The sequence below is a fragment of the Vicia villosa genome, linkage group LG5 (genome assembly GCF_029867415.1).
Source record: "Vicia villosa cultivar HV-30 ecotype Madison, WI linkage group LG5, Vvil1.0, whole genome shotgun sequence".
Taxonomy (NCBI): domain Eukaryota; kingdom Viridiplantae; phylum Streptophyta; class Magnoliopsida; order Fabales; family Fabaceae; genus Vicia; species Vicia villosa.
Genome location: NC_081184.1, coordinates 107,332,074 through 107,404,162, shown reverse-complemented (window position 1 = coordinate 107,404,162; position 72,089 = coordinate 107,332,074). Strand labels below are relative to the sequence as shown.

At 34.5% G+C, this 72,089-nt stretch overlaps 2 protein-coding genes across 3 annotated transcripts; one reads left to right on the top strand and one right to left on the bottom strand.

Moving 5' to 3' along the window:
- Nucleotides 1–7,251: 7,251 nt before the first annotated feature.
- Nucleotides 7,252–27,927, bottom strand: LOC131601964 (nodulin homeobox-like). Of its 2 annotated transcripts, none has more exons than XM_058873902.1 (19): nucleotides 27,769–27,925; nucleotides 25,577–25,677; nucleotides 23,030–23,072; nucleotides 22,787–22,918; nucleotides 22,549–22,707; nucleotides 22,174–22,257; nucleotides 21,946–22,074; nucleotides 21,005–21,223; nucleotides 19,903–20,028; nucleotides 19,543–19,638; nucleotides 17,431–17,589; nucleotides 16,910–17,201; nucleotides 16,677–16,802; nucleotides 16,531–16,600; nucleotides 9,050–9,113; nucleotides 8,196–8,789; nucleotides 8,081–8,115; nucleotides 7,856–7,962; nucleotides 7,252–7,770 (listed from the first exon to the last, which is right to left on the bottom strand). In XM_058873902.1, exons 2-19 carry the CDS (start codon nucleotides 25,585–25,587, stop codon nucleotides 7,478–7,480), a joined length of 2,739 nt encoding a protein of 912 aa, XP_058729885.1. In that variant the 5' UTR covers nucleotides 25,588–25,677; nucleotides 27,769–27,925; the 3' UTR covers nucleotides 7,252–7,477. The 2 variants fall into 2 exon arrangements, with proteins under 2 accessions (XP_058729885.1, XP_058729886.1); XM_058873903.1 differs by having other exon boundaries at nucleotides 7,634–7,770; nucleotides 7,890–7,962; nucleotides 27,769–27,927.
- A 28,664-nt stretch (nucleotides 27,928–56,591) lies between these two features.
- LOC131605129 (probable transcription factor At1g61730) lies at nucleotides 56,592–57,530 on the top strand. The gene has a single exon (XM_058877524.1). It carries the CDS (start codon nucleotides 56,592–56,594, stop codon nucleotides 57,528–57,530), a length of 939 nt encoding a protein of 312 aa, XP_058733507.1.
- Nucleotides 57,531–72,089: the final 14,559 nt, after the last annotated feature.

Genomic DNA, 72,089 nt, shown 5'->3' with positions numbered 1-72,089 from the left:
TAACGAAATGAGAAATTTGACATTAACAAACTTTTTAAACATAAATCGAGCGAAAGTAAGATAACAACCAAAAATGGCACTCAAATGTTAGTCAAATATGTACATAAGTATCATAAAAACCAAAACAAGTATTTACAAGTCAAAAGGTACACCGAAACGGTAAAAATCGGGTAAAAACGATAAAAACTAAACTTGTCGGAATTAAACCAAAATTTTATGGTAAGCTAGAAACATGCCAAAGAACTCAAATATGCGGTCGGAATTTATTAAATCGGCTCGGAAGCACGATTTCCGAAACGGGGCAGTAGCGAAAACGATAAAAAAAGTCGGCCGAAACCGAAAATATATCTCACCATCAACTCCGGAAGCATTATTCTACTCAAGAAACATTATTCACATTCGCAAAAATTCAACACGGTTCAAGAGTTATGACATTTTGAAGTAAAGTCGACACACCGCGCGTAAATAGCAAAACCGAGCAAAACGCAACGAAAACACAAAACAGAAAAATGCAGCACCTCAATAACTACTAGTAGTACAAGGAAACGCCAATTTATTACTTAGAAACAAGCTACAACCAAAATCAACAAGTTCTATGTCAAAAGAAAACAATTAAATGTCAAATTTCATGAGTTGTGAAGATGGAAGTGTAGTGTAAAGGGAACAAGTGAAAATTCTGCATAATTGTGATGCTAAAACAGTCCCATAAATGCTCCTAAAACACATATAAACTCAAGAGAAAGTCTCACCACAATAGCACAAAGATAGCACATGTTTACAAGTAGAAATATGACATGAAAACATGGTTTCAAGTAGCAATTAGAGTATCAAATTTGCTGCACTTTATTGATGAAAACAAGTCCCCAAAAAAGCCTTAAAATCATTACCAAACTCAATACAAAGTTTCATATAAGTTGGCAAGAGATAACATATACTTGTAAGTGAAATTGGACATGAAAACATGGTTTTAAGTGGTAGAAACAACCCAAATACAACCAAAATCAACTCACTTTTTATGAAACATTTTCATGTGATAAACTCAAGTATTAGCACAAAACAAACATTAGACAATCATGAAACAAGTCCCAACCACACTAGTTTTATCACATTTTTAACAAACATCAAAACCAAATTATGGCCAAGAGAATCAACCAATACCACACTTGTTCAACATAGTCAACAACTTGAATTACTAACAATCAAACACTAAGTGTTACTCATAAATAAAACCAAATCAATTAGTCAAATATTCACATAAACATGACATGAGTTGAATTTCCAGCATTTGCATATTTTAATCACATTACTCTTATTCAAAATAACATGTCAACAACAACAACAACAATCTATGATTAAACTTCCAACATCATTTATACACTTGAATCACCACTAAAAGGTTACAAAATCAACAATAATTCATGGATAGGTATCAACAATTAAGCACAAATCCAACACTAACCATTATTTCAACAATTATATTTAAAATAAGTCTCACAACTATTCCATCAAACATGTAGTGTGCATCTTTTAGATTCATGAATAGTTGGAACAAGTTATCAACACAATCAACAACACAACTCATGAAGATCAACAATTATCACATTCAAGATTATCACCAATTCAACAATTCAACATAAACATCATCAATTATCAATTCTCAAATTCAAGTAGCATATTAATTCACAGTAGCAAGCAACAAATACTAACATCAAACAAGGATTGAAGTGACTTTACCGGATCAAACGAAGAGATCAAGATCAGATGAACACGAACACGACGCGAACACGACATGAACACGAACGCGAAATCCAAGAGATGTGGAAAGGGGGAGCGGCGCGCAAGATCCTAGGGAGAGAGGGAGATCCGAATTTGATTATCAATGAGAAAAGAGATTCTTCGCTCTTGCTTTGATCTTCATTTGTTCTTGAGATTTGATCTTGAATTGATGAAGATTGATGAAGGTTTTGAGTAATTTGTGTGTTTTGATTGTGAGAGAATTGAGAGAGAATGAGAGAAAGTGTTTTTGATATTTTTTGGGGAATTGAAATTATGAGAGTTTTTTTTTTATTTGTGAAGAGCAAAATGTTTATATATTGTCAACGCGAAATGTCCAAATTGCCCTCGGTGCGTCTTACTTTAGCTCGTTTTTAAGGAAACTCGGCTCGGCTCTGAATTCCGGAACGAAACCAATGCCACTGTGAAGATGACCAAATTTGTGACTCATCGCCGCGAGAATCACCTCAATCCGATCAGCGATGAAGAAAATACGCCCGTTTGAGTGACGAGAAACATCGATTCATCTGGTGCGACTGTGCAGAATTTTGTGAGTGCCGCTCAAAGAACTCGATAAAACCCTATCTTCGGCTCAGAATCTGAACAGGCATGTGTGACGAAGAATCGAAGCTAACAAAATTTCTGAGAAAATTCCGCCGGAATGGACTTCATACGATAAAAATCGAAGGAGTTGTGAATTTTCGAACTCGGCGCGACATACTCGAAAACACACTTTTTACCGAAACAATGCGATGATCCTTAAAATTCTGGGAGTTTTCCGTGCATAATTGGCCTTCGGTCCGAACATATGAAATCTTGGTAATGATGGTCCGGAGCTCCAGTTAAATTTTCAAGCGAATCCGACGAGCGGATTGTGAGATATGAATTTCCTGAGATCCGAAACCCTACATTCAGCACCGTTTTTCACTGCGAAACCTCAAGTAATTTGCAAATCTGACAATCTTCCTCAAAGAATTGGCTTCCGAGCCAAACACAAAAGTTGTAGATATCGTCGAAATGGTTGGGGCCGCGCGGGAACTTATCTCATATCACCTTCCAAATAGGACTTGTGAATTTTCTCGTATTTCCACTGTTTGAACCATATTTCACCCTATACCTTCTTAAACCCACGGAACCTCTTTATTATTTTTTCATTTTTGAATGACGAAATAAACGCCGTTAATAACTTATAGCTCAGATTAAGAGGGCAAATTTTAGGGTGCAACACAAATGACGAAGACCTCCAGAATATGTTTGCTAACCACGAATATTCTGGATTCGATGCCATTGAGCTGTACGTTACTATACAGGTTGAGACACAAGAACCTCATATTGTTCAGTCGCAAGTTATTAACCCACCCGTCAACGAGCAAGAAGAGGTTGATGTCATAGACGAGGAAGAAGAAGATCTGGAAACTGAATTTGACGACATGGTCAACGAGGAATCCGAAGACGAACAACACATGTCGGTGCCTCCAGCTCATGTGTACGCACCTCCAGCACATATGAGTAACTTGAACTTGCAAGGTGACGAACCATCATCCGATATCTTCTTCACCCTGTACATCCAAAGTGACAATGAGTTAAAAGAATGAGACAAGTTTCCTTCTAAGGAGGCATGTCTTAGAACAATTAAAAAATGGCACATGGCGCACAAATGTTGATTTTGAAGTAGATCGTTCAAACCTGGAACGGTATGTAATCACTTGTAAAAATCCAGAGTGTGGCTTCAGACTGTTGGCTTCTTATAGGAAGAGAAGTAATGCATGGGTCATAGGATCGACTACACAACAACACACATGTGTCAACCCTAACACTTCCCAGGATCATACGAAGCTTAGTGGCGATCTTATGTATCAGGAGATCTTGCCTCTCATAAGCTCTGATCCGTCTTTGAAGGTCAAAAATATTATCTCGCATATCGTTACAGCCTACAACTACACTCCATCTTACAGAAAGGCGTGGGTTGCAAAAACAAAGGCAATTGAAAAAGTCTACGACAATTGGGAGGAGTCATACAAAAATCTTCCCCGCTACCTTACTGCGCTACAAACTTACGCACCTGACACTGTTTCTATTCTAGAGACACTGCTCGCGCATGCCCCGGATGGAAACCCTGTCCAAGGAAACGGAATATTCCATCGCCTTTTTTGGGCGTTCAAACCTTGCGTACGAGGGTTTGCATATTGTAAACCCATACTTCAAATTGATGGAACATGGTTATACAGCAAATACAAGGGAACCATGCTTATGGCGGTTGCACAGGACGGGAACAGCAATATATTTCCAGTGGCGTTCGCAATTGTTGAAGGTGAAACTGCCGCGGCTTGGAGTTTCTTTCTAAGAAATCTCCGAGAACATGTTGCTCCTCAGCCTGACCTCTATTTAATCTCTGATAGGCACGCTTCCATTGAGAGTGCTTATAACAATCTAGCAAACGGATGGCATGACCCACCATCAACTCACGTGTATTGTATTTGCCACATCTCCCAGAACTTCATGCGGGAGATCAAGGATAGGCAGCTCAGGAAGGCCCTGGTCAATGCTGGTTATGCATTAACCCAAGCTACATTCCAGCATTATCGGAGTGAGATTGTACTGACAAATCCAGGTGCGGGAACTTGGATAGATAATCTTTACAGGGAGAAATGGACAAGGGCTTATGACAAAGGCGTGCGATGGGGCCACATGACGACAAATCTGGTAGAATCCATGAATGGAGTTTTCAAAGGCATTCGTAACCTTCCTATCACTGCACTAGTGGAGGCAACCTACTTTAGGATGGCTTCGCTATTCTCAATGAGAGGCAAGAAGTGGAGTGATGTTAGACAATCGGGTCAATTGTTTAGTGATAGTTGCATGAAATTTATGCAAGAGCAATCGGCAAAAGCAAACACCCATCAAGTAACTGCTTTTGATCGATTCAACCGCACCTTCAGTGTTCGCGAAACAATTGACCACAATGAGGGTTTGCCAAGACAACAATATCGGGTTCTGCTAGACGACCATTGGTGCGACTGTGGAAAGTTTCAAGTTTTCCGTATGCCTTGCTCACATGTCATAGCAGCATGTGCATTTGCGCACCGCGACGCAATATCACTACTGTCTCCAATTTACAAGGCTCAGACATTGCTTCGAGTTTACAGTGTTGCGTTTCCAGTGGTGGCCAAGGAGGATTACTGGCATGAGTATGATGGGGAGGTAGTTTGGCATAATGACGCAATGCGGCGAAAGAAAAAGGGTCGCCCCAATAGTAAGCGGATTAGAACCGAAATGGACGTCCACGACAAAATGGAAAGCAAATGCAGCATTTGTCGTCAGGTGGGGCACAATAAAAAAAGATGTCCTAGTCGTGGTTCGACCTCGTCGCAAGTTTAATCTACTTTGTAATTTTTTTTTTACGACAATGTATCAATTTCGTTTACCACCTCTTGTAACCTTTCTTTAGTCTTTCACCAATAAAGTGTGCTTTATTAAAAAAACCGAAATCGACAAAGCAGACATTATTTAGGGTTATTACGAATTTTACGAAATCAATTTATCGGACGTTTTTACGAAATTAAAAGACCGGAATCAAAAAATTTGCGCGAAAATACACAAAAGAGTTTATTTTTAAACAAAATACCCCAACACATAGGAGCCAAATGAAATGGCGCCTATGTGTTGGACAATTACCTAATGCGGCAAATCAAATGGCTAAAACATTTTTGCCCTAAAATTTGTGTGTTTGCGCCAAATGGTTTGGCTTGCAGCACACTAATGCGCCATTTCATTTGGCGCATTCACCTTTCCGGTGTCCCAAATCTAGACATTTTGGTAAATAATCTGAAAATATGGTTTTTTTTTATTTTTTTTTAAAATATGGTTATTTAAATTTTTTTTCTATGAGACACTGTCATATCAAATGTGATCATTGAACTATTATAAATCTCTTTAGCTGGAAACATTTATATTCTCAAATGACTTTAGTGATACTAAAACAAATATGTTGTTGAGTGCTAATCCAAGACATAATTATAATGCCTCACTAAACTGCAATATATTTGACAAACACAAACTATTTGAGGACAATTTAATAAACAATAAAGTTTATCCACCGAAAAGGCATTGAAACAAATGGTAATCACGTTTAATGAATTTTATTTTATAATTAATTTAAATTTATTTTGTAATAACTTCTAAGATAATATATGAATAATTTAAATATATATTATTTATGTCTTTCTTTTAAAAATTAAAAAATTGATAAACTACTTTCATAAAACAATTTTGATTTAATTAACTTATATATTTATCTTTGACTATTTTTTTAATTTTTTTTACAATTATTTTTAAATATTTTTTATTTTATTTGGATTTCAAAATCAAACTGGTGACAATTCTGCAGTCAAATGTATTTATAGTTTCGGACACAAGGTAACATCAGTTCTGTGTGAATGCACGGGTAACCAGATCAAAATTTTTGTGAACCCACGGGTAACACACCAGTACCATGTGCACACACGGGTAATCAGGTCAAATTTCATGTGAGCGCACGGTAACACGGTAGTATCCGTGCGGACGCACAAATTATTACAAACTTTTACGTAAAATTTTGTTTCTACTGATTTTTTACTAATTCTAATTTTGAATATTTATTTGTCTAATTTAATAAACTCTATAAACTTTTTTTATTATTACAACTCTATCAACTTTAAATAAACATTTTTTTCTTCTATTTTTCACAATTATTTTTTTATAAAGTATGTGTTTAAAAGTTTATCTTACTAATTATTTTTAATAACTTATACAATTATCTTTCAATTTATTTTTTATTTTTTCTAATAATATTTTAATTTTTTTTAATTTGTTTGAATTCTCATAATAAATTGGTGACAATTCTGCGGTCTACAGTAATACCCTTGTGTCCGCACGGGTATCCCGCTAATTATTTTAAACTTCAATGCACAAGAAATTAATAATTAATAAATATACTAAACTTTAAAATTCATTAAATAACTTTAAGTTAGTACGCCAACTTATTAAATAGAAATAAAAAACTAATACCTTACTAAATTTCTAACCAACAATATAATTGCTCACTACAATCGGCAACGCAAAACTCCGGGCGGTACCGGCAATGCGCAACTCCCAAGCACGCTGTTGCCAATTTTAGTAAACATATATCATCCTCTACAATCTTTTATATATTAAATCAGTCAAACCATAAATATCTTTTGCTTTGATTAAATATTGAAAGCAATAATAATATTTTTAATTTCTCTAAAGGACCATTGTAATCTCTTCCATCAATCAATTTAAACATAAAAGATCATTCAAAAATCGGATTAGGATTTCCTTGCTATGCAATTACAAATCTCAAATTAATGGTCAACATCATTTAACATTAATATACAATGTAATTTGAACCATCTAATCTCAAATCAATGATCATAACTGTGATCGTTTATTGCAGAGAATCCGCATCTAGAAGAATAATTATCAAATTAATTTCCAATTAACTAAACCAATTTTTGAAAATTTTCAAAATTAAAAGTTTCATAGTTCATACTGTATAACTTTTCATATTTTAATTTGTTTGAGTTAATATTTTTGAACACTTCACAGAAGTTTTTTGTATGGGGTAACTATTGGTATTTGTAAAATTGTAACACCTTGAAGCTCTTGAAGCTAGTAGGCAGCAATCATTGAACATTTGAGTTCATTAAGATTGCAGTACAAGAATTCGGCGCGAATCCCACAGCACTCTCATGGAACCCAACTTTCTTTCAGCCTCTGCAAATGAAGTGCCAGTAGCTTCTGATGTGAATGGTAGCTTCATCCCTGTATCGGCATGTAGCTCGTAAACATCCATAACATAGGCCCCTAACTCCTCCAAGCTCTTTCCATACCACTTGCCATTCAACTGAACGACCTTTCCTTTGCCAATTTCCTCTCCTCGCGAGTTTACAATCACAGCACTCTGACCAACATTGCAAGGGACGACTTCTAGAGGACCTGCATCAAGAAATTTAACAATTTAAGGTTCGAAACTATCACTAGAAGTTGTTATTCTTATGAGATTGAGACTTTTCTTGCTCACAAAGATTGTCATGTAAGTCAGAGGGCACTCTTACTGGCCCTTTTTGCTTATCTGGCACTGGATTATCTTTGGATGTGCGGGCCCGCTTAGCTTTTCGATTGTTTAACCTGATAACAAACATGAAATTCAACAACTAATCAAATTGGCTATAAAATAAATTGACATATCAATGTTCAGAAGCGCAAATGAATATCTAATGTGAGAGGAATAAGGGTATAGTCTCACCAATTTTTAAGCTGAGAGGGTGTAATTTCAGAACCCTGGAAAACATAAAGCAGGAATGTCTTAGAGAAGAAAATGAGTCGAAATATTAAATGTCGGTTTAGCTGAATTTACATACAAGGTGACTTAATTTTTCAGCCCATGATTGAAGAGAAGCTGCATTTCGCTGCATTTCTGGCTCATCCAAGAGTGCCCTCTCCATCAATTCCACCATTTTCTCATTCATTATAGTCCGCTTTCGCTTTCTTTTTTGTAGAGGTTCATTCTTTTCATCCTCGGGCTCATCCAAGAGTGCACTATCCATCATTTCCGCCATGTTATCATTCATTACAATCCGCTTTCGCTTTCTTCTTTGTAGAGATTCAACCTTTTCATCCTCTGGAGTTTCATCAACTACAACCTTTCTAAGATGCTCCATTGATTTTGCAAAACTATTATCTGAACCACTTGTTTCAGCATTCTGAGAATCCTTGTCTGTATCTCTTGCTCCTGTTAACACAGTCTTACTAGCCATACTTTTACCTCCTACCTGATGTAGCCTATTTAAGTCCTTGCTTATATTTGTGTTTTCAACTGTAATATTATGCTGATCTATGCTTGGAAATGCAGAATTCTCGGACATTCCCTCTTTCAAGTTACCAACTTTCTTATCAAGTTCAGCAGGTTCTTTTACTTGTATATGCAACGGATGGATCCCTATACACTGAGCCTCCTACAGGGAATCAAACTTTCTGGTTCAAGCCATTAAGTAGATGGCAAGCAAAAAGCATAAAATTAAAGTAACCAGAAAAGCTAGTTTTGTAAAGTTTAGTTAGGCTCAATCCAAATTTCACAAAAAAAACTGATCCCATGATAACGGTTTCTCAAATTTTCTATCCTGAATTTCTCCAGCATAACAGAAGCAAAGTTTTTAAAAGAAAACAGCCTAGAAACAAATGACGTAACAGCTTGGATTCAAAGAAAAAGATTTACTTGAACATGGTTTTCCCCAGAGCCAGAAGAAGTAAATTGTGTTTGCATTTCGCTAAAAAATACCCTGCAAACAAATTTAAAATATATAAGTTTCTACATGATAGTACAAATATAAATAAAAACTAATATTACAACCAATAGGAAAGAATGTGTTAGACATAGTTCTTTTAGATAGGATCGTGCTAGCACTTTTTAATTTTTAGAAGGCATGCACAAATTTAACAACAACAAAACAACACTCACGCCTTACTTCGCTAAGTAGAGTCAGCTACTTGAATCAATTTACGCCTTCTACGTATAAATAGATGGCAGTACTTAATTGCCATAAAAAAAATTAAAACAACATTGCTTTTTTATATCAAAATCAACTAATACCTAACCTATAAATAAATAAATAAATGAGGCCCTAGGCGGAGCCTTTTTGGCTTACCCCTAAAGCCGGGTCTGACATGCCGAAACCACCTCAGCCTATTTTCCATCATCTTTTCTACTATATGTGTGTTAGTTATAGGCAGTTTATTTTATTATTATTAAATGTTGTGTATGCAGTAACTGTTATGTGACTGTTTTAGGCAATCAGAATTATAAATATAGGGCGAAAGAGGAAATGGAAGGTATTATGATAGGAATCAATTTAGTATCTAAGAAGAAAACAAGGAAAATAGTAATAGCTAAGCAAAATAATCTGTTTGTATTCAAATAACAGCTAGAGTTCAAATGGGATCTAGCTTCGGAAACTTACAACAGATTAGGGCAAAAAGAAAAATGCAGAAAGGAAGAAATAGAGAGGCTCTTCGAGAGGCCTTACTCTCCTAAGGTGGAAAATCCACTACACAGTACTAGTCTGCCTCCACTACTGCCAGAGGCACTCCTTTTATTCTGAATCCTAGGACAAGGCACCTATCAGAGGCTGCCAGCTGTCTAACAGTTGTGACAGCCCATGTGCACTCTAAAAGCACTAACTGTCCTACACTCTTTCTTTCTCTTTTTGTCTTTTTCTTACATAGAATTTGCCATATCTACCAATTCCATCCCCTTGTAGACTATCCTTGACCTTAAGGATAAAGTCTGGAAATTCTTCCTTCAACTTACAAGCTACTTCCCAAGAGTTTTCAAAATCTGGGAGATTCTCCCATTTCACCAACACTTCCTTCTCCCCTTGTTCATTCATCCTCTCATCAATTACCTTCTCAAGCAAGGGCTCAAGTTGCCAGTCTTCATTCATACAAGAGGGCAGAGGCTGTGACACCGTAGATGGGGCTACTGCCTACTTCAGCAAGGAAACATGGAAAACAGGATGTACTTTGGTGTCTTCAGGTAGCTTGAGCTTGTAAGCTACATCACCTACCTTCTTGATGATCTCATATGGGCCATAGTACCTTGGACTCAACTTTTGATTGATTCTCTTAGCCAACTTCTTCATCTTATAAGGTTGAATTTTCAAGAATACCATGTCTCCCTCCTCAGACTCAACCTCCCTTCTATGCTTGTTGGTTTGGGCTCTCATAACATCCTGGGCTCTGCACAACTGCTCCTTCAATTCCTTGATCATAGTATTCCTTTCAGCTGTGAGTCTGTTCACCTCATCCACAGCTGAAGGTGGGGTATCACCTTTGATCAATACAGGTGGGGGTCTTCCATATAAAGCTTCAAAAGGAGTAATCTTAAGTGAAGCATGATAGTTGGTATTGTACCAATATTATGCCTATACCAACCACCTTGGCCATTGCTTAGGTTTCTGTCCTATTACACATCTCAAATAACTCTCCAAACACCTATTAACCACCTCTGTTTGGCCATCAGACTGTGGATGGTAGGCACTGCTGTATTTCAGGTGTGTACCAGCTTGCTTAAACAACTCTGACCAAAATTGACTTAGGAAAATCTGGTCCCTATCTGAAACAATTGAGGTTGGAAACCCATGGAGCCTTACCACTTCCTGGATAAAAACTTCAGCAATGCTTTTAGCAGTGTAAGGATGACTAATAGGGAAAAAATGAGCATACTTAGTTAGCCTATCCACTACTACCATCACAGTGTCAACTCCTTGTACCTTTGGCAGCCTACCAATAAAATCCATGGAAATATCACTCCAAGTTTGAGTTGGAATAGGCAAAGGTTGCAGCAATCCTCCTAGAGATAGAGTTTGATATTTGTTCCTTTGACTAACCTCACAGGATTGAACATAAGCTTGTATCTGCCTTCTCATCCCCTCCCAATACACAAAACTAGCAATCCTCTTATAGGTCCTCAGATGACCAGAATGTCCTCCCACAGCTGTGTCATGAAACTCCTTAAGGATCCAAGAAATCCTGGGAGAATTTCTTGGGATCACTATCCTGCCATCATGAAACAACCTACCTCCTTTCAATTGGAAACCTTTCTGGCTATGAGGATCAGTTATCAACTGCTGCACTATCTCCTTCAACCTCACATCTTTCTGAATCTCTTCCTCTAACCCTTCCCACACTTCACTTTGCACTGTTGTGATGTGCCTAAATTGCATCTGCCTGGATAGTGAATCTGCAGCATTGTTCTCTTTTCCAGGTTTATATTTGACTTCAAAGTCATAACCTAGCAATTTTGATAACCATTTCTGCTACTCCTCCCCCATGATCCTCTGCTCAGTGATGTGTTTTAAACTTTTCTGGTTAGTATAGATCTTGAAATGTCTTCCAAGCAAATAAGGTCTCCATTTCTGTATGGAAATCACAATAGCCATCAATTCCCTTTCATAAACTGACTTACCCTGGGCTCTGTCAGATAAGGTTTGGCTCATATAAGTGATAGGTTTCCCCTTTTGCATTAGCACAGCCCCAATACCCTTGCCAGATGCATCTGTTTCTATCACAAATTCTTCTTCAAAGTCAGGCATAGCCAACACTGGCACAGTAGTCATGGCCTTCTTTAACTCTTCAAAAGCTGCTTGTGCTTAAAGACTCCAAACAAAATTGTCCTTCTTTAACAACTGAGTCAAGGGCCAAGCAATCTTGCTATAGTTCTTAACAAACTTCCTGTAGTAGCCAGTCAACCCAAGGAATCCTATTGACTCTTTTAAATTCTTAGGAATTGGCCATTTCACCATATCCTGCACCTTCTTAGGATCAGCAGCTACTCCTCTGCCAGAGATTAGATGTCCCAAATACTCAACCTGATCCTGCCCAAATGAGCATTTCTTCCTATTGGCAAACAACTTGTGGTTCCTCAACACTTCAAGAACCACTGATAAATGCTCCTTATGTTCATCCTTGCTCCTGCTGTAGATCAGGATATCATCAAAGAAAACTAGACAGAATTTTCTCAAATATGGCATGAGCACTTCATTCATGAGGGATTGAAAAGTAGATGGTGCATTTGATAATCCAAAAGGCATCACAAGGTACTCATAATGCCCTTCATGAGTCCTGAAAGTTGTTTTTGGAATGTCTTCACCTCTCATCCTTATTTGGTGGTAGCCTGATTTCAAATCTAGCTTTGAAAAAATGGTGGCACCTCCCAACTCATCTAACAGTTCTTCAATAATAGGTATGGGAAATTTGTTAGGGATAGTTATCTTGTTTAGAGCTCTATAGTCAGTGCAAAACCTCCATCCTCCATCCTTTTTTTTCACTAATAACACAGGGCTTGAGAAAGGACTAGTGTTATGCCTAATAATCCCAGCTTGCAGCATTTCTCCCACAATTTTCTCAATCTCATTTTTCTGGTAGAAAGGATATCTATAGGGCCTGAGATTGGGTATAGCAGCACCAGGTTTAAGAGTGATGGCATGATCATGCTCCCTCATTGGTGGCAGCCCAGGAGGAAGGTGGAATACTTCTTCAAACTCTGCCAAAAGTCCCTTCCATTCTTCATTCTCCACTGTCACATCTCTTGCTCCAGCCTGTACAACCTCCACTAGTATACCTCTCCCTTCATCATTCAAAGCCTTCATCATCTCCTTCATAGAAGCCTGTTTGGTACTTAACACATGATCACCAAATATCCAATGCTCAACTCCCTCCTGCTTCCATTTCAACATCAGCACACCAAAATTTGCTTCAATGTTCCCCAAACTAGCCAACCAATCCAACCCTAACACCAGTTCAGCTCCTCCCAACTCCATTAGGAAAAAATGTTGATTGTAATCAACCCCTTGCACATTAAATCCTAACCCTTCATAGATGCCTTGATGCTTAACCCTTTCTCCATTCCCCATCTCTATCACATAGGGTGAAGTCTCCTTTAGGGGTAAGCCCAGTTGTGCTACTAACCTTGCATCAATGAAATTGCTGGATGCACCTGAATCAATTAAGGTAATGAGTTTTTGCCCTTGTATAGTTGCCCATACCTTGAAAGCTCTATTTGAAGTGTAGCCCTGTTTACTCTGCAGTGACAAATGCAATGTTTTGAATTCCGTCACTTCTTCTACTATCTCCTCAGTTTGAGTGCTAATTCCACAGTATTCTTCCTCTTCATCACTACTGATTTCACATAGTTTAAAACTCATATGCTTAAACTTGCATATGTGTTCTCTACTCCATTTGTCACCACACTTAAAACACAGCCCTTTCTTGCTCCTCTCTTCCAACTTAGCAGGATTCAACCTCCTCCCCTTGTATTTTTCTCCCCCACTGTCTTTCTCTCCTTCCTTCTTAGCACCTCCATCTCCTAACTCTCTGCTCTTTATCAGTCCTCCTTTATCTTTCCAGGAACTACTTTTCTTCCGGCATACTTCATTCTTCTCCTCAATCAGCAGAGCTCTATCCATGAGGTAGATAAACCTTGACTCTCATAGAGTTTAGTTCAGCTTGAATCTCCTTCTTCAATCCATTCAAGAAGATGGAATCTAGCATTATCCTTTCCTCCCTCCTTAAAGGAGCTACCAACCTCTCAAACTTCTCCATATACTCCGCCACAGTGCCTCTTTGTTTCAAACTCACTAATGGGCCCATGGGGTTTTGCAGCATACCTGGTTGGAACCTTCTCATCACAGCCATTTTGAATTCATCCCAAGTTCTTAATGGTGCTTGTTCTTCCCACCATTGGTACCAGTTCAAAGCTTTCTCCTCCAAAGCCAACACTACTGCATCTAACTTATCACGCATATGTATCCCATTTAGTTGGAAATATCTCTCTACACGCACCAGCCACCCAAACGCATCTTCTCCTTTAAAGATTGGAATCTCCAATCTTCTTCTGTTTACCAGAAATCTTGAGCCATTTCCCCCACCATAGCAACGATTTCTCAGGCGAGAATCGTGTGACACCATGCTCCTTTCGCTTCCTTCTCCATCTTCATACTCTTCTTCATTCTCATATCTTGAACGATGCCTGCTAGGTCGTTCTTGAATCAGTTATCTTATTTGTTCTATCGTGACTTGAGGCTTCTCTTGTTGCTCCAAAACCAACTGCCTGATTTGTTCTACAGTACCTTCAATCTGGTTCATTCTTTGCTCCACCATGTCCACTCTATTTTCCATGTTACTTCTTGTGTAAACCATCCAACATAGAAAATAACCAAGGCTCTAGATACCAAATTGATAGAAATCAACTTAGTATCTAAGAAGAAAACAAGGAAAATAGTAATAGCTAAGCAAAATAATTTGTTTGTATTCAAATAACAGCTAGAGTTCAAATGGGATCTAGCTTTGGAAACTTACAACAGATTAGGGCAAAAAGAAAAATGCAGAAAGGAAGAAATAGAAAGGCTCTTCGAGAGGCCTTACTCTCCTAAGGTGGAAAATCCACTACACAGTACTAGTCTGCCTCCACTACTGCCAGAGGCACTCCTTTTATTCTGAATCCTAGGACAAGGCACCTATCAGAGGCTGCCAGCTGTCTAACAGCTGTGACAGCCCATGTGCACTCTAAAAGCACTAACTGTCCTACATTCTTTCTTTCTCTTTTTGTCTTTTTCTTACATAGAATTTGCCATATCTACCATATTACTATTAGGTATTTTGTAAGTTGGTTGGTTTGGGAGAGACTAGGCTCTCTAATTCTTAGAGGTTGGTTTCTTTGTCAATTGCCGATTGTAAACAGTTTGTATTATTAATAACTGCATCCTAGCTTAAATTGCCAAAGTAGACCAATCTGAAATTTCAACCAAGTCAACCATGGATTTTTCAAAGTCTGCAGTTGACGCCAAATAAGAGCTAGTCCGATTGCCACCCATACAGATACTGCCTCCCCAAGGTTTTCCTCTGAACCACGGCATCAAAGTGATTCACATTATAAATCAACCACCAGTAAGCATCTTCCTCTCCATCAAAAACAAGAAATCCTTTTCTCAAAGTACCCCTTATTCTCATCACTTCCAATCTTGTCATCTAACTTCCATTTTGTTTTAACACCAGAAACTACAAAGACCTTAGTTCTGAACTTTTTTTGTGATACAAGAGGGCTTCAACAAGACAAAACTGTAAACGTAGAAGAGAAACAAATAGAATGCAAAGACAGGTAACGAGAAAATAAAAAATGAACTCATCCCTCATGCATAATGCTTGCCCAGACCTTTTTGAAACTATTCACTGCCTCATGACTACCCCCATACAAACATTCGCTCTCTATATAACTACCTCAGCTCATTTCTCATTTCCCATGATTACAAAATTACACTCCCAAAAGGACCATATGCCCATGCATGCAGCCCATGTTGAGGGTAACAATATAAGAAAATACCTTAAAATATCTTTATATTATATTGGAGTATCTTAGTTAATCTCGTAGGAATATTTTGAATCTTCGAATAACTCATCATATTAGTTTCTATATTAGTTATTATCATGATTTGTTTCCTAATTCTCCTATTTATTTAGGATTAGGAGTAATAATATTTCACCACTGTCATTCAAAGTTCTTAATATTTATCTTCTTTCTTTTATCTAACCCATAACTTCAACATTACGTTTTTGTAACCCATCCAATCCTCCTAACATCTGTGGGTCTTAACAGGTATGCCTACAAAGAGTATGAACGATAAAGTTCTCAACTTCCTCTGGTGCTTACAACAACCTCTCATTTTCCCACCTTTTCCCACATGTGAAAACTGAATAATATATTTCAAGTAAAAAAATGTACAAACACTAATCTCTTTATACAGACTATTCTAATCTAATGGGCCTAACTAATGGAACAAAGGCCAGAATATGAATTACTACTAACAATAGTAAAATTAAAATTACAACACCACCAAACAAAATTTACTAGATAACTGCCTAATCCATAACCATGAAGCTATACTTCGGACCATGCTTGAAACTTTGTCAAAACATCTGCCAATGCCATTTATAATATAACAATTTTGTCCATTTTCCTCAAAATAAACTTCGGAAAAGTCTAAATTTTATTCTAGCAGCATAAGGAGATGACATTACCACCATGCTGATCAAACATTATTCATTATATGTGTGGCTGACAAACAATTAACTATCAAAATAACTGTTCCATATTAGGCTACTACAGTTAACCCTACAAAGAGAACTAAAAGAGCGACGGGTTACCTTAGAATTTGTAGATCCTCTGGGTCTAAAAAGTTTGGCATCAAAGATTGTGCATGATTTAACAAAGAGCCTACAAAAGAAAGTTATTTGTATGAAAGTAGGAATATATTGCAGATAAATCAATTATTGTTTAGAACAATCATTACGTAGATTCTTGCTAACAGTAGCCGCTTTAGGAGTATCAGATGCGAAAGAAAACCCAGGAAGCAAATTAGATAGATCCATTTGCAGGCACTCCAGGACCTTCCGTACGAAAAGGTTTCTCTCCTTCTCTGTGGAGTAGATTTAAAATGAAAAAAAAATTATTTGAAGAAATATATACAGCTGTCAAAAAATCAAATTTATAGTAGACATTAGCAAGCATAGGCGAAGAATCAACCTTCACAACGGTCTGGAACAAAACAATGAAGATTTGCAATGACTTTGACAAATAATGAAGTTCTATGATGTGCATAAGAAGCAGAAGGCATGACGTTACGTGTCATATTCAATTCCAAGACTGTTGAATTCTGTCGATCCATAGATGAACTATTATCGAAAATCCATCCAACTGTAGCAAATAAATCATATTCAACACTTGCATCCTCCTCTGTTTCTGAGAGATTAGACGAACACCAAGTGGATAAAAAATCCACATGTGAGAGTGATAGTATTGCTGTCAGAATTTTAGTCTGGAATCACATGCAAAGGATCCAATCAAATTCGTAAAGCTGAATAAACATTTGAAAAATCAAAGAAAAAGCAGATAATGCATCAACCGTAATCAATTAGAAAAATGAAGGGTCGTTCATTGATTGTTTCTCATACAAAAAAAAAAAAAATCATTTCAGAGACAGAATGAAAATGAACTCCACAACTCTAAAACAAGTTATCCTTAATATTCACATAATGATAACTTACAAAATAAACTATGATGCAAGATCGAAAGTATGTATCATCAGAGAAAATGTCAGCTAGACGCATTGCGTTAAGTTGTAAAAGCCCAATTGGGTATCTTCTATCGGTAGTAGTGAGATGCCCAGGATTTCTTCCAAAAGCAGTCTTCAACAAGTCCAATACCTGCATCATCAAAACAATACTAGAATTCGGAACTGATAGGAACCAAAATATGAATAGGACATACTGGATTATATTGACACTGAAATAGCTAAACCAGAGAAATAAATCCCCATTGCAGGTTTTTGGGCTCGCCGCTATTGCTGGTTTTTCCGCCATAATCCGCTATGACAGTGCCACCAAGCGGCTGGTAAGGCGGAATTTTGGCTCTCCACCATGGACTGCAATCCGCCATAGACAACACAGCTCTCGAGAAGAAAGAAACCCCTTACTGAGATAAGAATCGTCCCTACACTCAGCACCCACAATTTCCTACTTCATATTTCTCATGCCCCTTCTTTTTCTTCAATTCATGTCTCTGTCTCATCATTTCCGGTTACCATGTATTTGACATATAGATTAGCTAATTTATTTAAGCTAGTATTGTCGTCACCTAACTGATAACTAACTCTACAGGTTAGTTATCCTAGTTGTCTAAGGTGACTGACACTTGTCAGTTGTAAAAGGGTAACCTGCTACAGCAGGTAAACAGTTTGCAACTATAAATGCAAACTGTTTCTCTATCCTGTAACCATCTTTTTTAATAATGAAAAACAATTTTTAGAAGAAATGAATACTCTCTCTATGGATTCTATTATGGTATCAGTTTACTGAGTTTGATCCATGGCAGTTTCGTCACCACCACCGCTATCTCTACCTTCTTCCGCACAAGGATCACCGGTTCCTCCACCAGTGCATTCCACTACAGTTGAAGATTCACATTGCCTTCCGTTATCGCTTAAGATTTCAGACAAATCAGATCAAAAGAACTTTCATCTATGGTGTCAACAAGTTGATTCATTCATTAACACACACAATCTCACTGAATTTGTGGTCTGCACTCGTATTACTCCTCAATTTATGTATGAAGAAGTTTGTCGTATGGGATTGGCTAACCCTGCATATATGTTACGGCTTCGACGTGATCAATTGCTTTTGTCCTGGCTTCAATCCACTCTTTCTGGTGAGATTCTCTCTCGTGTTCTAGGAAGCACTCACGCCCATCAACTGTGGGATTGTCTGTTTAACTATTTTCATTAGCAAACTCGTGCTAGAGAGCATGTTAGACACTCCTGTGGATTTACGTTAAACTTTACCTAATCAGGGGGAGACATTCTTAGTTTCAGGGAGATTCAGAAGATTGGTTGGAAAATTGAGCTATCTTGTTGTCACCCATCTTGAAATTTCTTTTGCATTGGTAAACCAGTTCTCAAATTATCCTTGCTATGACTATTGGTATTTTGTGATTCGAATTCTAAAATACATCAAATTTACTCCAAGAAAATGTCTCATTATGAAGAAAAAGGACATATCCAAGTAGTTGATTACTCGTATGTTGATTGGCCAGGCTCGCCTATTAACAAGCGACCCATTTTTGGGTATTGTGTACTTATTGGAGGCAATTTGATATCCTAGAAAAGTAAAAATCAAAGTACAGGTGCCAGATCCGGTGCATGAACTTAAAACAGGACCATGGCATTGGTGACTTGTGAATTTATTTAGCTAAAACAGTTACTCAAAGAACTACAGTTCGGAGCAACTATGCTGATGACGCTAATATGTGATAATAACGAAGAATTGCATATTGCCTCTAACCCTGTTTTCCATGAGATGACCAAGCATATTGAGACATATTGTCATTTCATCAGGAAGATTATCGCATCCGGAGACATCACAGCGAGTTTTATCAACTCTAATGATCAATTGGAAGATGCCTTCACCAAATCCCCAAGAGGTCCTCGAATCATTTATCTTTGTAACAAGTTGAGGGCGTATATGACAGATATGCCCCAACTTAAGGCGGAGTGTTGAAAATTGGTAAGAGTCCCACATCAGATAAGATATGTGCCTCTATTTTCTCTCATTCAAACAAAGTTTAACTATTTCAGGCAACAATTTCCATCACCAAAAACTAACCTCCAATGCAACAGATTTAGCCAAATTCAAACTTTGTGATGAGGCGGCTACTTGATCGAGATAAGAAATGTTTTCTGCTTCACACAAACTCAGCAGCTGCAACAAAAAAAAAGTGGTGACAGTGTTATCCTTTTATAATATGCATCATTTGGTTAAAAAATGGGGCGGGGATGAAACAGACTGTCAGCTGCACATAGTTCCCATCATCATGATGTCTAGGGAAGGTCAAAAACTTACGGCCTTACCCCCATGACAGAAGAATATTTCCATAGCAAGAATATGTGACTATAATTTGTACAAATTATGTAATAGATTAAATTTAAAATCAGCCATATGTGTATGATTTTCCATATGACTCACAATGGATAGTATTTTGGCTTTCAGCCTTGAAATTCCAGCCACGATCCTAGTTGGAAAAGATGATTGAATGTTTAACTTCAAGATAGATTGAGCGAGGAAAAGAATGCTTCCCTTTTCACATAGTTCCTGTAACAAAAAATAAATCATACATAGTTCATATATGCATGTATAAAGGGTAATTCATTGCATCAACCAACCAAATAAGTAGAATGATATTAATCATCAATTCATCTTTCATAGTTTCTAGATTGTAAGTAGCCAGTTCATCAAATGAAGTACTTGGAACCATGAACTCCAGCTTCTCCCCTTATTATACATCCCTATTGGTGTGCCACCTTTAACTTGGTCAGTTGATTGATTCAGCTTTCAACGGAGCAACAAAAATAACAAGGGCTAGAGTTGAGATCGCAGAATGTCAAGCATTTTATGGAAAGTGGTATTCTAGATGAGCCTGAGGAAACGGTTGAAATGAAAATAGATTTACAAACCCAAAAGTGTTAAAGTTGGAGAAGAAAGTAGACTTTGCCCTTCTCGCAAAAATAAAGATAGATAAATGGGCCCGTAGACTTCCCACAGGTCGAAGTAAAAACACAATCGTTGAAAAGAAAAAAATGATAGTTTGAACATAATCGTATGACAACTATTGACTACTTTTCCTGAGCAAAGTATACTTATATGTTCTAGCTTGAGAGGAAATGTTAAGAATAAAATAAAATTGTGTAACTAAGGATAGAATATCATATAATTAAAATTAAAATATCATGCAATTAGGTGTAGAATATCATGTAATTATTTGCAATTATTATGTCAAGTCTATATAAAGAGACTATGTCGTGTATTTGAAACATAAGGTTTTCTGCATGTCTCATATTCTCAATAAAAACAACTTTGGATCAATGTAAATTTATAGACCTGTATAGCAGAACTTTTAGTCTAACTGGATTTCATGGGAAAGTCATCCTATGAAAAGTTATTTGTTAGTATAACATTGATTTTGATTTAAACCAGCGTGTTACGCCAAATTTTGATACACCGATTTAAAGGCATAATCACGTCTTAACGTACTACTCCAAATCTTTTAAAGAAGTCTAGTTTGGAAAACCTTATGATTGAGCAGGCGCTCCCTAAACGATTTCTGCTGGCACAATGACTGAATAAACTGTAGAGAAGCCTCGCATTGCTGGCAGAGAAAATATACTACTTGTTCAGATGAAAGATTTGATTCCATGGAAAAATCTTTGTAGCAAGCCATCAAAGTAATCTCAAGACTCCTAACAACCACACGAACTGATCCAAAAGCTGCATCTATAAATAAGTCAACCTATCACAGAAAGTTTCATAATTAGCTACAGTATATATGTATGTGATATATTATATAATAACATTGCTATACACGGTATTGTGTCCTTTTCAGGATAAAGAAACAACTTTTAACACCAAAAATCCCTTTTCATAGTTTATCATATTTGAAAGATAAGTAAAAAGATTTTAAATCGTTACCCATAAAAAGGATTTAAAAAGTGTAAATGCTTAGGGCCTGTTTGTTTCAGCTTTAAAAAAATGTATTTTTTCTTTGTCTTCTTTAAAATAGATTTGTCAAAACCGTTTTTCAAAATATTACAAGTTTTTTTACATTCGTTTTTTTTAAAATAAATCACTAATTTTGACTATAACATTAACATACATTATTGAAGAGCAAAACTTAGTCAAAATCGCAATTTTTTCAAAAAGTTGTATTTCAAAAATGATTTTTACGAAAATCTATTTGAAATAGCTTCAAAATTAAGTGATTTTTTGAAATTTTGATATCCAAATTTTTTTTCCATAAATAGATGAAATACCTAAAATCACATTTTAAGAATAAATACTCAAACCAAATTTTCATTTGAAGCTTTTATAAAAAGTTTCTTTGTAAAATTTTTTTAAGCAAAATTATGTAACACTATAAAAATCATTTTTAAAAAAAGCCAAAACAAACGGGCCCATTATGAAAATCATTTTCGCCATGCCGTGTAAGTGCAACAAGTACAAGGGAACTGGTACCTTTGGGTGTGCAAGCAAGACAGTGGCAATATCTTGAAACTGTGTCGATATAAACCCTGTTATTAGATGTAAACTGCATGCTAGGAGTGCAGAATGCGAAAGGTACATAAGTCTAAAAGCATGATCTTCCTGCAGCACAAGCGCAAATTCAATACAGATAAAAAGTATAGAGCTAGGGTACAGATAATCTCAATACATTAAACTTCAAAGATAAGAACTAAAGAAAACCTGTCTGTAGGTACTAAGAATAATAAGCATGTAGAAAACCAAATCAATCAGTTGTTCCACCACTTTCACATCATTTAGAAAAATCTGTAACCACATTCCACACGCATAAATCAGACTCCATTATTTTCCAAAATGAATTTGAATGCTTTAGCATAAAAGATCATTAATATCTAATACCGATAACATAAAGAGTCAATTGACGGTTAGTGGACTAATATTTAGTGCACAAGAAATTTTTCAAACTTTGGAGGAATTTCTATTTTATTCAACTTTTAGATAACATGCCTTTTCCATAAATAAAAGCAAACAAACCCAGAAAACCACAAGCAAAATACAATAGATGTTAATAAGATCATAAGGAGTACTACTGTTTACCTGATCAAATTTAGGAAGTCGAGAAGCTAATTCACATAACGAATGCAACAGACGAATACCGCATAACACATATTGGAACACATCTTCATCTCTTCTAGAAAAAATTAGTATTGTAGTAAGATGCAATGGAAGAGATTGTGCAAGCTTGCCCATGTCAACCTGTGTACACAAATACAATCAGAAAGAACAGTCTGATATAAATAATAAAATAAAATCAAGATGCCTAGAATGAGACGACCTTCAGAAGCACTCCTTTTTCAGTAAGGTAGTGAACAGATAAATTTCCATTTCCAGAATCCTTTATTAATCTATAAAGGTCTCGAGAGTTGAGTCTATGCAATTCCTTTAGTGCTGACGTCATGTTTAACGTCTGTTCAAGCAAATAAATGGAATTTATTCAAATTCCTGTCATTAAAATGGTTGATGTCGGAAAAAAAAATAGTATTGTGTATCCTAGTCACATCATGTGGTTACTACTTGCCTGCTCACCACTGCGAGGTGGTTCTTCCTTAGCAATCCTCATTCTAGCAATTATTATGAAAACAAAAGAGCATTTTGTCAGCATAATAGATCAGAAAAAATTGAGGCGTGCATATATAGAAAAAATAATCAAAAATAACCAGTGATCCAATATGCATGAGTAAGCATAAGACAGATGTTACTTTAAACATTGGAAAGAGAAGCAGCTAGCTAGTCTGATAGTAGATCTAGGATACGTCAGAAGATATAAGTAGGGTTGTATCTTGTAGGGAATACTTAATCGGAGAGTTACTAGGTTTCTCAGACACATGGGTACCATTACGATTGTTAAGATATTTTAAAACCGTTCACAAGCTGAGATGATTGCTTCTAGATATGGTATTAAAGTCTTAATTAGCTAGTGGTCTAGAGTTCAATTTATGTTGCACCATTCTTCTAATTAAAAGCATAATTTCTTCACAAGATGATATGACCTGGGCATTTCGACACTTCAAGACCAAAAGACTATTGCGTGAAGGTCGTGTTAGATATATAATGTAAAACCACTCACATTATCAACACTTTGAGACCAAAAGACTATTGTGTGAAGGGCCGTATTAGATATATAATGTAAAACAACTCATCTGTAGTTGCCATCCTTGACCTTTAATCCTGTATTGCATTGTTACCAAACTAGGGATTGAGGGTTCAATTCCATAAAAAATTCTTTTCGCTGTTACTTCCTTCTGATCCGGTTCAATTAGTTTATGTCAGAGCAACAAAGAACAACAGAAAGTATCATCAAGAATGATAAAATATTTTATTGTGTAATACTAGCACAAGCTTTTGAGCACTTTTTAATTGATGTATCTTGTACAGTTAAAGAGTTGGCCTCCTTTCTAGAAAGCTTCAGATATGCACAGCATGTAATCCTGGCATTGACCCAGGAACTTCAGTTCAAAGGTTTTGGAGCATGAGACATATGACTTACCTAGCAACAAAATAGCATCAGAAAGTGATATCTATATCTGACCAAGTCCACTTTTCACCTTCAAAGTTTAAACTACTCCAAAAGAAAAAATTTACATGTTCACTACTTTGCATTTATTGAGTGACCTAACCTTGGAATGTGTGGCTAAAATGTTGGGTCAAATTAACCAATAGGTTGCAAAATCTCATCCATTATCCAGAGGTGTAGATTAAAAAAATAGGGGGCTACGTATCAATGTTTGAGAATCATAACTGCTACAGAAGACATTAAAAACATCACCCTACTCACTTCCCTTCTATCTGCATATGAGTGGTATATGCATCTAAGGATATTAAAGGCAGAATGCTATGTGTCGAGATGTTTATGTCAAATCATCCCAACTCCTTCAATGAAAAGTCAACAATAAATACACTGCCAAGATATTTTCCATTTTCTTAGTGGCTTTTATGTAAGGTTATTACAAATTTTAACACGATAAGTAAAATAATATTTAGTATGAGAAGAAATTGGACTTGTCTAGTACTGCACAAAACTTCCCATTTCTCATCTCTGAAATTCTTCTAGGTGGTGTTACCATGTCCCCCTTGTGGGTTATTAATTAAGTAAGGTGCCAGCACATTTAACCAATTAAAAAAAAGACTTTTGTGGAATCAGTAGCCTCGTCATTTATTTTATTTTTTGGCGAAACCACCTAGAAGGCTGTGCGTCTAATGTTTTAAAAAGTCTCTAGCAAGCATCCATGTCTGCCATTCTTAACCGAGCAGATTATGCAAATATCTTCTTTTTCTTAACAAATAAAAGAAGATCATACAAAAAAGAATGAAAGGAATGTGCTCATATTTCTTACCACCATTTCTTAATTCAATACCATAAAACCAAAATTTAGCACAAACCAAATCACAGGAAGCGCACAAGTCAGATCGGAAAAAAATAACCCTAGGTATTTGTACATCATTCACAACTTGGTCGCCAACAAAATGTAATATGGCTGCGCGTCTAATGTTTTAAAAAATGTCGGGCTAGCATTCATGTCTGCCATAGAGTTTCCTAACCAAGCAGATTACGCAAATATCTTCTTTTTCTTAACAAATAAAAGATCATACAAAAAAGAATGAAAGGAATGTGCTCATATTTCTTACTACTATTTCTTAATTCAATACCATAAAACCAAAATTTAGCACAAACCAAATCACAGGAAGCGCACAATTCAGATCGGAAAAAAGAAACCCTAGGTATTTGTACATCATTCACAACTTGGTCGCCAACAAAATGTAATACGGCTGCGCGTCTAATGTTTTAAAAAATGCCGGGCTAGCATTCATGTCTGCCATAGAGTTTCCTAACCAAGCAGATTACGCAAATATCTTCTTTTTCTTAACAAATAAAAGATCATACAAGAAAGAATGCAAGAAATGTGCTCATATTTCTTACCACTATTTCTTAATTCAATACCATAAAACCAAATTTTAGCACAAACCAAATCACAGGAAGTTCACAATTCAGATTGGAAAAAGTAACCCTAGGTATTGTATATCATTTGCATTAGCAACTTGGTCACCAACAAAATGTAATACTGACCTGGACGCCATAGATTAACTACTGGTTTGTGCAGTATCTGTCTGTGTTGCTTTGGAACCGATTAACATGTGCGGGTGGATAGAGAAATAGAGAGGGGATGGCTGGCAGAGATGTATGGGTTAGTCCAAAGGGCATAACGAATGCAAAGGTTTTATCGAGTATTTAAATACCCAATATCTTTACAATTACATATGCCCGCACACGGGTTTTACCATATGCCCGCACACAGGTTTTACCATTTGACTACAACTAGTCCCACCTTATTTTCAATACACATATACTAAGATTCTTCCACATAATTGGATATATCAAGAGATGTGTTTCATAAAGATGGCTAAAAAGTCACTTTCCTATATACTTAATCATTGGCATATTTTTGTAGGTTAAAATTTTAGGCTACACTAAATCAACTATATGTATTAACATGACACAGACATTATATCGTCATTTTATCCAAGCAATTGACTTTACGTATTAAGAAAAGGTGCTTATTATTGTAATGTACATTAGTATGACAAAACATGGTTTGGTTTTTTAGGTGTCTCCAACATACAAGCATACTCTAGTGAGTCTAGTCATATTTTAAAGATTTCATTTTAAACAAAAAACAAGAAAAAGAAAAAACCGGGAAAAGGGGGCAAAATCCCCCCTCTTTAAAACTGTTGAAAATGACAGAAAAAAACATGTATATAAAATACTTCACCAATCACTGTGCATATCTACCGAAATAGACTTTTAAAAATCATTCATGTACAACATTGACCACCAAAGAAAAGCTGTGGGAAAGGAAAAAAAACAAAACTTCGTAGCAAGTTTAATGATAGAGATTTCCACCTAAATATTGAAGATAGTTATAGTAAATGCTCCTAGTCATAATCTAAGCATAAATTCCATTCCATCCAAAGTCCAACCCCATCATGTTGCACATCACTCAAAATGTCAGATTGCACCTATACTCATATTATGCACCATAATGAGTCATGAACCTAGTAAAAGTGCACAACCAGGTACTAGTAGAGTTAAAATGATCAAACCTAGTCAGCTCAATGAGACTAAAGCTCATTTTATAAGCTCGGGCACTAATCATCTCAAGCACACATGTTGCTCAAACTGAGTAAAACACCCAGGCTTGTATTACTTGAGCCTTTATGCATAATGAGCTCAGTTTGTATTTATGACTCAATAAATTTTTCTCTCATAATTAATAAAAAGATAATTTGGTCAGGCCAAAAAAATTTCTCTTACAGACATCTACTATTTTAACTGTTTTTCTTTCTACTTCTAAGCCTTTGTCGGGTTGAAATGTTGGCAAAACGCTACCAGCCGAACACCTCTGGTTTCCTTCAATTCCTTCACTATTGCACCCCTGCCCTCAATGTAAACCTGAACTGAAAATTAACAGGTTCCTCGTTTCCTCCATTCTCTTCCTTCTAACCCATCCAAATGGGCTTCCTATAAAAATAAAAAATAAAAACTAAATATCCTAATATATCCCATCCCGATCGAGTAGAAAAACTATCCCCGTTTTTTACACTTCCCCATCTTCGCGCAACCACTACTTATTCATTCTCTTTTGTCACCCAATTTGGCACAACAATATCCCATCTTCTCTATCTATTATACTCCAAACCCGCATTCAACAAGCGTTGCTTTCTAACATTGAGAGATTTAAGTCTACATTTGACAACTTATACATTCCCCTAAATAAGTTACAATCAATTTGCACAGAAAAACCCCGATTCTTTCAAGATTTGATTTTCAACTACATTTTATTCTAACCCAAGCAATTACACTGTTTTATATCATAATAAGAATTTGAAAGAAGAAAAAAAACAGCATTTTATCAAATACTTCGATTAATACAAGTTACACCAATGCCCCCTCTAAATGCCAATTTTAGATACTAAAATAAACAAAATCAATTCCAGTACAAATTCAATACAATTCTTCAAACTATCACTTCAACCAATTCAGAGTTAAAACAAAACTCGATTACCTGTGATTCTAAGAATGAAGTGTGAAGTTGAATGTGTCAATTTTTGAATCAAATAGTGATTTTGAGATGAAAAACGAAGTAAACTAACTAGAATCTCTTCATGCATGATTGATTATATAACAATGAGAAATAGCAACAAAACCGAAGAGAGAATGAAATAATAGTATAACGCAGAATCAAAAAAAAAAAATCGTACCTTTTTGAGTGCTGAAATTGAAGAGACGCGGTGGTGGCGACGAGAGAGGGAAGAAGGGGTGGACTAAAGAGTGGAGAAGGTGAAGAATGGATTTAGAATTAAAATAAGAGATGGATTAATAGAAAGGAAGAAAATTTTAAAATATTTAGGCTCACTAATTAATTCTTCTTAGGAAGTTTGGAGAAGACGGGAGGAAAAGAGTTTCGAAAATATTTTTTTTTAAAATATAAAAAATATATGATATTTTTTAAAATAATGATTTTGTATAGAATGATAAGAGTGTATATCATTATATCTTTAATTTTTCGATTGCTATAACAACATAAAGATATTTAAAAATTTATGTAAACTCTCCAAAACTCTCTAAAATCATCCTTCAATACAAATTTTGAGTTTCTCAATTTAGAGAATTTTTTATTTTATGAATAAAAGAAATTCCTCTTAAACCCTTTCAACCAAAATCATTTAATTATTAATAGATTTTTTTTAGTAGATGTAAATATGTAACTTATGTTGTAGCCAAAATTATTTGTTAAATAAGTTGCTGAAGTGTAGATAAAATAAAAATAATAATTATTATTATTATTATTATTTAAAATTCATCGTGCAAACAAAAATTTATAATGTAGTTTCGAATTTAAAATTCACTCAAAAATAATAAAACAACTAAAAAATTAATAGGTGTAAGTTAATCATTCTTATAGAATTTGTTAAATTAGGTATATTTGTTAAAAGTATAATATGTGACAATCTTTTGTGGTTAAGGATTGTCGAAGGTTTTTAGGGTTGATGTGGTGGTAGAGCAAGCTCACACAAGGAGGATGAGAAGCTTTGTATATTGGTGTTTTACGGGCGAATTGAATATATTCTCAACCTTGGGTTTGAAAATTTTATGAGAATCTCTTGAGTCTAGATCTTAGGTTCCAAGTACCAACACTCTTGTCTCTCAGGAGCGTGGAGAATTGATGGTCATTCCCTCATTCTTCGGGAGAAGGTATCTATCATCTTTGATTGCCTTTCACGTCGGTGCTAAGCGTGGACACTTACCTCCCGGGTTTTTCGCAAATGGATCCAATCAAAGAGCAATTGTTTTCAGATGATAGACATTCGTTATGATAAATGGGCAAACATTGGAAACAATGGGCGATTAAGGCCCCTGCTTTAGGCGATTAAGGCCCTTGCTTTAGGCGATGAGTGTTACCCACTGGCTCTTAGTGAATATTGTGTCGCCTTTTATGTATTCCTTGTAAATATACAAGTACACAACTGCTCAAGTATGAGACTTTGAAAAGGGCTAAGTGATTTAGTCTCATACCCATCTACGAAGTTCCAATTAAAGTTCCTCATGCGAGACTCGATGTTGAGTCCCTTAGGTGACACTTCAAGTTGATTTCCTCAAGCGAGATTTAAAGTTGAGTCCCTCATGCGAAACTTCAAGTTTAATTTCTCAAGCAAGAGTTTAAGTTGAGTCCCTCAGGAGAGGGTTTAAGTCCCTCATGCAAGCCTTTAAGTTGAATACCTCAGACGGGACTTTAAATTGAGTCCCTCGGAAAGACTTTAAGTTGAGTTCCTCATGCGAGACTTTAAGTTGGATCCCTCAGGAGAAACTTTAAGTTCAGTTTCTCAGGTGAGACTTCAAGTTAAGTGTCTCGTGCGAGACTTTAAGTTTAGTCCCTCGGGCGAGACTTCAATTTGATTCTCTCATGCGAGACTTTAAGTTGAGTCCCCTATGCGAGACTTTAAGTTCAATTCCTCAGGTGGGACTTTAAGTTGAGTCTATCGTGTGAGACTTTTAAATTGATTCCTTCGAGAAAGACTTCAATTTGAGTCTCTTATGCGAGACTTTAAGTTAAGCCCCTTAGGCAAGACTTTAAGTTGGGTCCCTAAGGCGAGATTTTAAGTTGACTCCATCAAGTGGGAATTTAAACTGAGTTCCTCATGCGAAACTGTAAGTCAAGATATTGCTCCTGGTTATGGATATTTCCATGGAAGTATAGTATTTATATTTCTCCTTGAGGGCGGCAAGGATCCTCCAATGGAAGTCCATCATTTAGAATGCCTTTTGAGGGCGGCAATGATCTTCTAATGGAAGTCTAACATTTATATTTCCCTTTTAGCGAAGTAAGGATCTTCAAATAGAAGGCCATCACTTATGTTTCTCCTTGAGAGCGACAAGGATCCTCCAATGGAAGTCCAACATTTAGATTACCTAAGAAATGGAACAATTTGATGTAAATACAATAACAATTAATGTTTTCAAAGGGATTCGTACACTGGTTGGTCAATCGGCCTTCACCTTAAAACAATAACAGAAAAATAACTAATTGTAATAATATCTCAAGTTAACTGAGTTTCATGTCCTTGGGATGAGTCGTTCATTTAGCTCTTTGAGCTCGTATACTCCAAGAGGTAGTTTTTTACATATATAGTATGGACTTTCCCAATTGGGTTGTAGCTTTCTTACTGGGTGAGAATGACAACATGTCTGAGTATGAGGTTACCTTCCTGCATTTTTCTCGGGACCACCTTTGAGTTATATCTATCGGTCGAACTTTGCTTGGCATCACACTGCCTAATGTGGGTGACATCTTGAGTCTCGTCAACCAGGTTGGCTACACATTAAATCCTTGTCTCATTTCTCCTTCATTGAATTGAGAATGCCACCACGTGGGCGTGTCGATTTCAATAGGTAGCATGATGTCAACAACTTATACCATTATGAATTAAGTCTCTTTGGTGGTTAAATAGGGGGTGGTATGAAATGACCATAATACTTAGTTAAGCTGTTCATCCCAGAGGCCTTTGGCAACATTAACAAGATTATTTATTCTCCCTAAAATTAATTTGTTCACTGACTTAACCTACCTATTTTCATGTGGATAGACAACAAAGATAAACTTTATTTGTACTCCAATATGTGAAACCTTGTTTTGCAGATAATAAAATCAACATTTGAAGTTTTGATGACAAAAATGCATGAAGAACTATATGTGCTTAAATTAAGCGTGTAGAAGAATACTCGAGTTAAAATTGCCTATACAATAAGATACTATCTAGCAAAAAGTCTTGAAGTCTCTTTGAAGAAAGATGTGAAAGCTTTCCAAGTCTTGTCTGTCGGTCTGCCTGAGTGAACTGAGTGTTGTAAAAGTAAGGTAGTAGCTTAAGAGTACTGAGACAACTCACACACACGCACACACTAGAAAGCTTTATATCAAAATAAAATTAAATCAAATAAGCCTTAAAGTTTTACCAAATGACCTAAGAGCTGAAAAAATGACTTAAAACAAAATTTGGACCTTTCTAATCAATTGTCTAATTGATTAAATTAGTACAAAATTGTGCGCCAAGACATGACATCAGCTTCTTAAAGATTTATAACGGCTCTATATCCAAATCTTCCTATTTGGGCAAAGCAAACAATTATATTTGACTCTTCTAATTAATTGGCTAATCGATTAAGTCATTAATTTGGCTCATGGATCATTTCCTTTTTTGGTGAATCCAACTATTATATAAAGGGAAGTCTCCCTCACTTGAAGTCACGCCACTTTCCAAAGTTTTCATATTTGGTTGGAATTTATCTCTATAACTTCTCTCCTTCTCTCTCTAGAATTTTTCTTTATTCACTTTTGGTTGCCTTAGTGCCTTGGAGTGAAATTTTATCTGTGAGAAAAAAAATTGTAAGTGATTGTCCTGGTCTTTGATAGTCTTAAAGGTACAATACCTTTAAGAAATTAAGTTTTATTTTCTTGAGATCAACCATATATCTTTGTTGTTGGTTTGTGAAGCTTAGCCGGTGAAAAGCTTCGGTATTGGGTGAAAGTCGTCCATAGGCTGAGAACAAGTTTGTTCAAATTCAAAAAGTCAGATTGTATTAAGGTAACCAATAAAAGCTTACAAGTTTATAGTGAAAAATATCAAAAAGGGCTCTTGGAGATATGACTGAGCCGACCTTTGGCCAAACCTAGATAACTCTCTAGTGCAACCTTTTTCTCCTTATCCTCTTTAAGTATCTTCAATATAACTTATTTACTTTACTTCTGTTACGCTTTACTACCTAAAAACATTACTAACACGATCTTAATTGAGAAAGGAAAAAATATCCACACTTTTCTAAAACCACAATTCTACCCCCCTCTTGTGCTTAAGGTCACTTGTTTAATATAAGATTGCGACAGAAATCGATCACAATGGAGCTATCGAATTAAGTATCACTGTCTGAAATGATAACTCCTAATAAATCGAACTTGCACATGAGTCACTACCAATAGAAGCGGCAGACTCTTTATGTTGTGATCTTGGACACGACTTCAGCTTCTATCCACTTTGTGAAGTAGTCTACTACAACGATCAAAACTTTAGTTGGCCTAACTCCAGTGAGAAAGGAACCAAAATTTATATGCCACACTGTAATACGGTGGGAGAACTAACTTTTTGAAATGTTGCGGATAGCAAGAGTCGCCACCGACTTTTATTTTATCCAATATATAGAAAGGCTAAAAGAACAGAAAAAAACCTTTTTAAAAGACTTTGAGTTCGGGGGGTAGGTTATACAAAGGGAAGGTGTAAGCACCCTTTGTATCCATGGTTATCCATGAGCTCTTAATTGCTTAGCTCACTTTTATTTTTAAAATGTTTGAAGTGTAGTGTGTGAATAAGAAAAGTTTGAATAAGAACTTCAGCTTGTAAATAAGCGTAGTCTTTTTGAAAAGATTCTTTGAAAAGAAGTGGGATAAGATATTGATTTGAATTTGAATTTGAATAGAGCAAGCAATCAGGAGCACCTACCCTAAGTTAGAAAAATTGTTCTTTTAGCTTTTCGGTTTGAAAAGGCTATCCATACCATGAGAGGGTAGGAAGTCCTTTCATTGGATGTTAAGGGTCATCGAGAAATTATCGTTCGCCATAAAACTGTCCCTACCATATAGAGGGTAGGTAGTCTCAGGGGAGGATAGAATAGTCATTTAGGCAACAGGCGAGGATACCTTAGCAATGGGACAATCATCTTTATTTCCGAGGCAGCATCGAGGGACAAAATCTTATGATGATTTCAATGAATTAAGGCAGCATTTGCTTTAGGTATCCTCGGAATCGAGGGACTTGACTATTTTAGAATCGTAATTAAAAGGCAACAGGCAATAAGGCAACAAGAGAGGTTACCCTAAAGGTGCGTGTGTGGCACGATCAAGTGATTTAGTTCGGATATTTTATCTTGTAATTAGTTATTCTAAGTTAATTCTAGGCTTGCACTCCCTAGGATTACTAACCACGCAGTTAAGAATAAAGACAGAATTAAAAGTTCCTACGCTATTACAATAAACACCTGTAGGGTAGAAAAATAAAGGCAGGAATGAAAAGGCAAAAAAATAAAACCCTAAACTATTACAATAAACACCTGCAGGCAAATATAGAGACAAAAATAATAAAAAAACACTAAACTATTACAAGGCTTTGGGGCAGATACAAAATTAGGCAAATAAAAATATAATAAAGGCAAACCCCAAATGGGGGAACAAGTTAACCACAGTTAATAGAATGAATAAGGCAAGACAAATGGTATAAGGAAAACAAAAAGTTTTGAAAAGAGGGTAAACCCTGATTTTTTAGAAAAGGTTTTTGAAAAAAGAAGGTAAACAAAATTAAAAATAAAAAGAAAAGGTTAAAACAACGACTCTGAGTTAATGGATGATACCTACCTAAGGTTAAAAACCTAATTTGGCTAAATTAATTAAAATTATAAAAAAGGTTAATAAATCATAAAATTAAATTAATTAGCCTAAAAATAATTATTACCCTAAAAATAATTATTAGCCTAAAAGTAAAACCCTAACCCTAATTCATGAAAACGGACAACATCTACCTAAGGGAGAAAATTTAAGGTTTTTGTTTTTAATTAAATATTAATAATAAAAGAGGGTTAATTAAAGGAAAAGAAAAAAGAAGAAAATAGAACCAAAGGAAAATGTTGAGATTTGATGTGGCAATCCTTGAGGGTGCATCATGGGAAAGTGGCCAACAAAGTGTTTGGCCAAAACAAGGTTAATGGCCAAAGAAAGTACCTGCAAAAAAGGATAGTAATAATGTTAATAAAGATGATGATGATAATAATAATAATAATAATAATAATAATAATAATAATAATAATAATAATAATAATAATAATAATAATAATAATAATAATAATAATAATAATAATACAAGAAAAGAATTGGGGTTTAGAAAATTAAATTATGGACAAAATTACAAATAATCTGATTTGGCCAAATACCAAAAGGTTTTTGGCCAAATACGAATAACCTTGATTTGGCCAAAGGCCAAAAAGCTTTTGGCCAAAAAAACATTTGGGATATCCCTTGAGGTCAAGAGATAAAGCTCCTTCCACTTGGTCAATTCATAGGAAACCTGTTCATAAACTACTGCAATGTTACGGTTAAGAAAACAAATAGAAAAATAGAAAAGTGATCAAAATAAAATCAAAAAAATATAAAAACCTGATTATAAATCAAATAAAATAAGATAACGAAGCTACAAATTTTTTGAGATTTTTTCAAAAATATGAAAATAGAAATTAAATCAAATAAAATAGAAAAACGAGGAATTTGCGATTTTGAGCGTCAACATCTTTTAGAATTCTATTCTAAAGGTGTATTGTTCGTAAAAAATTTTTCTGAACTTCTGGAAAAAATTCGGAGCAAATCGAAACAGTAGTTTTAGAAATCGGCTGATAGGCTGGAAAATTTATCACTTTGCTGCAACCGGATTTGAGTGACGGAAGATTATTCGTAACAGTCAGAAACAATGGTAAAGATTTTTTGTGGATGAGTGTAAAATTATGAGAGTTGTTGATTGTTAGTGTATGGGAATGGAGAATTTGGTAGAGGTGAATGGTTGGTGATTCGTTAAAAATAAGGGTTGTTAGTTATTTATAAGAAAACATTAGGTTAAAAGGAAAATGGACTTGGACCTCACTAAGAGCTTAATTTATTTTATTTTCCTTATTTTGAATTATTTAAATGAATAAATCAAAACAATTGAAATAAAACAATTTAAGGGGTGATTGGATTAAAATTGTGGCCCAATAATGAATTTGCTCAATTTGGACTTTATGCACCGACTCAAAATTTCCCAACTTTCATCAGCCATAATTTTCTCAATTTTCATTATTTGGGAATAATTTTGAATTTGTTGGAAAGCTTAGGGTGTCCTCTTCAATTATTTCCGCATTTGAAGATTTTTGTCTTTAAAAATAAGAGGGCAAATTTTGGGGTATGACACACACTGGTAGAATAGTCAAGGCGAGGTGACAAAATAGAGGATTTTAGCTGATGCATGATACATATTAGCGTGCTTATGGCAATTGAAATTCTCTGGTACATCGTAGGCACATATTGATCCTGATGTTCCAACATCAGAACATGACATCAAGACAGATGTTGTGGCATTTGATCCTAATATAGAATAATAGTATTCATCTGTAACTTTTGCACACAGATAAATCACAGAGTGACAACCAACACAACTCACAAGTTGAGATTAAAGTCTCAACTCAAACAATAATGTCAAGACAAATCTCTTGACATCATCTACTAACAGATCACATATTTACCAACCTGGAAGATGTGCATAAAACAATTTCAGAATGGTAAATAACAGAGGAATTGTTAACCCAGCTTAGTGCAACATCACATAATCTGGGGGCTTCCAAGTCAAGAAATCCACTATTAGTAGTATTAGTTCAAAACTAAGCAGTCCTAGTTTACAACTTCTCGCCTAATCACTACCTAACGCTACTTCTGCTTAGAAATCGGCATCTAGACCTGGGAAGTCGACATCCCACTTCCAATCACCGTAGTGATAAAATAGTCACACACCCTGTGACCAAGGGAACTCAGATAGAAAGATCACACTTTCCAATAAAGAGCTTAGTTAAGCACCCTAACTAAGAACAATACTTGATCTTACTTAAAAGCTTTGATCAAGAACAACACTTAACTCTCTTACTTAAAAGCTTCAAGAGTGAGAACAATAACTTGACTAATAGTCAAGTAACAGATAGTCTACAACACTTAACTCTCTTGCTCAAAAGTTTTGAAGCCCATAGACTGGTAAGGACTATTTAAAGAGAACCCTAACCTAATGAAAAACAAAACTTCCACAATTGTAAAATTAGGGAAAGTGTTAGGTCTACAATTTTGAGAGTCTCTTTATGTTTTAAGTCTCCCACGTATCTTTTGATATTGTGTGGCAGACTATATGTCACTTGACTGTTTGTCAAGTTATTTGTTCTCACTCAAAAGCCTTTAGATAATGAGTTGAGTATTCTCCTCACTCTTTAAGCTTTTAAGCATAGAGTTGAGTGTTGTTCTTGATCAAAGCTTTAAGTAAGATCAAGTTTTGTTCTTACTCGAAGTTGTGAAGCAAGACTAAGTTTATTTTACTGGAAGTGTAGTCTTCCCTTGTCACTAGTTTATGACTTGTTTATTTGAAGTGTGATCTTCAGTTAGGTGAAAGGCTGTTGATACAGTAAATGAGACTATTAAACATCGTTGCGGTGATTGGAAGTGGGATGGGATTTCTCACATCTAGAAGGTTTTTAGGTTGAAGTTGCATAGGGCAGTGATTAGGATGGAAAGTTGTAATTATGGGACTTGTTTAGGCTATGAACTAATACTATAATGGAATTCCTTCTTGGCTTGGTAGCCCCCGAATTAGGTGTTGTTTGCACCGAAATGGGTTAATAATTCCTCTGTTTCATTTACCATTCTGCATTTGTTTTCTACGTATGTTTCTAGTATGTGATATGTTAGAAGATGATGTTAAGACATATGTCTTAACATTGTTGTTTGTGTTGAGACATCAATCTCAATTTGTAAGTTGTGTTGGTTGTCACTCTGATTTATATGCATGCAAAAGTTTCAAATGAATGTTAATATCCTGTATCAGGATCAGATGTCATATCATCTGTCTTGATGTCATGTTCTGATGTTGAAACATTAGTACTAACATGTTGTATCTGCCATTGTACCAGAGAATTTCATTGACAACCCCAACAAGTTCAGTTGATCCTTATCGTGTAACCACTATGACCGCAACCACAATCTTCTCGAGGCTTCTGACTAACACTTAGACCCCGAAGGAATATAATCAACCAAGTTGAATACAAGTGTGTATTACAAAGATGCTTCTAATAACCAGATTACACAATGTTTAAGTACAACAACACAAAAGTGTTGATAAGCAATATATGAACAAAATCTCCTTTCTAAAAATATAAAAATATACAAAGAATTTCCCTAACAGAGTATGTACAACGCTTTAGTGTAGTTTTGAAGAACTGATTCGTTGATTTCAAATTCTTCCAATGGCTTCCTTTATAGAGAAGGATAGATTCGTTGGAGGGTAGAATAGGAAATGTAAAGTAAAATTTTAAAGTCCCCAACGATCATGGTGGGAATGGTAGATAACAAGTACAGGTTGGACTGTCCTTACGCCACCCTATAAGAGTAGAGGTCACAATTTACGTTAGTACTTTTATAATCACCACACACGTAAGTCGTCCTTGATCTTCTAAGTCTTCAGAGACTTCTGATAGTATGTTGATTGAAGCATGTTATAGATGATCAAAACTTGAGTCTTCAGAACCTATGTCTTTGAGTCTTCAGAGCATGTTTTGTAGAACATTGTCTTCAGAGTCTTCAACATTTGGTCTTCAAAAGCGATGTTTTACAATCTTCAAAACTTGTTCAGCAGAACCTTGTCTTCAGCATCTTTAGAACATGGGATACAGAAGAAAATCTTTAGAAGGGATCCAAAGCTTCCTTACAAAGTCACAATCATAAGCTCTTGTACTAACATTCCTTAGAATCGTTGCAGAAGTAGCATTCCAGAATCTTAAATTCCATTGTAACACAACACTTATTATTTTTCCATAGTGTTGAGTTCAAAACCTGATGACGTCACACACCTTATTACTTGAGTCAAAACCTGCAAGACAAAAGCCACACACGAAAGAAATCATTAGTGTATACAATTGTTCTTTAAGATAACATGTAAAGTTATCATCAAAACTTAAGGCCGGATGTAGAACGAATCTTGTTCTTACACTTGTGACTTGATAATTTCTCTAGGTATATACTATAAATCCTACTCGGATAATTCAACTACCAAAAATATCATTCTTCCTGCTAGAGATGGCATTTTTAGGACTTGTCGAATGAGGCCGTTGGTTTTTACCATCACCTGATGCCCTTGAAAGTAGGGCTTGAGTTTCTTGAAATATCACGAATACTAGGGAAAGCCTCTAAATCTTCATATATCAAGCCTTAACTCCCTTAAATACCTTGTTCACAAAATAGACAGGTCGTCCAACTTTATTGGTCTCTTGGACTAGCATAGAACTCATCGCATAGTGAATAACAGGCAGATAGAAGTATAGGAGAGAACCTGCTACTCCACTGAAACTTCTCCTTTTTCTTAAAAGTGGCAAAGAAATGGAAAGCCTTATCAAATGCGTAAGAAAGGAAGCGAGCTAGGGATGTTAAGCGTCTGATTAGCTGTTGAACTTATTTAAAAATGAAAGAGATTCTCTCGTTGATGATGGACTTGCATTTATTTGAGTTTTCCTCTATACCTCTCTTGGTTAACATAAAACCTATTTGCTTACCTGCATGTACGCTGAATGAGCACTTAGCAGGATTTAGCCACATGTTGTAACTCCTAACTGATTTCAGGATGTCTTTCATAATTACAATGTGGATATTCCCTCTTAATGTCTTTACTATCATATCATTGATATAGAATATATATTTCTAGTTTGCGCTCTATCTTCTTTGATAATGCAATATCCATGAGTCTTTGACAGGTGACGCCTATGCTCTTAGCCCAAAGGGCATGTAATTGTAATAGTAGTTGTCATGATTGAACATGAACTTTGTCTTAGGCGCATTTACATGATACATCTTGATCTCGTTTTAGCCATAATAGGCATCCATGAAACTCAACATTTGGTATCCAGAGGATCTGTTAATCAGACAATCTATACTGGATAAGGGATATGATCTTTAGAGCACGCAACATTAAGGTCATTGAAATCGACTCACATGCATCATTTATTTGATGACTTCCGTGTGGAACCTTGTTTTGCAGGTGATATGATTTTAACAAGAACATATACTTTTGATGATTATAACTTATGATAAATCTAGTGAACAATTAAACGGATAAAGATGCAAACATTATCATTAAGGGTTTGATTAACTTGACTCTTTGATGATGGCAAACAAATGGAATGCAAGTAAAGAATCATATAAAGCTACTCAAGGACGTGTCAATGAAAAGAGAAGTATTTGAAAAAAACTTGAAGTACTTAGATTCTTCCTAGATTTAGCAGTGAGTGAATAGTTGTTAAATAAAAGGGCTTTATCATAAAATGCAAGGCTAAAGCGCTGACACACACACAGAAACAATTTTCAAATTTTTTTATCAAATAAAAATCTTAAAAAATGTATTAAAGTTGTGTTAGATGACTTAGGAACTGTCAAAATAGCTAGAGGGAAAATTTTTGGCTTATCTAATCGATTTTCTCAATTCAAGCTTACACCCCAAACAATTGGGACAAATAACTTAATGATGTGCAACGACTAGATATCTTTTATTTCCTTTGTGAGAACTTACAAACGATTATTTTAATTATCTACTCGATTATTAATATGCTCCAATCAATTAGATAATAGTAAAAACATTAATTTCAAATTCCTTTCTGAGCCAATCTCAGGCCTATAAACAGAGCTTCCATTTCTCATTATAAACCATCCAAAATCGTGTTTTGACATTTTCATCTCTCACTCTCTTTGTATAAACTTGTTTTTAACTTTCTCTCATGAATGTTTTAACCTAAGTGCTTTTATGATAAAAGTCCTTTTGTGAATGAGATACTTTTGTAATTTTGGAAAAGGAAGAATTGTAAATTTACCAAGGGAATATTTTGTATACACATTGGTTAAATATTATCCATTTAGGGATTTATTTGGGTTAGAAGTTAATCCCGTAAAAAGCTTGTGTCCGGGATTGTGTGATCACTCATAGTTTAGGTTGGAGATCACTCAATGTTGAAATCTCCTAGGTTCTTGGTCAACTATGTATTAAAACCAAGATAGTTTGAAGCTCATCTCGGTACTAAACGCTTCACAGGTTTGAAATTATCCTAATGTTAAAATCTCACAGGTTTTTGGTTATCCCGTGTAAAACTAAGATTTTGAGCTTAGAGGTTTTGGAACTTGAAGATTATCCACTCCATGGTATATGTTTGTGGAAAGAAGACTAACATCTTCAATCAATCGTTAAGACGATAGATTGGTCACTTCACTTTCAAGATTATTTTGAAGAAAATACACAAACGCTTATATCGTCTTGCATTATTTGGTTGAAGATCAACCATTATTTCCTTGTATAAGGGGTTCGCGAGTCTTTTCTACTAAAATCTCTCAATATTTATTGGAAACTCTCAAGATCAATTATTAGGGACAAGACTAAGTTATTTTTTTACTGAACCTGTATAATTTTTAGTGTTTTTCTTCTTCCCTTAACTCTTTAAATTCCCGCAACCATGGACATGCATACTCTTTTTAGTAAATTACAAGAGCATGAGATAGAACGAAAAAGATATGCTATGGATGAGGAAGGAGAGAAGAAGAACAAAATTCTATCTCTTAAAGCCGAAGATTCCGACTCAAACAGTGACATGTAACTCATGGTGGGAAGCTTTAGAAAATTCTTAAAGTATGAGAAACAACAACAATATGAGCAAACTCAAAATTAAGGAAAATATGCATTCACTCCTACATGTTATTAGTGTGGAAAGAAAAGACATATCAGATCAATTTTCCCTATAGGCAAAAAGGCAAATCAGAATCATAAGAAATCAAAGAAACCTTAGAAAATGGCAAGAAGACTTACATCGCTTTGGATGACAATGACATGGAGTCCTTAAATGATGAAGAAGCCAACATCTGTCTCATAGCAGATCGTCAAGACGATGAGGTAACCTCTTACTTTTCTTATCAAAATTTATTATGTTGTTGTTAGAAGCCAACAAAAGAAACAAGTAAATTAAAACATATTGTCTTTACCTCCAAGGGCACTATTTCTTCCCTTGAATTAAAAAATAAAAACTTGTCGGATGAAATAGAAAATATTAGAGAGAGACACAAAGTGATCTAGACTAAAACTCTTCCTTTCCTAACGAAGAAGTAAATGGATTTGTCAAGTGCGATAAATGTGATATTTTAAAAAATGTAATTTGTGATTTTCAAAAAACACTTGACAAGTTCCTTAAAGAAAGATATAACTTGAATCTTTTGATGGGAAACCAAAAAGCTTCCTACAATAAGGTCGGTATTTGCTATGAGCCATAGAACAAGAATAAAAACTTTAGCAATATTTGTAATTCTCAATCTACATCTCATTGGAAAACCTTAAAATGCAATTACTGTAATAAATATGGTCATGTTTCCATGTTATATTTCACTAAAAAGATTCATGAGAGAAAACAATGACATCCTCATTCATACTTTTATAAAAAGCATTGTGAGCGCAAAAATGAAAAATATATCTACTTCATCACATATTTATAACATGATATAAAATCCAATCGTGGAAATATTTATGGAATTAATAGTAAAGGGCACAAAATGGTTTGGATACTTAAAAATAAGACTCGAGTTCTTATTGCAAGAAAGTTGTACAATTTTTAAACACTAAATGGTACCTTGACAACGACCATTCAAAGCATATGACCGACGATGAATCTCTTTTCTCGTCCTTCACTCTTAAGAAGAGATGTTTTGTCTCTTATGATGACAATAATAAGGGAAGATTTTAGGTTTCGGTACCATTGATAAGTACCCCAATCCAATGACTCGGAAAGTTCTTTCGATTGAAGGATTAAAGCATAATTTACTCAGTATAAATCAATTACGTGACGATGATAACAGTGTAACCTTTGATTTTTCTAGATGCAGGGTCATAAGATCTAATCAAATGAAACTTTATTTACGAGCTCAAGAAGTGGAAATATCTACACGATGAATTTAAATAAAATCCCTTCAAATGTCTTTTGTCTCCTGAGTAATAATGATGAATCTTGGCTATGGCATATGAGGATAACTCACATCCACAAGGACCATTTAAACAAGTTGGTCCGAAGAGATCTTGTAGTCGGTCTACTAGGCTTTCATTTTGAAAAGAAGAGATTATGTGATGCATGCCAAAAGAGTAAGCAATTAAGGACCTATTTTAAAGCAAAAAAATGTTTTCCATAGATCAACCCTTATAACTACTTCACATGGATCTTTTTCGCCCATATAGAATTGTAAGTCTTTGTGGCAATTCTATTCCCTTATAGTTGTGGATGACTACTTTAATTATACCAGTAGATTACTATTATCTCAGAAAAGAGACATATTTGTTACCTTTCAAAAACTAACCATGGTCATCTAGAACGAGAAAGGATTAATTATTGAATCGATCAGCTATCACGGTGGAGAATTCCAAAATAAGGAATTCAAAAGATTTTGTAACGAGAACGATATTCGACATATTTTTTCACTCCTTGAACTGCCCAACAAAATGTGATAGTAAGGAGTAAAAACAAATCTCTTGAAGAGCCTGTAAGGACGATGCTCAATGAGATAAATCATTCAAAATATTTCGTTGATGATGCAATAAGCATTACTTTTAGACCATACCCTTCACAAATGCATGGTGCTCTATAGCATCAGGCTCAAATTTTGGGGGCACAATTTTTTTATATTGTTGAACAGAAAAATATTAATAAAAAAATACAAAACATCAAAAACATAAATTTCGAGTCACTGTCCTTTCGTTCGCTCTATTATAATTATATATATATATATAATTATAATTATATATATATATATATATATATATACATATATATATATATGAGGAGGGTTATATTTACTCCAGGAGTAAGTTATTATAACTTACTCCAAATCTAGATCATTGATTCTTTTCAATCTAGTGGTTAAAAATAATAAGTAATTAAATGTGGAGAGAGAAAACTATTACATATTATTTTTAACCATTAGATTGAGAAGAATCAATGGTCTAGATTTGGAATAAGTTATAATAAGTTACTCCTGGAGTAAATATAACCCTCATATATATATATATATATATATATATATATATATATATATATATATATATATATATATATATATATATATATATTATTTTAAGCATGGTTATATGGATATATATAGTGCTAAGAAGGAAATTATGGGATAACCTCTAATTTAAGGAATAGTTGTTGAGATGGAAAGAGAATTGTTGGAAATAAACTAAATGGCAAAAGAGTAAATGTCACCTAGTTGAAGGACATTTTGGCCATTTAACTATGATGCATGTGACTAAGGGCATGTTTGGTGGGTTGGTGTTATCCAATCAGAATTTTATGAAGAAAAAGAACTAAAAGCATGGGAGAGGAAGAGGAACTCATATTCACTTTGGCATTTTCGTATTCCATGGACAGCCTTCACTAAAAGTGCCATAACTTTCTACTCACAACTATGATTCAGGTAATTCTCGAAGCTTTGGATTCTACACGAAATTCTCTTCAGTTTGCGTATAAATTTCGCACTCATAGCTGGTTTATTGATGGAGATAAACAAGTTTGAAGATTGATGACTGATGCTGAAAATGAGTTCAAGAGGGTTACGGGTTTGATCATGTTAGAGATGAAGTTTTGGCATTAATGGAAGTCCAATGGCAGAAAGAGCATCCTCTCAACCTCTATTAATCCAAGGTGAGTCCTTAGTTAGATACCTTGGGGAATTTGTATGCAAGGGTTTATGTTGGGAATTGGGGTTTGAGTGATAATCCATAATTGCATGTGATCAACTTGTTTAATTGATGAGTACATGTTGCATGTTGATGATTCTGAATATATGTATGATATAAATTCGTTGGGACTGTATTGAGGATGCAGGGAATCAATTATAGAGCATTTGGGACTGATTTAGGACTCTTAGAATGCAGAAAAATTGATTCTGTTACAGGGTATTCGGTTACGGGTCTTTGGGTAATCGATTACGCTGTTAAAAATGCAATTCTGGGCTGTTTTTAGGGCCAGTAATCGGTTACTGTCTTTGGGTAATCGGATACCCTGGGCGCAGAGGGAAAAATCAGCAAACTTCGGAAATTCGTAACTTTTGCGTCGTAAGTCCGTTTCGCGCAAACTTTATATCGTTGGAAAGCTAGCGACGTGTACTTTCTAATAAAATTGGTCCCCAAACCAGAATGCTTGATTTAATTATATTTGAACCCCACTTAGTGTGTCTTGTCGAGTGAAATTGAATGTTGCTATTTCTCCCGAGAACAGTTTCGTTCCGTAAAGGGAACCGGATGTCTCCTTAGTCATTTGAGACGTGTTTAATTGGTATTTAAACATGCTAATGTCATATATGATTATGGATGTGGTAATTTTAATATGTGAATTATGCATGATTATAATGAATTAATCTCATTGCACTTAATTGCTACATTATGTTTAAATGTGAATGCTATATTGTGATAAGACATGAATACATCGTTGATGCCTGTTGTTTCAGTTAAACAATTGGGATCGTGTGCTTGTGTGATTGGCGATTGATGTGTGTGTATGCTTGAATCGAAACGGGCCGGGGCTAGGTTGCGTTATGTCCCGAGCTTTGTGATCAATGGGACAGCCCCGATCGTGTGATCTTGGGCTCACACCTGAGCTACCGTTGCAGTGTGCTCGTGAGGTACGGGGCTTTTTACTCACTTGGCGTTAACACACTTGCGTGCTCGGTATGGTGGCGTTATGCGGCTAAGTAGGCCTACGCATAATAGGTAAACCATCTCTAGTGATGCCATGTAGGCTATATCACTAGGCTTTCGCCCGATGGACCCATGTGTCAAGATGGCGTATTTGTACTCGGCGTTAACACACGTGCGTGAAGATGGTTAATGGGACAATGACGCCAATTAGGCTAAGGTCATCTCGCGGCCAGTTAGGCTTGTGCGAACCCGTCTAATCATCTTGCGGTGTACTTGTACAAGTGTCTTGACAATAGGCATGGGCGTGATTCATCGAGGGTGTGTTTTATAACCTAGTCGAGGCATTAACGCGTTTCTGGATTCCCCGTACACGGGTACGGGTTTTGGCATACGTGTTTGTATACATATGATATGATGAGTCCTATGGTGGACGATTCCTTGTTTTTCTCCGTACTTGTACCGGATGTGAGGATAAACCCCGAATCAATGGTGGATTCGGTTTTGATGCATGTACCCTGTAGATCCGAGTGGACCCATAGGATAGGAGGACTCACTGAGATTTTGTAATCTCACCTCAATCAACTTATCTTTTTCAGGTGCAGTTTAGTAGCTTTTGATAGATAGCAGGTTCAGATTGATGGATTGAAGTGGTGTTGGCTCGAAGACCTCGTTGGTTTTGACATTCCGCTGTGCAAGATCCATTGAAGACTCATGTATTATGCTTCTTAGTAGAATTTCATGTTGTATTTTATATGGATCAAATATCGTACCTTGGCTTGTGCATGTACTCAATATCAATTTTTAACGTTTCATGCATAATATACTAGTCAGTTATGTATGGGGTGTTACAGTTGGTATCAGAGCAGGTCGATTCTCGGCCGAGCCATGAGACATCACTAGCAATTCCTTTTCCTCCTCTCAAGTGTGCGTTGCTAGCCTGATTTTACTAATATCTCATTGAGTCATTGAACTTGATCAACTCATCGACTGAATGCGTGACAGTGGAATTACGACAGAGCCGCCACGAGGACTCGTAAAACCTACAAGGTTGTGAACCTAAGTTGTTGGAGATGGAAGAGTAATGAATTGTTGGATGTTTTAGGTGGATGATATTGGAGTCGTCAAGCTTAAGGAGAGCGTTTGACACGAAGTAGTGATACCCGAACTGTCAAGGTGTGGATCGAGACAACTAGAACTCCCAGAATTTTGACTGGACGAAGTGAAACTTCTCTAAGTCTTGGTAATAGCAAGGGAAATCCAAACAGTATTGATGATGCTGCTGGTGTTAGGTGTGAATGATGAGCTGATAGAACAGAATAACCTTTGGAAATGCGGACAGAGGAGTCAGACCTTTCTGATTGCGCTGGTACGGACAGTAATTGGATGGGCGGAGTATTAGATCCTGATCCAAATTGAAGTACCCTAAGCGAGAGTAGTTACCTAGTAAGGTTTGGTGGAATGTACGAGTGTGGTAACTTACGATTGGGCGAGGCTTGATACCCGGTCGATGGAAGAGGATGTGTATTCCTGTTCTTATCATTTTATATTTAAGTTTTAGAACTACGCTAGATGGAATATGAAATGATGTAGAAGCGTGAAATGCAGTAACCTATGTTCTTGTTAGTTGTTGTTCGTCTGACCCCGAGTGAAGCCATAGAACTACGCTTGGCGTTGGGTATTCAGGCGAGTAAGAACTAAGATCTATCTGGACTGAATTATCCTTGGAATCTCATGCATGCGTGGGACGAGTGGGTACGCGCACTGCATGGTAATCCGAAGTTGAACTTCAAATCTTCGTGTTTGGCGTTTTGGCTTTCCGAGTAAGTAAACCTTGGTGTGTAGCACTCTCAGGTTCTAGCATCCAAAGGAGTGTGATTCGAAGGACTTGAGGAACGGTAAGCCTATTGGAGGCCTGTTCAGACACTTGTCGGTTGTGACTTTAGGATACGCGTGGAGATCGTTATACGCCACGAAGGTAGATTACCTGGATACATGGCCTCGGATTTGGTCCACCATGTTGGTACTACCAGACGGGTATGATGCCACAGTATCGCTATCGTGCACAAGAGGCGTGAGTCATCCTTTTCCGACATGTGTGGGACAAAGGTGATCTGAAGCTCAAGGTAGAATTATGATTTGGCACTCGTGAGACACATATCCAGACTCTCATAAGGTATGTGGGATAAGGATCCATACGTCGCGCTCGATAGTAGAGGAATAACTAGACAGGCGATAGTAGGATGGATCAAGATCCGATACTATACTTATGGAGACTCTGAATGATCGTGATCGCGTGAGTTAGTATCAGATTATACCTTGGGGACGTTCTCGTTTTGTGAAGTGTTAAGTTGGCAATTTTTGCATGGGTGTCTAGAGTGAGACTCATGTGCGGTCATGATATCCTGGTCATCATAGCGAGTGGCTATCATGTACCATTAGTGACCGGTGATGGAATATGCGAATTGTATCTTGGACTAGTTTGATGTGTGACGTGTCTGGTAGAGTGTCTGTAGATACTCTGAGTGAAGAAATGTCAATCTTGGTAAAGTATAGACATTTTGGTTTGAGAACTGCTGAGGAGTCTATAAGAGAGATGTTCGAAATATAAAGTGCAATTTCTTGCATTGTGGCTACACTCCGACCGTTGGAAGCACTGCAATGAAGGATGCAGCCGCCGAGGAAGTTAGTTTAGTGTCTGATTCAGAGGTGGAACAGACATTAGATGACTGTGTGAATGGAGTGTGGCTATGGGAGGATTGTTATATCAGTAAGTCGCACGAGTTATCAGAGGTGATACTACGCTAAAAGAATGAAGGTTTATGGTTGGGTAGAAGTTGTGTAAAACTGCTAGAGTTATCATGAGCTGCAGTATGTTTTTAAAGGGTTTATTATACCGGCTAAGCAACCAGACTTGTTGGAAGGGAAGAACATAGCAGTTGTACGCTGTGGAAAACAGTGATAAGGACGAAACTCTAAGTCAGTGAGTATTTGGGTTTCAATGTCCTGAGATCAAAACGTGTGCCTAAGTTGTGGTAGATGAATTAATATGGAATGGCAGAGTAAGTAGAAACTTGATTCTGGAGAGTACTCAACTTCGAGGAGTAGTAGTCGACGATGGATGTATAAGGAGTTCTGGCACGTGTTGTAATTGGACGACTGTATATAAGGAATTATTGTGTATTAATGGGAACTAAGTGAATTATCGATATAACGTGACTCAGAGGATTTTAAGGTGTGTGTGAATTGTTGGACTCAGAGTAGCGCAACGGATCGAGGAAGAATCAGATAAGTCTGAGGTAGGAATGAATGGACTATTTGTAGGATTTTATGTTGTGATGAAAGTATCTTCCTAAAGGAAATTGTCGAAGAAGCGTTTCGTTCATTCCAGTCTCTCAAGGATCACCATAACTCGAGAGGTGTTGTCAATGGGTCAGCTTGGGAATACTTTTTGTGGAGGGCATGCGGTCCGATGTTCATAGGTTATCAGTTTAGCTTGAAGGTCACAAGGGTTGGACTGAGTATCGTGACTACCGAAATGCCGGAGGTTAGTGAGGACATTCAACTGGCGCAAGTTTTTTGTGGTTATGCCTTGCGTACTACGATTGTACAGGAAGACTGGGACAATGGTTACAAGTCAGTTGTTGAATTTCGCCTCTTATCAGTAGAATCTTGTGCGAAGTTATCGAATGTCAAGACTATAGTTGCAAGATGATTACACCTTCGCGGTTTACGGTGACATTTGGTATGTCTAGACTAGAGTAAGGGTTAAAGAAAGGAGATTCAGTTGTATAAGTAAAGGTAAACTTGGGACAACCATACTAAGGCCTTGGGAACCGGAAGTTAAGACCAAGGAATTTGGCTAAAACCTAATGACATTGTATGGAATCGAGTGGAGAATAATTTGAAGTGTTGTCGCAGAAGTTACGTTGTGGCAGTAATTCTCGAATGGGAAGTAATTCAAGGAGCTGAGTGAATCAGTAATGTTTGTTGAATAAGGGTAAACATACCAGAGATTGAAACGAAGGATATCCGACATAAGTGGATTACTAAGGTTTCTGGAGCTATGGAAATCTGGTATAGAGCGGTGAAGGTCTAGGATCTTGGAGGGATCTTTCCCAAGTATGTCAATATGGAGTATCTGAATAGATGTGTTGTGTAAGGACTAAGACTTTCGATCAGGAACAGTGGAACACCAGTTTTGGTGGATTATGTTCCTTCGGATGGAACGACACTCAGGCAGAGCAATGATGCTATTTTAAGGAGGAATGTAAGGAACATTCCACCCCTTGGTTGGAATAGACTTGGTTAGTTGTTTTCCGTGGCGATCGGAAAGAATTCGAGGACGAATTCAATTTAAGGGGAGAAGAATGTAATATCTCATATTATTTTAAGCATGGTTATGTGGATATATATATATATATATATATATATATATATATATATATATATATATATATATATATATATAGTGCTAAGAAGGAAATTATGGGATAACCTCTAATTTAAGGAATAGTTGTTGAGATGGAAAGAGAATTGTTGGAAACAAACTAAATGGCAAAAGAGTAAATGTCACCTAGTTGAAGGACATTTTGGCCATTTAACTATGATGCATGTGACTAAGGGAATGTTTGGTGGGTTGGTGTTATCCAAATCAGAATTTTATGAAGAAAAAGAACTAAAAGCATGGGAGAGGAAGAGGAACTCATATTCACTTTAGCATTTTCGTATTCCATGGACAGCCTTTACTAAAAGTGCCATAACTTTCTACTCACAACTACGATTCAGGTAATTCTCGAAGCTTTGGATTCTACACGAAATTCTCTTCAGTTTGCATATAAATTTCGCACTCATAGCTGGTTTATTGATGGAGATAAACAAGTTTGAAGATTGATGACTGATGCTGAAAATGAGTTCATGAGGGTTACGGGTTTGATCATGTTAGAGGTGAAGTTTTGGCATCAATGGAAGTCCAATGGCAGAAAGAACATCCTCTCAACCTCTATTAATCCAAGGTGAGTCCTTAGTTAGATACCTTGGGGAATTTGTATGCAAGGGTTTATGTTGGGAATTGGGGTTTGAGTGATAATCCATAATTGCATGTGATCAACTTGTTTAATTGATGAGTACATGTTGCATGTTGATGATTCAGAATATATGTATGATATAAAATTCGTTGGGACTGTATTGAGGATGCAGGGAATCAATTATAGGGCATTTGGGACTGGTTTAGGACTCTTAGAATGCAGAAAAATTGATTCTGTTATAGGGTATTTGGTTACGGGTCTTTGGGTAACCGATTACGCTGTTAAAAATGCAATTCTAGGCTGTTTTTAGGGCCAGTAATCGGTTACTGTCTTTGGGTAATCGGATACCTTGGGCGCAGAGGGAAAAATCAGCAAACTTCGGAAATTCGTAACTTTTGTGTCGTAAGTCCGTTTCGCGCAAACTTTATATCGTTGGAAAGCTAGCGACGTGTACTTTCTAATAAAATTGGTCCCCAAACCAGAATGCTTGATTTAATTATATTTGAACCCCACTTAGTGTGTCTTGTCAAGTGAAATTGAATGTTGCTATTTCTCCCGAGAACAGTTTCGTTCCGTAAAGGGAACCGGATGTCTCCTTAGTCATGTGAGACTTGTTTAATTGGTATTTAAACATGCTAATGTCATATATGATCATGGATGTGGTAATTTTAATATGTGAATTATGCATGATTAGAATGAATTAATCTCATTGCACTTAATTGCTACATTATGTTTAAATGTGAATGCTATATTGTGATAAGACATGAATACATTGTTGATGCCCGTTGTTTCGGTTAAACAATTAGGATCATGTGCTTGTGTGATTGGCGATTGATGTGTGTGTATGCTTGAATCGAAACGGGCCGGGGGCTAGGTTATGTAATGTCCCGGGATTTGTGATCAATGGGACAGCCCCGATCGTGTGATCTTGGGCTCACACCTGAGCTACCATTGCAGTGTGCTCGTGAGTGCCGTACGGGGCTTTTTACTCACTTGGCGTTAACACACTTGCGTGCTCGGTATGGTGGCGTTATGCGGCTAAGTAGGCCTACGCATAACAGGTAAACCATCTCTAGTGATGCCATGTATGCTACATCACCAGGCTTTCGCCCGATGGACCCATGTGTCAAGATGGCGTGTTTGTACTCGGCGTTAACACACGTGCGTGAAGATGGTTAATGGGACAATGACGCCAATTAGGCTAAGGTCATCTCGCGGCCAGTTAGGCTTGTGCGAACCCGTCTAATCATCTTGCGATGTGCTTGTACAAGTCTCTTGACAATAGGCATGGGCGTGATTCATCGAGGGTGTGTTTTATAACCTAGTCGAGGCATTAACGCGTTTTTGGATTCCCCGTACACGGGTACGAGTTTTTGCATACGTGTTTGTATACTTATGATATGATGAGTCCTATGGTGGATGATTCCTTGTTTTTCTCCGTACTTGTACCGGATGTGAGGATAAATCCCGAATCAATGGTGGATTCGGTTTTGATGCATGTACCCTGTAGATCCGAGTGGACTCATAGGATATGAGGACTCACTGAGATTTAGTAATCTCACCCCAATCAACTTATCTTTTTCAGGTGCAGTTTAGTAGCTTTTGATAGATAGCAGGTTCAGATTGATGGCTTGAAGTGGTGTTGGCTCGAAGACCTCGTTGGTTTTGATATTCCGCTGTGCAAGATCCATTGGAGACTCGTGTATTATGCTTCTTAGTAGAATTTCATGTTGTATTTTATATGGATCAAATATTGTACATTGGCTTGTGTATGTACTCAATATCAATTTTTAACGTTTCATGCATAATATACTAGTCAGTTATGTATGGGGTGTTACACACACACACACACACACACACACACACACACACATATATATATATATATATATATATATAGTGAGAATGAGTAATTTATATGAGAATGTGAGAATGAATCTAAACCATTAAATTTTAAAATAAATGGTAGAGATTAAGTGTAAATATTTTTTTCTCTCTCCTCCATTATTAAAATAAATTATGGAAGAAAGAGAAAAAAATATTGACACTTAATATCCACCATTTATTTTAAAATCTAATAGTTCAGATTTATTCTCATATTCTCTCATAAAAATGTCATTCTCCTATGATACGTCCTCTCTCTCTCTCTCTCTCTCTCTCTCTCTATATATATATATATATATATATATATATATATATATATATATATATATATATATATATATATATATATATATATATATTTAATCATATTTTTTTAGTGTCATTTTAATTATTAAAATTATACTTTTTTTAATATAAACCCATTTTTTAAAAATTAGAACAAGGTATCCTGATTAATTAGGCTAATGCTGATTGTTTTCTATATTATGAATCGTGTTCTGATAATATTAATTCTAAAACTTATGATTACTATGAGACACTTTACTATTAAGGGGGTAATTAACGGCGGAATCAACTATGGATAGACAAGTCATATGTGCCTTATAACATCTAATCAACACACGATCAAGTATTGCATTCTCTATGAACAAACTAAGTCAATATATGAGTTCACCTACTATTGAACATTGGTAGGGAATAATGGAAATTTGAGATATCCACAAGACACAACAAATTATTGTTTACATATCAAACCCTCAGTGGAAATGATTGCAGAACTTAATCCTCTAATGCAAGAGCACATTCGTCGAATAAAAATGATGAAATTCATAACCATTATCTTGGACATGGAATACAAAATGAATTGATAAATTTGCTAGCAAATGAAATTAAAACAAAAATTATTAAAAAAAAGTTGTGGACTCAAAATATTTTTCAATCATACTTGATTGTACTCTTGAATGTCTATTGTATTACGATGTGTAGATTTTTCTTCAACTCCAAAACAAGTAGTTGAGTATTTTTTTAAAAAATTTTAGTAGTAGATGATACAACTGGAAAATGTCTTTTTGATGCTATTATGAACGAACTAAATATACTTGGCCTTGATATTAGTAAATTAAGAGGACAAGGTTATGATAATAGTTCTAATATGAAAGAAAAATATTAAGGTGTTCAAAAAAGATTTTTAGATATTAATCCTAGATCATTTTATACACTATATGGTTGTCATAGTCTAAACTCAGTACTTTGTGATATGACAAATATTTGTTTCAAAGCTACATATTTTTTAGAGTGGTGCAACGTATTTATACAATATTTTGTTCTTCTACTAAAAGATGGAAAATTCTACCAGACCATATACCTAGACTTACTTTGAAATAATTGTCACAAACACGTCGGAAAGTCGTATTGAAAGTGTAAAAGCTATAAGATTCATAACTTCACAAATAGGAGATGCTTTATTGAAATTAGCTGAAGTAAATGTTGAACCTAAAATAAAAATTGAAGTTGAATGTTTGGCAACTTATGAGCTTGAAATTTTGAATTTTAGTTAGGCATGGTTATTTGGTATGAAATATTATTTGTAGTAAACTCAGTTAGTAAACACTTTCAAAAGATATGCGCATAGATGTTGCTATAGAGCAATTGAAAGGACTTATTTCTTTTTTTTTTTTTGAAAAATAAAGAGAAGATGGTTTTGAAAATGCCATAATTTCGGCTAAAGAAATTCCTAAGTTTCGAGAAAAATGTATTATTCTTAAAAGAAACAATTTGATGAGATTATTGACAATGAAATTTTAAAAATTCCTGAAGAATCATTTAAATCTGACTATTTTGTGTACATATTAAATCATGCAATTACATCATTTTAAAGTAGAGTTGAACAATTTAAAATATATCAAGATATTTTTAGTTTTCTAATTAGTATTGAGAAATTAAGGTCATTGAAAATTGAAATTTTAAAAAAATATTATCTTAACATTAAATGTTTATAAAAATATAAAGACAACTCGATGTTGATGGATTAGACTTATTTTCAAAATTGAAAATATTAAGAAAAATTATATATGTCAAAAAATGATACGAAGTTATATTTTTAATTAATTAGTTTTGGAGAATAGGTGGGACAGATTTTATAAAGGGAAATTTGTGTTCTTGAATAATTTTAATTTTTCAAAAGTTTATGATTTTGTGACTCTGACAGCAAGCATTGTAGGGCGTACACCAACCATTCATACTCTTTAAGAATCATTGTGGAATATTTCTTCGAAGCTTATTTCATTTTTAGAATTTTTTATTTATTTCTTTTTTTTAGTTCTTAAAATTTTAAATATCTCTTCGAAGCTTAATTAACTCTTTCATTTAACTACATGTTACAACTGCTGCTTAAATTTAATTCTGTTTCTTATAGTAAAAATATTATCTTGATGTAGCATAAATAATTTTTTTTTAAGTTAGCAATCAATAATTCAAAACAAATTAATTTTAGTCAAGTGATTGTAATAACTTTATTTATTAAAGTTTCATTTTAAATTGTTTATAATTGAAAATTAATGTGAAGTGATTGTAATAACTTTATTTATTAAAGTTTCATTTTAAATTGTTTATAATTGAAAACATTTAAAAATATATTTTAACCATTAAAATGATTACTTAACATCCAAATATTTTGAAAATTAATGTGAAGTGATTGTAATAACTTTATTTATTAAAGTTTCATTTTAAATTGTTTATAATTGAAAACATTTAAAAATATATTTTAACCATTAAAATGGAAACAAAATTAATATATTCATTATGTATATTTTATTTTAAAACTAATAAAATTTTAAGAAGATATTAATACAAATTGTATATGTACAAGAAGCTTTTGTAAATATTTATAGTTATTAGTGATATTAGTTATTAAATTATATATCAATTAAAATTGAAAACTATTCATTTAAGAAGTTTTCACGGGACACTATCACCACAATATCTATTTTAATTTAATCAACAAAATATTATAAATATTTATAATTAGCATAAATTCACTATTTTCATGGGATATCACCACAATACCTTTTTTATTTAAACAACAAAATACAATAAATATTTATAATTATAAATGATATTTGTAATTATTTATAGTTATTAGTCATATTTGTTAATATTTATATTTATTAGACATGTTACATTTATCATGTTGATGATTTGATAAATATTTCTTTTTAAATATTTTAAGCTATTAGTGATTTTATAATAACAATTGTATATCACCAACAACATAGCTTTACCGAATTACCTAAGATACGAATGACTATTGCATTTCCATATTTTTTTTAACATATATATATATATATATATATATATATATATATATATATATATATATATATATATATATATATATATATATATATTTATTTCGAAAAAAAAATTTAAATAACAAGGTTTAAAAAAAAAATTACCAAAAAAACAAGTTTTTCAAAAAATTTACCAAAGTGTCTAGGTTTTAAAGACCCCCTGGAGTATGCGCCAAATGAATTGGCGCATTAGTACAAAAATTAGGAGTATGCGCCATATGGTTTGGCGCAAATGTGGAATTTTTTTTTTTTTTTTTTTACTTTTCACAAACACATATAAGCCAAATGAATTGGCTAATTCAAGAAAATTTATACTAATGCGCCAAATGGTTTGGCGCATACTCTAGGGGGTTCTGCAAAACCTAGACACTTTGGTAAATTTTCTGAAAATCTTGTTTTTTATGTAATTTTTTTTATAAACATTGTTATTTAAATTTTTTCATCTATTTATTTCATCTATATTATGTTTTTTTAATCTTAAATTAACATTTCTCATTCGAATTTTTAAACTTCTTTTTTTTTTGTGTTTGTAATATATTATTCATCTTAAGATTTGAATTACCCGTGCGGAAGCACGGGTCTTTTACTAGTACATATTTCATTGAATTCCAATTTGAACTAAATCAATTTCCCTCTTTTCTGCCTATATCCATCACTTTTAATCATGCTTTCCATATGTCTAATCATAATATTAATTACAATGACTGTTCAAATTTCATATCAATCTGCCTATCATCTTTCCTAGCTATTGAACTGTTGTTTTTACACCAAGCCAAAGGTAGCTGATCCCTCTCCTCCTTTCTGTCTTTCTAGTACAAAAGCAATGACTGGATTCAGCATGGTGTCACCTACATCCAGAGTAGGACGACATTTCCAATACAAAAGCAATGACTAGTTTCAGCATGGTGTCACCTCCATCTAAAGTAGGATGGCCATAGATCATTTTATATTATGATTTTTCCACGATTTCAGCTGGTTAATAGGCTGCATTTGCAAAAACTATATTATAACAGCTACATTTTTAAGTTGCAATTTTACTGCATTTCTATATTACATATTCAATTTCTACGTATATCAGTGGCGGAGCCAGAAATTTTAGGGAGCCTGGGCAAAAATTTTACACTTTATTTTTACTAATTTTATAACTTGTTTCTACTAATTTTGCCCTTGATTTTGTCTAAAAAATTTGCCATTGATTTTGTCTAAAAAATTTGCCCCCTGTTTTTACTAATTTTGCCCTATATTTTGTCTAAAAATTATTAATTTTGCCCCTGGTATTGTCTAAAAATCTACTATTAAGTGGGGGAGTATACAACGAAAGGAGGGGTTGAGCCCGGGCGCGTGCCCGGGCTGGCTGGGCTATACATCCGCCCCTGACGTATATGACAAACACTACATTTCTTACTACAATCCTACTATTTCAAAATCATTGTATCATTATTTTACCCATACCCTTTCTCTATCATTTATTTACCTTGCAGTTTCATCTATTCTAATGTGTGAATGTCATGAAGTTATTGCAGTTTCAAAACCTTTTTGATTATATTTTATAACTTATCACATTGTACTTATATTTTTTAATATATCATTGACAATTACAATACTAATTCTAATTAATCATTTTTTATACTCATCAATTAATATTTAACTAGTTAAAAACTAAAAGAGTATGTAGTATAAAATAGCATGGTACTCAACACTCTAACCACTCCTCAGAAACGTAACCTTACTCTTCTGAAACTTTTCCATGGCAAAAACAAAACACCTTCCGTCACCCCTCAAAGTACCACCCTCCGCCTCTTCCTCCGAGGAAGATTCTTCCGAAGAAGAAGTTGAGGTACCTCAATCCAAAAACCCTTCACCTCTTGCTTCCAAAAACCCTCCATCAGCTACTTCAAACTCAAACCCTAAACCACCATCATCTTCTGAATCCGAATCTGGGTCAGATTCTGAATCCAAAACCGAAACTGATTCTGATTCGGAACCGGAACCCACTCCACCTGTCAAACCACTTGCATCGAAGTCGTTGAAGATTCTAACCACTCCTTCACCGGCTAAAGCTGGAACCAAGCGTGCTATCGAGTTTCAAACCACTAGAACCAAGCGTGCGACTGATAACAACGACACTGACTCTGACTCTTCTAAGCGTTTGAAGAAGAAAGCAAACAAAACTGAACATCGTGGTTCCGGTGACGAGAAGGAAGCGGCAAGAGACTCTATCAAAAAGATATCGGCTCAGAGACTATTCAGCGAGGAAGACGAACTCGCCATTCTGAAAGGTCTAGCTGATTTCATTTCAACTAAAAATGATCCTTTGAAAAACACACAAGCATTTTACAATTTTGTGAAGAACTCTATTCGAGCTGACGCAAACAAGGGTCAACTAAGGCGTAAGGTTCTTGATCTGAAGAAAAAGTTTGAAAGAAATGATGAAAATTTCACCAAAGAACATGATCAGAAAGCTTTTGAACTTTTCAAGAAGATTGGGTTTAAAAAACAGAGAACACCGAAAAAGGGCTTGGGTTCGGATTCTGTTTCTGCAAAAGAAGTATTAGTTGCAAAGAAGGAAGATGCTGTGAAAAATGTTAAAAACAATTTGGCTTTTAAGGAAATGTCTAAGTTTGGTGATGGTTTGGGGTTGTCTTTGGCTGTTATGGAAAAGGGAATGGAATTGATGGGAGAATAAAAAAATGCTATGTTAGAAGAAAAATGGAAGAAGGTTCAGATTGTTGAGATGAAGTTGTTTATGACTCGAGCGGGGCTGGTTAGAGAACAAGCTAGCATGATACTGGAGTCATTAGTTTGACTTTGGATCCATATAAGACATCAAACCTTTTTGTATAGTTTTTTTTGTAGGGTTTTAAAACCCTGGGTGTTTTAGTTAATCTAAGTAACTGGTTCATCTTTTTGATGCTGTCATTTGATCTTTCATGTTTTGAACATGTGTATTGAGAATGTTTTGAACCTCATTTTATAATATTTTGTATCTGTCATATTGACAGTATTTCTGATGTATCTGTCTTAGTGACGGTATTTCTAATATATATATATATATATATATATATATATATATATATATTATTGAAGTTTATATCTTGCCTATAGTATTATAAACTCAAAACAGTTGCTCAATTCTAAATTTATCTCTACTAACAATGTCATTTTAGGCTACCAATTAAACCCATCATTTCTAATTTTAGTTATTTCTATGCCCACCAAAATTTTGATTCATTACAAGAAACACATCTTACAAAAAGAATGAATTTACTTAGAACTAAAGTAATGAAATCTAAGTTATTGATAACTTTATGGCACATTCATACCAATGCAGCTAATGGCGCAATGCTGGCCCGGTTTCAGCCGAAAACTATTGGAGTTTTGTGTCTCTAGTTGATGAAACCTAGTTTAGTCGACATCCAATTTTAGGAATTCAGTCTGATGCAGAACCCGTGTTCCAAGCGCATGGTTGATCTGATTTGTGTCGGTTCTATTTTCTGTCATTCTGACATTGTGCTGCGGGAGTGTTCTTTCCATGCAGGTGAGTTCGGAGCGACTGCTGTATCGACTGAGACCGGCTTTGAAATTTGGTATTTATCAATCAATTTAGATTGTGTCTTGTGCTACAGCCCAATAAATGTTTGAGGATTCATATTTTGACATATGGTTCCAATAAATGTTAAAATCAAACTATTGTCAGTTGGACTGTATGATAAGGGACCATAGTGTGTACTTGTATTCATTATGGAAGGTTGAATAAAAAAAAGTTACAGAACCAATGTGATAACGAAAAAAAATATCACTGCATCATATAGGAGCAAAGGGAAACATATCTTTAGATGTATTTTACCATACCTGCTTCAGTGTGACAATAGGACAAAGGTCGTCAAACTTGTTGAACTTGTTTGAATAATTTGTGTCAAAATACTCGTATATAGAATTCTTGAGTATCCCAGGAGGGTGTTGATCCCTCCTGTGAAGCTGCATTCCAAGTTTCGAAAATATGTTGTCTGGAACATTATTTTTTGGATCATCCTTCACTACATCTAAAGGACCAAGAAGCATAAATGATTAGATTTTCATGAACCAACAAATACTTTTCAATAAAAACCTTTGGCATAAAGAAACACTGCATACATAGAGGCACATATTGTACACAAATTTTAGCCAAAGTACCTTGTTTGGTAATCTTGAGTCCGCCAAGCTCTAATGAAGAGAAAATCGGTTGCCTCCATTTCTTGTTGGAAAGCTTGTCAGAAGAGAGAAAAATAGGTGCAGATGAGAAAGGTAAACAAAATGCTAAGCTTCTGAAGCTATTATTACGTTACCTAAAGTTGAAGAGGGTTCGTCTCTTGTTCCTCCTAAAATGAAATCCAAAAATCGTGGTAAGAAAACTCAACCTTTTCTTAAGGCCGAGAGATATAAGGAAGCTTACAAAAGAAAAAGTTCGGAAAACAATTGGCTGCCTCCATGTTCTCATTGGAATCTCATTCAAGAGGATCATTTTCATGATCCATGGAGAGTCTTAGTTATTTGTATGCTATTAAACCTAACTACTGGTGCACAGGTATGTTCCTTTATGTTTTATTCCCATGTTTTGCTATTGTATCTTTCTGTTTTCTGATTTGCTTTACAAGGCTTAACTGCTATTATTTGTTGATTTTTCTTTCTAAACTGTTTGTTAGTATTCCCTTAGACAACATTTCTATAATGTCATCTTTGAAACTTAAGTTCTTGCTTAGGAAGTCATGATTACTAACTTTTTGTCTGAACTGTTGCTTCTATTAATGTTGAAAAAGTGTAAACCTTTCGCATCGGTTATGCACTTCCCTTATCTTAAATTTCTCTAATGTACTCAGAAAAATGTGTCACACGAAATAGCCTTGCCATCCCCGTGAGTCGGATAACGCAAGTTAACTTAGAAACTCTTTTGACAAGAAATATAGTGGTTGCCGCCTTTTTCTGTTTTAAAGATTTAAAATTTGATGCAAACTCAGTTCTGCAGTATTCTGTTTAGACAAGTTTTATTGCATCTGCACATATCGTTGCACTCGGCCACAACACAACCTTCCTGTAATTCTATAGAGAAATAGATAATGATTAATATTTTTTTTGGTGATCTGTTGCTTCTTTTAGAGCAATGATGTTTTCCATCAAATTAGTCCAATGTTCATGTGATGTGATGCTGCTAATGTTATTGGAGGGAGTGTCAACGTCTCAATGATCGATCCCATTTCAAGTGTGGAATTTTTTACTTTTGTTAAAACATCTTTTCTGCGGTGTGTGCTAATAACTTTTATGCTTTTGTATTTTAAGACGAGATAAGCTTGTTTTGCGAAATGCAGACGAAAAAAGTTTTAGACGAGTTTTTCAAGTTATGTTTGAACGTAAAGTCTTGTATGCGAGTATCAAGAGAGGAGATACAAGAGGTAATAAACTTCAATATTTTATAAATTCCCACTTCAATTTAAATTTGAATGTCTTAACAATCTATGAATTGAGCTAATTTCCATTTGCAATAGTGTTTATTTATGTCAACATATTGCATATTTACTTTTATTTCAATGTCTTAACAAAATAATGAAACAATTCTAATGTTTGAATGAGACTTGTGTTATTCACTCTGATCTATTAAGGAATCAAACCTAACGATGAATGAGTCTGACATTGAAAAATCCTACTATTCAAACATGTTATGAACACCACATATTTACTCTTTCTACAGACATCTCCTCTTTTACAAACACAACAAATTCCATATTTAATGGTTCAGCATGACAACTATATAAAAGCTAATGATACATGTTTACAATCTAAAGATACATTCCAGCAATGTTCCATGTTTACTCTTTCTGCTATCTATCATTCCAACTAATGATACATTCCAACAATCTTCCATGTTTACACTTTATTTTGCATATTTTTGTAATTCCAATTTGTGTAAATACAATTTAGTTGGCTTGGAAGAATATATACTGTAATGAAAGAATATATATACTGAAATATTTATAATTCCACTTTACCATTTGTGTAAGATCAAATGGATACATTACTATTTCGGAAAAGGATGCATCTATTTAAACATTACTATGTGTACTCCAAAGAGTTTTCACTTTCTCATTGTTAGAAGAAATCAACTACCTAACTAAGATTATAATATACCTATTAACTCCCTTAATTGCCCTTTTGCTTTTTTTAATTTGCACTAACATATGCCCATATTGGTAATTTGCTAAATCAAACTTCTATTAGACCAATCAAATGTACCCATTATTCCAAGTGGCACCCTTTTCTCAATTTTTCTATTACTTATTTGCTAGCAACAATTGATCCATTATGTAATATTAAAGTTTGATAAAGCCTTTTACACAGTAGACAACAGGTTCACCAATTTAAATATTTCCCTCTCACTCTCTCATTTACATTCATTCTGCATCCATCCTTACGCAGCATTTCCATTCGCCGAACCTTTCATCACATCTCTGCGCATTCCACAGCTAAGGTATACCCGTTTAACCCTCCTCTCTTCTTCTTCTTCTTCTTCTTCTTCTTCTTGATGTTTATAGTTCTCTTTCTACTCTTTTGTTGAATGATGTTAAAGTTATGATTTTTATAGCGTTCTTCACAAACACTAAACTCCGTTTCTCCCTTCGCTCTGATTTTGTTGAATGATGTTAAAGTTATGATTGTTATGTAATAAGTTAATTTATTGACTCATTAAATAATGTGATTTTATCAGTTGATGATATGTTTCTTTTTGTTTTTGATTGTAGCTTGAGTTTCAGCTTTTACAAACATCTGTGTTGGGGCAAGCCATTTCCCGAGAAGACTTAGAGTTTGAAGATTTTGATTTTTTGATTATTGATTCATAAGGGATGTTACTTTTCATGGTTGATTTATGACTGTGTTTTTGGTGTGTCCAAGTTGGTATTGGGTTTGTTATGTGGGTGTGGAACTGCTTTCAAAGAGAACATAAGACAACCATGATTCACTCTTCGTCCTTTGCGTCTATGTTGTTAAATACTGGATCTGATTGTTCTGGTTTTTAGTGTTTCAGTTTTTTCATTTATAATGTTCGATGTTGGTTTATTGTGTTCTGGTTTTTTTTATGCTTCACAATATTTTTCTCTCTTGGTTCTTTAATAATTCTTTGTTACAACAATATATCTTCTAAATTCTGTTTGTTCTTGGTTATAACTTAAACTAGTAAAGGACCCGTGCGAAAGCGTTCGCACGGGTCGCGTAAAATTGATATAAATATTATATAGTTGTGGTTAAAAAATGTATATTAATTTATACGAATTTACAGGAAAAAAATTTCAATCTTGATTGTCATACAAATATTAATTTAATTTATCAAGTTGTAGTAGTTATCCGGATATACATAGATTTAGTAATTGCTATTAAACCAAATATATGGTGGAAAAATATGTTTGGCCTGTCGGGCATGCCTATAATTTTTATAATTGTTTATAATTTTAACTTTACAATTTCTATTAACAAATATTATTAAATAAAACATATTATAGAAAAAAAAACATATTGGTTTAGTAATTTGATTAGATTTAATGAATTGAATAATATTATGATTGTTAAATTTGTGTAATAATTTAGAAGTTATATGCTATAGTAATTCAGAAGTAATTAAACATATGATCTTTAATATCGGTTCAATTTAAGTAAATATTTTGTCGGCCCGTCAGAAAAATAGGTTCGGCCCGTCGAGTATGCCTATAATTTTAAAATTCTTTTGTATTGTAAATATATGGATTCTATTGATATTATATGATTTTATCATCTAATAGAAAATAAATTTAGAAACAGTTAAGTTTTATAACGAATCTTTGACAAATCTTGGACAAATAACAATTGTTGAAAAACTTAAAAGAAAAAGTTTTTGAAAATGGAATGGGATAGGTAAATGGTAAAAAATATCATATGAATATAAAATTCATATATTATAAATTTACATATGCAAAAATATAGTATGAATTTATCCATCTTTCTTATAAATATTTAATACATAATAAAATAAATTAAATAAAAATAATGATAAATTTGAATATTTCATAAGAAAATTGTGTTTTCCATATATCATAATTGTCTCATGTTTTTTTGTTGAAACAATGATATATCTCAACTTTTAGTATAAATGTTATTCCCTCCGTTCCTTTTTAAGTGCCGTCTTCCCTCCGTTCATTTTTAAGTGTGTTTTAGAAGAAATTTTTCGTTACTATTTAAATATTTTTTATAGTTTAATGTTATAATTTGTCAATTAAATCTTTATTTTGTCAGTTAAAAATATTAATGCGTATATTTTTAACAGAAATTCAAGTTTTGGTTTATCAAAAGAAAAAAAGAAATTCAAGTTTTGGAAAATAAAAAGACGATAGTATATTAGGAAGACATGGTTTTAATAATTAGAAATTCAAGTTTTGGTTTATCAAAAGAAAAGAAAAAAAAATCAAGTTTTGGAAACTAAAAAGATGATAGTACATCAGTAAGACACGATTTTAATAATTAGTACCGTAGGATTTTACACGTGTTAAATTAAGTATTTTATTCTCTTATAATATTTGATTGTTATAACTGGAATAAAATCTCATATAATATTGAAAATTAAATGAAGATATTATATCAATATTAAATAAATGATATGTTTTAAAATTATTCATAATAAATGTAAGAATGAATTTAATTTAATTTTTTATTTTTTAAATAAAAAAATTTCAAAAGTAATAATCATCGCCGTTGCGTAAGAACTATAAATTAAATTTAATAAATGATGATTTAACTAAAATATTTAGGGTTTAGGATTTAAAATAAAATATATCATACATATTCAATTTTCAATTTTTAAAAATTTTAAAAATTAAATATAATTAATAATAATAATACTGATATATTATTATTATTATTAAATAATATGGATTAATAGTAATAACTGATTATTATATACCCGGAAAAAAGTTTTTTTTTCTAATTTTGAGTACAATAATTTAATTTTAAATTGTTTGAATTTTCTACTAATTGTATTGGAAATGATTAATATTTAGTATTGAAGTTATAACCAATAATAAAATAAAATCAAGAATTAACTATTTTAATTTGAATTAATTAAAATTGACTATCATATTAAGAAGTCGAATAAATAGTCTTAAATGATAATTGTAGTAGTTTCTAAATAAATAATTTAAATCATTAATTGTAAATTGTTTATATGCATTTAATTTTTAATTTCATACAAAAAATTTGTATACATTGAAAACTCAAAAAAAAAACTAAAGTAAATATTTAATTTAATTATTTTTAATACTTTAATAATACTTATTATTTTATTATATTTATTTATTACATATATAAAGGTATTAATAATCCTTATTTAAATAATTTTGATTATAATAATCTCTATTTAAAACATAATACGTTTTATGTTTTTGTGTCAAAATGAAACAAATATTATTTATATAAACCAATTATTAATGTAGTAAGGAGCAATTAGACGTATAAGATAAATATATGGTATTTTTACGAAATTTAAAAATAAAATAAAAATTCTAAATTCGACCCAACCATTATATAATTGTTAGACGAGTAATTTTGATTAACATGTGTAATAAATGACACACTGATTTCAAAAGTAGAAAACCAATAAATGTATTGCGTGTCTTAGACTTACTACCTTTGATTTTCTGTAAAAATTAAGAATATGGAAATGGATTAGAGTTATAAATCCTATGCAAATGGTAAAAACTACGACTTTTTTTTATTAATAAAACTTAAAGTATAATAGAAAGACTGATATCAATAACATTTAATATATTTTTTTTGTTACACACTTATTTAAGGAAATAATTACATATTTCAATTACAGACAAATAATATGTAATGGAAAGACAATTCTAAATTTTTTTAGAAATTTAATGGACCTGTGACGTACTTTATTGATTTGTTATAACACAGTAGACCAAAATGCAATGCAACTCTTATCAGTATATGAGAAAAACTCAATTTATCTACGCTAAAAAAACTAAACAGATCATGATATTTAGATCACAATGGTTGAGGAGGAACACAGGCACACGACTTTTGAGATTCAACATTTTTCACCTTGCAAAGTTAATGAATTTTTTTTTAACAATTCAATCATACTATATTATAATAAAGTTTTAATAATATAAATTAACTTGTGGATATAATTTACAATATATGTGCATAAAGCTATATATCAATGGAAACCAATGATATTGTGCATCTGTGATGTATTTCAACATAATCATTATAATATAAGTTGAATACCTTGGATAGGGTTTGTTTGCTGGACGACACAGTTTGTTTGCTTGACGGCAAGACTGAATACCTTTGATATGACTTGTATGTTTGACGACACGATACACAACAGAGTGCGACCATTCAATTCTTCTTGGCTGCAGTATAACAAAAACAACGTTTAATCAGAAAACAGAAAAACAAAACGATATCAAACAACAAAGAATAATAAAAAAAACAGATACAACATGGTGAAGGAACGTGTAATTGATTTTGAAAAATATAAGTATATCAAAATGGAGGATTGAAAGATGAATATGAAAACGATATCAAACACGAAATCACTCATGCTGCAAACAAAGAACAATGATTAAAAAAATACAATAGATAACATTCACATGAAAAATATTGTAAAACAAAAGTAATGATTAAAGACGGAAAAGTGGAAGATGAGCTCAAACGGTACCACACATTGATTCAAGCATTTCAATATCATAAGGTTGCGGGTTTGTTTCAAACTTTGAATATTACTGATTACACGAGTGAGAAGAATAGGTTTAGAGTTGAAGGAGAGATTGAATTTGTAGATGAGAGATGCATTATGCAGTTATTATAAGGATTGAATAGGCAAACGAAATTGAATGAGGGGAATGAGAAAGGGTTTTCAAATTTAAAATTATGCAAACTTCACTTGGCTCAATGTCTGCATGACCCAATGAAAATGCATCGATGCATTGTTTAAAGGAAAAAGGCAATTAATTTGGTATGCGAATGGTTGCAAAGTTATGATTTCAATGGAATTATTTATTTTAATATTGTGTAATGATTAATTAGCGGAAATGACGATTAAAGGCATAAAGTAAGGGATTTTAAAAGGGTTAATTAGTCTAATGAAGTAATTTTGGTGGTATATAACTTTCTTATATTATTATTAGATATCACAAGTTGAGTCTTTAAAATGCTATGACTTCAAACATGTTATTTTTTCAATTTACATCTATGATCTTGCTCATCATTTCTTGGTTTTTTCTTAAGAGTTTCCTATATGGTACATAAAAATTGTTGTTTCCAGCAAATGTTAGTATCTTTCTTTTTTGTTTTTTCTTTTGTGTTTCCTATATGCTACATTGGTATGCTATTTGCTCTTGATTCTTGAAGTTAAATATCACATGTTAAATCTCTAAAATGTTACAACTTCAAAACTTTATTCTGCATATTAATCTTTATTGGTTCGTGTCATTTTTAACATTGCAGTTGACTTTACCAACATATAAAGACCACTTACTCTCATAAGTGATTTAAAGATGTGTTTGTGTACTTTATCTGTGGATCATTAAAGACCGCAATGGACAACAACATTTGTTGATTATACAAGATAACAATGACCTTTTCTCCTATTTCTAAATTCACGATTTTATTTTTGTGATTTAAATCCACTATCTCAGTCTCTCTATTTATAAAATGTCTTAACATTTTCTCAGCCTATCTAATTTGAGGCTGAAGTTTGATGACATAACAAATGAGATGTTTATGTGGACCTCTGTTGATGATATCACAATGTGAAAGCAATTTTTTAATTAATATTCATTTGATCAAGATATACTTTAATTATCATGTCAATTTCTTTTATTTTTTCATTTTTGTGTGCTATTAATTGAACATATATACTTATACTTTCAGGTATTCTATTCACAGGTTGAGTTTTGTATAAGAAAAGTCAGTAACTTTGAGAAAATGGCTCATATTTGCAATAAATCCTCTCTTGCATAACACTTACTCCCATTGACTATATAGTTATAGTACTATAAAGTCTACTATATAGTATATAGTACTATAAAATTTAGTATATGTAAAGCATCTCTCTGTCTTGAATATGCATTTGGACAGGTATGATCTCGAAGGACAATTCTATCGCTTTACGGCGTCACTGTTGAGAATATGGTGTAGCTAAGTTTTGCCCATTTGCGTTCAAGAAGACGTCAATTTCATCTTTTAGGTCCAATAAGTATTGATTGAACAATAAGTTCTAATTAAGCTGATTATTCAAAGAACTAACAATTTTTATTTCTTAAATAGTTGATAATTATCATAATATTCACCTTGTGTGAGAGAATATGCATGTCTTTTACATGTGTAGAATTAGCATTACTATGCCAATATTTATTTCTTAAATGTTTGATCTTAATGTTCATCTTGTATGGAACATACTAGAATAAATGATTATGAAAGATTGAAACTATCAGTACTATTGTGAGAAGTGGGAAGAACAATGGTGATGTTTTTCAAACTCCTGAGAGTTACCATGAGAAAGTGCGCGAGGGGTTAGGATCAAATGCTGACTGAGGCTTCAACGAAAGAAAGATGTTTGTAGATCAAGTGGAATTAATGGGGTTGCTGATCCTATTCTAAAAGGCATAGATGTTGATGAAAGCACCCTTGGTGAACCATGGGTACAAGGGCTTATGAGGTATTTTCTTTTTAATTTCATGCCTTAATTTCTCATTATTGACTTGTGTTTGTCCTTAGAAATGATTTTGTTTGTCTCTGTATGTGTTGTTTATGAGCAATGTTGCAGGAACGTCTAGAAGCCGCAAATGCTTTAAAGAAGCAGATGTGGACTGAGGCATAAGTTGATAAACGCTATATTAAAGAGGATTATTTTTTTAAAATGAAACTTTCTCCAATTTGGGAAACAAGAGTGAACCAGCTGTTACATTTCCATCAGCAGGGGGTAAAGAGTGCCCAATGCATACTATTAAAGTTGAAAATGCAAAGGTTTTACTCACCTCCTATGACCAGCATGAACAGATAAATTCAATGCAGGAAAATGAAAAGCTTATTCTGAATTCATTAGAAGCGAATATACAGAAGCAAGATTGTTCCACTGGCTAGATAATCTATTGGTCAATTAGGGGAACAAACTTTCATGCATAGATACCTCTTGGTTTGAATCGAAGACGAAGTCGATACTAGAAGTTCATTGCTTTTGCTTCTCTAAGCGATCTAGGTTGTGGCAGGATTTTTGTGGAATTGCATGATGGCTGTTGGAAGCTGATTGATTATGAAGAGGTATTGCTTCTAGGAGGCTGAACTAATCTTTAATGATCATTAATTTATAATATGATTTCCAAGTGTTATTATTGTCCATTTTCTTATTTGCACCTATTATTTAGCATTTGTTAGCATTAGATATCATGAATGCTAAATACTATTAACATCAGTTGATAATTAGCATGTCTCAATTGGAGGAGTTGATGTCTGTGCTGATGGCTATTGTTTGATTTGTGAGGTCTAATTGTGGGTGTTTATGAGTACTGCAATTTTTATTTTAGGATGTGGTCTGGTTGCATTTCAAGTTTCTTATTTTAAATCTAATTCAATGAGCATGAATGAGTGAATCCTGATTTCTTCTAAATGTTCTGATGTATGCCCACAGGATCTGTTTATTATGTCAATATAGGGCTTTGGTTCTGTAAATTTAGTCATGTAATGTTGAGTCATATTAAACTTTTTTGCAAGTTTTCAGGCTAGAACGTGAACTCCAGCCTACTTATCATAACTGATATAACACAACAAATTGTATAATTTCTGAATTAATCCATATACTATTCATAAACTGATTTTATGATTTCAAAATAAATTAATACGAGGTTTAAAAATTATGCTTTGAAATATATATTTTGGCACCGCAGACTATGCCTCAGCAACACAGTTGCATTTAAAAACTGTTACCTGTGTATGATTCAACATTACTATATGTACCTTCAAAAACCTTAAAAATTATCAATATAATACGAAAAAATCGAATTACTACTGCTATATTTTATTTGCTCTGGAGTTGAAATAGCACCTTTAGATACAAATATCACAAGTTTGTACGCATTTGGAAATGACTTTTGCTACATGGACTGTTTGCATGTCCTTTTTTTTACTTTAATAATATTTTCTTCCTCCATCACCTACTTCTTTCTTAGCTTTGAATACACTGTTACCTTTTTTACTGCGAAAGGTTCCAGCTATGCATTACACTTAAACTTTCATAGAGTAAATCTATATACCTAGCTAATAGATTTTCAGCACTGCAAAACATCATTCATCCCATCCCAGTCACATGTCTTTTCATTATAGAAATTAAGATCTAACTCAATTGGATTTTAGATAGTTCGATTTCCTTACTATTTCGTTAATACCGTTAAGGCAAACGTTTATATAATATTTGCTTTTTAGGATGCAACAAATAATTTTCATTCAAGGTTCAATTTGCTTTTTAAAACAAAACCAAAGAATCAGAATTTTTCATAATGAAAACAAATCTACAATAAGGAGGATGATTTACAATGAAAGATAATGTTAAGACTGAGAAGAAATAGAAAAACCTCGGTTTATTATTGTGTTGGATTGTGTGAATGAATTATTAAGAGAGAAAACATAAAAATCCAACCTTATCTTGTGGTGGTGCGACACTTGGCAACGTGCATACTGTATTAGTGGAGTAAAAAATCATAAGTTTTCAATTTTCAAGCTTATCACTTATATATACGATAATCGATATATTGATATATTTAATATATATTGAACTTTTTTCCGAATGCATTAGTTGTTGATAGAATAATATTAATGATTCCTATAACTATTGCTTCGCTGAAGTTTTTCGAAATTAAAATTTTAATAAAATCTTATGTAAAACCAAAATGTCTCAATAAAGATTAAATGAATTAGTTTTATTATCAATTGAAAAAGAAATATTAACTGAAAATTAATTATAATAGTTTAATAAATAATTTTGCTTCTCAAAAAGTTTGAAAAATAAATTTTAGATAAATATTATAATAATTTAATTTTTTTATTAGAATATAAAAGATCTCAATTTAAAATATGGGCCGGCTCTGTTACGAACTACACATCATATTGTCGATTTTTAACCAAATCACTTAGCTGGTCAAGATTCAACTTTTTAAATGACAAATTGGAATGACTCAATCACCTTCGGCGAGTTTGAGAATTATGATATGATTCTAATTATTATGATCAACACGTATCGATTGAGTATTGATGTATATTATTGTATCTAGTTAATAGCCTTTTATTTTGGAAATTTCTTTATAGACCTACCAACCTTCTAGGTCACCTCTGGTGAAAAACCACATATACCCCTGACTTCGGAAATGCATTTCCGAAATGCAAGAAAAAGGTGTTTTCGGAGATGCATCTCCGAAAGCGCTTTTTTTTTCAAAATTTGTCTTATTTCGGAAATGCATTTCCGAAAACACCATTTCGGAAGTGCATTTCCGAAATACTGCGCGTTTTGTAGATTTAGCAAAACAGCCCCCTCCCCCCAAATCATTTGCCCTAAACCAATATCAAACTCAACCCCTCTGAGATTTTCTGCAAACCCACTTCCAAGGCTGCATCAAAGGCTCCAATCACCTTGCTATACTACATTCAAAAGCTCTCGAATCACTTCAATTTGTAAGTTTTATAATTGTTAGATCCATATTTCAAATGCATGTTAGGGTTGTTTTCAATTGCATAAATGATATAGGGGTAAGTTGTTAGTAGTATTTAGGTTGTTAGAATCATTACAAGTTATTTTGAAGTTGGATTTTGAGGTCTGCCATGGAAGTTACAGAAAACTTCCTCGCAGGGGTGTTTCGGAAGTTCATTTTTGAAAACACCTCCATTCCCAGTTTCGGAAATGAACTTCCGAATTGTATCAGAAGTGCAATTTTTTTTAGTTCTTTATGTTGTCTCGCATAATAATCGATTTCAATTGTTTTCAGGAACATGTCAGACAACCAAGCACGCATCACACAGGGTAGAGAAACCCAGACTGCGTCGGCTAGACGCGAGCGGGCGGTGGCGCAGCTGGTGTCGACACGGGGACGGGGACGACGTGTGCGAGTTCCCGTGGAGATGGACGAGGGTACCTCTGCATCTGGATCGAGGAGTCGTCTGGCTCGGGTATCTTCTTCCCGCCAGCGAGAGGAGGAGGAGGAGGTACCAGAGGTGGCAGTGTCATACCACGAGGCGGAGGAGGTACCGGATGTTGACCCTCCACTCGGGGAGGAGGATGAGCAGGAGGAGGGCTACCCGGGAGGGCCTAGTGACACTTCCGTGCTGATATCCTACCGCGAGCACGTCGCTCGGCGTATCTGGGAGGGAGAGGTATTTTTTATAATTTTCCTGACTACATTATTTAACCGTTTATAATTTAGACGTTTATTCAATATTTTCTTAACGGTCTATTTAACATATTTTTTTATTTGTTTTTTTGTAACGGGAGAGAGAGCCGTTGAAAATGGTGAACCACGCCCGGAAGGTTTTCAGTCTGTTTAAACCGACTGCCGAGTGGTTTAACGACGCTGTGAAAGGTTTAGGGCTTAGTGGACTCTGCATGACGGGGTATTCCACCATCAGCCACGGCATGCAGGGGGCCTTTGTGGAGCGGTGGCACAAGGAGACGTCTTCTTTCCACTTGCCGGTTGGGGAGATGACGATCACCTTGCATGATGTGCAGTGTCTTCTCCACCTGCCGATCAGGGGGGCGCTGTTGACCCACTCCCGGATCCAGAGGATCAAAGCCAGTGAGTGGATGGCGCTCTATTTGGGTATGGAGCCCGAAGCTGCTGACTACGAGTGCATCACGACATCTGGGCCTCATATTCGGTTCACCACACTGAGCCGTTATTTCGAGCACCACCTGGACGTGGAGGCCGATGCCGAGGATGCGGGTGACGACCTATTTACACATTATCACCGTGGCTGCGCTCTCCGGTGCTAGTACATGCATGTGGTAGGCGCTGCGATCTTTGTGGACAAGAGTGCGAGGTACGTCGACGTGACCTACCTCCGCTACTTCATGGACTTGACCACCGTTCACCAGTGGAACTGGGGGGAAGCTACTCTGGCATACCTATACCAGAAGCTGAATGAGGCCTCCAACTGGAGGACGAGGCAGTTGACCAGATCTTGCACACTA

What these genes read in the sequence shown, in the direction of transcription:
- LOC131601964 (XM_058873902.1), bottom strand. An exon ending in AAAAAGGAGTGCTTCTGAAG is followed by an intron (nt 22,708 to 22,786) that starts GTCGTCTCATTC and finishes TTGTGTACACAG; the next exon opens with GTTGACATGGGCAAGCTTGC. An exon ending in GACTTCCTAAATTTGATCAG is followed by an intron (nt 22,258 to 22,548) that starts GTAAACAGTAGT and finishes ATGTGGTTACAG; the next exon opens with ATTTTTCTAAATGATGTGAA.
- LOC131605129 (XM_058877524.1), top strand. Translation starts at nt 56,592, where the DNA reads ATGGCAAAAACAAAACACCTTCCGTCACCCCTCAAAGTACCACCCTCC.